We start from the raw sequence: 60,948 nt of genomic DNA on the forward strand, positions 1-60,948 counted from the left end.
CATCTGGACACAGCAGCAGCTAATCTAGAAGTGCCAATAAATGCTTGGACACAGCAGGAAGCATTTGGCTGCCAGGAAGGCCTGCTGTGCTCTTTCTTGCCACTCCCAAGACACAAGCAGCCAGTTGGATGGAATAGTTCTGGATGCTAGATCTGGCCTCTGTGGCCCACACTGTTTTAAGGACCCACTGGTAATGGCTGAATGACACTAGGAAGTAGATAGTACTTCTATAGAAAGAAGCAAATTAAAAGCAAAAAACTCCTACCCTCCAGGGGTCTTTTCCTATATTGCTAGGGGGCAGAGACTTTCCTGACTCCAAATCTAATTATTGGTTAAGCCCTGAGCATGTGTGCAAGACATAAAAGTAGGCATCTTTATGACTGTGTGCTTAGGTTTCCCCATCTATAAAATGGGAGTAGTAATACAGACTTTCCTTTCAGAACTTGGAGTTTTTTCTGAATGTTTGACACATTTCTCAAGGCCTAGTGATTTAAAAATTACCATAAAAGAGATACGTATTAATAACAATTTATATGTTTGAATGAAATTTCGATTCCATGGCCTGGGGTCACTGTCTATCAGTTAAAAATCTTTCACTTGAGCATAGCTCGATCCTTCTTACTACTCTGACGTAGTATGGAAGACCCCATCAGTGTAGAATTTTTGGGACCCTTGACACTGATGGGAATGTTCATGCCCCCACTGACAGCGTCCACCTCAATTTCACATTTCCTTTCTAATTCTGCTTTTAAGGTTTGATATTGGAAGATCTTCCTCCTTTCTATCCTAGATGTTTATTCCAAAGATGAACCATCCCCATGATAGTGAGACTTTTTTGTATGACTGCTTATTTTCAAAAGGCCTGTCTTTCGGACTTCTGGGAGTTGCCAAATAAAGTTCCAGAAGACCCTCACATTATGAGTTTTCTGTTGTGGGGTCATATTTGTGCTTTTATGGAAAGGGAGATGATATTTTGTTGTGATTTCAGACCTGTAGGAAGTTTCTGAGATTTTGGTGAACTTTTAGCGCGAAGTGTGCTTGGTTCAAGATAGTTCCTTCTCATTTTCTAACAGCACATGATGTCAACAGCAAGACTGTCAGCCCTGCAATATCTGTAACAAAACTGTGCTATCGCAATAGTCCTGATCATCTGACCCAACTGAATACTTCTACAAGCAAGATGCATACTTTCTGGCCGGACTAAAACTCGCCTGTTTTCATCATTACTTTTACAGACAAGATCAATCTTTCCGGGGAGAGGTATCTCAGTGCTAGCAATATGAAGTATGGATGGAGCATATAGCTTCCAAGTATTAGGGGGATTTTTTGCTGAGCACTAGAAAAATTTGATAGGGAATTCTTAACCATATAGCAAAACTTTTTATTACATGAGCTTTCATGTTTTTACAGGAATTGCTGAGTTCTCACCATCTCCTCCATCTGGGAACAGCTGCTCAGAGAGGAGGAGGAAGTAAAAGGTTTTTAACTTTAAGCAAGAAGGTAGAGTTGCAACCGAAGCCAGCTGTAGAATGCATGATATTGATACCCATGACTTCTGCGTATTCTCTGACTCATATGTATTCGATACTATTTCAAAACAAGAGACTATTGTAAAAAGGGTAGAAAAGCCTACAGAAAAGCAGAGTCCCCACAGCCACTTTTGCACTTATGTTAGCTAGCAGCATTTTAGAGAATCTAGCTAAAAGTTTTAACCGCTGTCACTTGATTGCCACCTCCCCTCTACTTTTTTCCACTAAAGATTTTGGTGGAAACTGCTCTATACAAAACAATGAAAGACTTCTGTGTCGGTTCATTCATGTTAGTAAGCTGGTCATGGTGGCAGAATTGCCACCATGAGATAGATTTTTTTCAGATGTGTTCTTTTGCTGTAAGCTTGGGCTGAGGTACTAGAAAAGGGCATTGAGGCTGATTTTGCCAGATGACGCTTCTGCTTGGTGTTAGTAGGTCCAAGTAAATAAGACTGATCGCTTTTCTGCTTTCTGGGTATTGCCAGTGTCATCAGTTGTGACTGAGAGTTCTGTGGTTATTCTGCTGCCCAGGAAGTGTAATTATTCATTCTGTATCTTCATGTATATTAAAATCCTTGTAGTCTAACGTGTCAAACCACAGATCGTGTTAATTTTCCTTTTTACTCGCACTTGAAACTTGCAGCTTCTCCAGCTGCCTAGAACTCAGTTAACAGAGTGCCAGACTTTCCTCGCTGTGGTTTGATTTCCCCATAGCCTGAAGGTAGATCTGTTTGCAGGTCAGTGGAGATGTGTTCAACAGGAATCATTGTTTATAATAGATGATTATGAGTGGCAGAGACACGACTGCCCTGTAAATAGATTATGCACGCGTCTTCCTTTTGTTAGGCATGTTTTTGTGTTGCTATATGTGCTTTGCAATGAATTGAGACATAAAAGGACTAAAGTTATTTATTGTTTTTGCACAGTCTACCTTGATTAAATTCAGCCTGTGTAGTTTTCAGGACTGGTTGGTCACTTCTGAGTAATGCAGGGAGAAAATCGAGCAAAAATACTTAGCTAGAAGTGTATGGTATACAGTGAAGAAAACGAAGCTTTAATTCTGGTGTGGGACATACCAGACCTTAGAAAACCTCTCATCTCAAAATCAGTGAAATTTCACCTATAGCATGAATACTTTTAATATTTCCTTTTCCAGAATTCCAATCTGCAGAGGAAGTGAAAATCAACTGTATCATTTACTCACAAAGCCCTAAAAGGGCTATGGCCTAATCTCCAATTTGTCCTAAAACATGCTCAGTGGCAAGAATCTCATTTCTATTCATGTCACAACGAAGGGCTCTGTCCATCCCAATGTCACAAACCTGTTTTAAAGCAAACTGTAAGAACTGTGATTCATCAGCTTAACCCAACAGTTTAAGCGAATGTTTGTTATTATTAGCCAATATTCACAAAGGATAAAAAAATCTTCTGATAGGTTCAAAACCATTATTAGCTTTAAAATTAAGAATAGGTTGTATTTCCTTTCAACTAGTCGGCTTGATGGTGTTTTTGCTGAAGTTTTAGCCATACTAATTAAATCTGAACTATAATGTCTTTTATAATCCTGTTGGGTTTGTCTATTATATTAGGAACATATTTTTGTCCAATATTAATCATTGTAACAGTGTGTACTAAAACGGAAATATAAATATTTTTCAAAAATAGTTGGAGTTAAGTGATATATTAAAAAAAAAAAGTGACATATGACAAGGCCCTGATCTAACATTGCAGTTAGCCCTAGTTTGAGCAGAGGGTTAGACCTCTGAGGTCCCTTCCAAGTTAAATTCTTTTATGATTCTATGATTGAATGGAACCTTAGGTTTCTGTGTTGCTTACATGTTTATGCAAAGAGTTCATTGTTTATAAAATTTATTGATATGTCAGAACAGCTTGTAATTGATAACTATTTGAAATGTGACTTTTTGTTTTTGAGAAGTGTTTTGGTCAAAACATGTAATACTGAAATCCAGATTAGAGATTCAAATTGAAAAAGGTGAAATGAATAATGAAACATATGATTCCATTGTATTTTCCACAGTTGAAATTATATGATAGTATATTTCTCCAGTTTGTCTTTCTCGGTATTTTATTCATTACTGTTTAACTGCTAAAGATCTGCAACTGTTTTTCCATCTGGCTCTGATCTTGCAAACTGTGGACTGCAACTGCTGTGATTTCATGAAGGCCAGCCCTGTTAGTTAAGTCGCGTACGGCCTTGCGTGTTTGCAGAAAGGAAGCCAAAGTCGGGAGGTTACTGTGAATTGTATCCACCTCCAGAGTGAAGTGCAGTAAAAGGGCGAGCAACGCAGTGTCAGGACAGCGTAAAGCAGAAGGGGAAAGATGATCAGGTACTAGCTCGCAGCCTGTATTTTTCAGAGAAGGAGCACAGGACCGTGTGGGGCTTTGTGAAGCAGAGAGGCCCCACGTGTGGTGCGTGGGAAAGGTGCGCCCCAGGAGAAAGCTGCGGGAGGGAGGCCGCAGCGCTGCTGCGGCTCGGGGCCGGCGAGGGGCGGAGGAGCCCCCGGCCCCGAGCCGGGGCGGAGCGGGGCGGGGGCCGAGCCCGGCGCCGGGCGAGCCGAGGAGGAGCCGCCGCCCCGCGCCGCGCATGCACGGCGCCGCGCAGCCCTCCGCCCCGCCGGGCCGCGCTGCCTCCGCTCTGCGGGCGCTGCTGGGCTCGCGGCGCGCCATGGCACCGCGGCTGCAGCTCGGCTCCTTCCTCCTGGCGCTGCTCGCCGGCTGGGGCGGCCAGCGGCTCGCGGGGGCGGCTGGAGCAGCCGGCGGCAGGAGGGGCGCGGCGGCGGCCGATGCCTGCGGAGGGAGGGTGAGTGGAGCTAAGCGTTGTTGCTCGGGTCCCCTCGCTGGCAGGCAGGCGTGTTCCCTGAGCGCGTTTCTTTGCAAACCTGCAGCGTTTGCGGGGGAGATGCTGAGAGCTTTGCAACTGCAGGTGTCGGGCGCTGTGCCGTGGGCAAGTGACCGTGTGAGCGGTACAGGTGGGACGGGTGCTTTCCTGGGGTGTGCGAGGAGGGGACATGGATGGGGATGCCATTGAGGGGGGAAAACGTCTTCTGCAACTAATAAAGCTGCTCCAGGGCTCTGCATCTGGTGGTTAATTTGCGGCCGCGAGAGAGGGTGGCATTTCCCGGGAAGGGATATTTATTGGTTTCTCGCCTGGGGGAGGGAGGCATCTTGTAACCAGCGAGTGTGAAGAAGTCACTCAACAGGTCTTTTACCGCTAGCGCTCTCCCCTTCCTTAAGTCGACCTGCACTGCGAGAAGGATAAAAAGCGATCACTTGGGCTTTGTTATTTTAATGATTCGAGGCCGGCTTGGGGTCTTAGCTTCAGGGCTGATCATTATACAGAGGATGTAGGAAATTTACGGGAGGGGGAAGGGGGCAGGAAGGTGATAAACATTTTGTTACTGGTCTCGGCCTTTTGTTCCTATTTCTGGTATGTTTTAGTGTCGGACTTACCTTGACTGTTTTTTCTGTTTTGTTATTTTTAAGTAACTTTTGCGGTTTTTTTTGTTTTAAATCTCTCCTGATGTCTAGTTAAAAATTTAGTTGAAGCGTGGTGATCCAGGAACACCGGAGGGAACACAACTGACTTTCATTGCTTTTCCTTTTTGTTAGACTGTCACTAAGGATTTCCTTGGTTTCAGATCGGATCCTTTGAGAAGGTTACAGCAACGCACAATTCAGGAGTTTGTAGAGGATAGTGTAGAAAGCCGAAAGCATTGGAAAATGGGTAAAAGAAAAGAGGAGTGCGGAAAAAAATACTTGAAATTGTGATAAAGTTTAGGACTTAAATCTTTGTATTGGACAGAAATTTACAGCACTTTTAAACTTTGAAACTAATCAAAAATAAAATGTTTTGGCTCAGTACTTCTATTTCATGTTTCATAACGTGTAGACAGGATACTCCACATGCTCATGATGTCCACTGTGTGTATTTCTGTCAAGTTTTGTGTCACCTCTGAAGTAAGCCGTTGCTACCTATTAGAAGTCCTAATACTTGATTAATATGCTTTGTTTAGGCATTTATAGAAATATGCAGCTTGCAGTGTATTTATTTTTGCTTACATAATTAATGCAATTGTGTATTGCTGTGGTATTAATTGTCATAATGTAAATCTGAACATACCACAGTCTGCTTAATTTAAGCCGTTTGATTGACTTATAGGTCAGTCAAAAATACACTTTCAAATTAGCATGAAAAACCTTTATCTTTCATCACATACAACAAACTTTACATTTTGATTTCTTAAACAGTTATATTAGTTTCTGTTTTAATGTATTTTCAGCTTCAAGTTCAGATTTTCCTAGGCAATTTGTTAGGTATCTAGTCTGATTCTGTAATACCAGTCTTGTTTAATGTTACCTACACAGTCTGGGCGGGGCGGCATTTATTAGAATAATGACTGCAGGATGGCACCCATTGTCTCAGCTTTGTGGTATTTGTCTTGGTGTGCATGTAAGTTTTGAGTAGACTTGACATACTATTAAATGACTGATGGCCCCTCTAACACATTGTCTGCTCTGGAGCAGGGTTGCCTTTGAAGTAGTACCCCGTAGGAAGTAAAGAGACTATTTGCTCTATTAAAATTCCTTGGTATTTCCTCTGTTTAACCACAGGCCACTTCCCCTCTGCCACTCTAAACACTGCGGGGACACTGACTGATTGAAAAGACACAAGCCCTGAAGTAATTGTATCCTATTCAAATAGATACTCTTATTGCAGCTTACAAGTGGTGTCTAATTAATGTATGTTAAGGGCATGAATAAATCTTAACGTTCTATATGGAGAAAGACAAACAGTAAAAACGTCTAGTATATCTTAAGTGGAGCAGTTGAATTGAAGTAATTCTCAACAGCATAAATAATATAGAAAAATCTCAATTAACATTTAATACTTAGTTAATCAAACCAGAAATAAAATGTGGGTACCTGACTGTGTGTATGTACATTTAGATATACACACACATGTGGTGGATATTTTCCTCTCCCAAAACTGGAAATACATGGTATACTTCTTATCTCAGTGGAATCTTTCTTTAATGTTTTCTTGAATGTTGTTTGTAGAAATCTATGTTTAATTCTGTGCCGTTACATTTATGTAAGAAATGCTCATTTTCCCTTTACTCTACAAAAAAAGCTTTAATTTGCCTCAATATTTTGTGCAGTAAAAGCTTGACTTGACATAAGCATATTACTGGATTATGATTATAAGTGTGTAAATGAGGAAGTATTTGATATTTTGATTCGTAGCTCCTCATATCATTCTTAAGAATAGCTAATGTTTTCAAAACTAAAGGCTTTAGATGTGATTTACACAACTTCAGTTGCAAAATGTGTGCCTCCATTAATTATGTTCTTTGATAATACTTTAGTAATGGTCTTGCAGGTTCAACATATATCTGCAGCAGTAAAGCAGTTAATATGAGGACTAGTAACTCATAAGAACATTACTATTACTAATAATTAATGGGTGATTTCAATGGGTTCAGATAGATTTTAGAATTTGGATTGACTTTGCTAAGTCTAAGTTTTCTTCTGTTGATGTTGAATGGCAGTTTTAATGTAGCCCTACACTTAACATTATTTCACATTAAGATATAACATTTGTTTAAAGTAGAATAGTATTGCAGATTAGCTTTCTGTTTAGATGGTCTTACTACACCATATGCGTACCTTTATCCAGAACAAATAAATTAGGAAAGGCCCTCCTTTAATCTAGCATGAGTATGTCCACATGGGGAACTCTTCTGGAAAAGTATTCTGTGCCTTTTTTTTTTTTTTTTTTTTCCTCTCCTGTAAACAAGCTATTATGTGTACAGGGAAGACAGACTGGGCTTTTGAAGTTGATTTGAATATGTTTCAAATTCATTTATGCAGAGTTCAACACATGAGTAACTTTACTCTCAAGTAGTTTTGTAGATTCTAATGGGACTACACACATGAGTAATCTCTTTTCATGTATTTAATTCCTCTGAAGATCCTGGCTCTGAGCCATGTTCAGTATAAAGCTTAAACTTAATTAGACTGATTAAAAAGAATAAATAATAGCATTTTTAGCAAACCTCTTTTTTTTCCTGCCCTCTAGTTAGCAGAGAGTTGTACCTTGCTCTGCTCTGCTAGGCAAAGCTTATCAGACATGCTAGGGGCTCCCCGTTCCCCTGCGTTCTCCCCTGAAACTCTCCTTGCGTCATGTGCTGCGTTCCTCAAGAAGCTTTCTGTAGCCTCCTCTGTTTTATAAAGAGATCCCCAATCCTCCTTGTTCCACTACCAGGACCTCTGCTTGCCTCCCTTGTCTTAAGGCTCATGCTGCTAGGTCCCTACATCTATCTCCCCAGGCAAAGGGATCGCTGTGTATCCCTCCCAACACATACTCATTCTTCTTTACAACTAGAATTTTTCTAAGCATAAAGCTGAGCCATGCTGGAATGATTTCCCCAACTAAAGTTGTGTTTTGGGAACTTTATTTGGGAGGAAGAATGTCTTGTAAAATGGTAAGAATATAATTTACTGGAGTTTAAATTCCTCCCTTTATTTCTTATTATTTTCCAACAGTTGAAAAATCAGGTTTTCTCTTGCAGGGTATTTAAAAATTTTAAAGGGTATTTGGCAGAAGACAAACTTGAGATGAAGCATTCTGGAAGGTGTTAATGGTTGCCATCAGTGGGTTCTTTAATCTATAGACAATTCCAGAGCTGGTTGAAAGCTCTGCAGACCAGATGCCAGCAGTTCTGTATCCTCCATTTTTCTGATATGCTTTTCTTTCTTTCCTTTTTATTTTATTATTATTTTTTTTTTTGGTCAGAAGCAATAGGTTTCTTTCCCCTAACATTTAGAACAGTGTAGTGACATTTTAGAATTCATTAGATGTGTCATTTAAAACTTTCTGCATATCTCTGATATAATGCAACATACTGAGTGTAAGTGTTTGTAAGCATGGTCAGTCACGCAGATAGGCATCAGTATTACTTTAATTTAGCTTAGAATTTGCTTCTAACTAACTCTAGCTTTTTGGGAAGTTACATTAATCAGGTAAGCTAACAGAGAATGTGACCTCATTTTTACTCTAGTGTCAAAGAGTTTTAATAACAGTCTGTCTACTTAAGTTAATCAAAAAACACACAAAGTAACCTAAGTGTATTAACGCTGAAATAAGCAGATCAATGTTTCTTCGGGAACTCTGAGGCTAAACAATTTAAATACTATGTTTTCAGAATGAACATTCAAACAAAATTATAAACAGGCTTAGAGTTCCATGCCATTGAAATTAGCCCTGAGTATTAACAACAAAAAAGATCTTTCCTTGTTTGCTGATATGAAATTAGGAAATTGAATATGAGACTAATTTGTAAACCATTGACTGATTTCTGCAGTCAAAGTCTCTCAGGACTGTCGCAGACTCTCTAGGACACATCCTTGGCTTAGATGTCAAACTCTACTCCCTGTCTCACTCCCCACAAAAATCTGCTTTTGAATAAGTAGAAGGGTAGTAATTACTATGTTGGTCTTATTAATTTAAAATCATGAGCCACTTATTTAACAGCAAGTACTTTTAAAACAGATTAATACTTTCTAGTCCACTGCTGAAAAGATGTTAAGCAGTTGTGATTACATGATGCTAACTTTTCTTTTGTTAATTATTGGGTATTGTTAATATAATATGGATGTTAGTTAATTAAAGCTGCAACATTTAGAGGGTGTTTAATAAGGACCAGCTGTCTCTTCCAAAAGATCAGCCCAAAGATGATGAAACAAAGCTTTGATGTGAACTTGCCTGCTTAATTCCGCTCAAAGGCAGAATTTTGCCCGCAAATTTAGCTTGTTATTTAGAGGCCCGTAAAATAACAGGAGTGTGAAGTATTACTGGAAAACTGTTAAGATTTTTTAAAGATTAAAAATTTTACTCATAATCTTTGTTTTAAAAATATAGTGCTTTTTTAAACATATATTGCCAGCAGTATAATGAAGTGTATTTGAAAAAAGTTTTTTTCCTGATACTTTAATAATTTCATGTTGATGTTTTTATGCCTATTTACATATGAAACTGAACACTGAGTAAAAGCACCACATATTGAAAAACATATAAAAGTTATATCAGATACGTGGAGTTTATTTGATGTATCCTCTTCTATATTAATTATGAAAAATGATTTTATGAAAGAAGTGCCAGTTATAATAACTCGAGAACTACTTTTTATTACCTTCACATACATGTTAGGTAATGTATTCTATGCTATGGTAACTTGAGACTCTATTTAAGGATCAGAATTTATGTGCAAACTTGAAAAAAGATTTTTATCCTCTTGTGCATATGATATTTTGCAATTGTTACATAATCCAGCTATTTGTCTTTCCTTGACCTCCTCGATTATACTCAGCCATGTTGGCACTCAAGAGTTTCTATGTGACTTTCCACTGGAGACTTTAATCAAATATATACTTACTTTTGGAGTGAATATTGGCATATGACGGTAATGGATAGTCTCCTTCAGTGGTTTCACTGTAATATTTTGTTTAACAGAAACACATTATCGCTTCAAATATCCCAAATTCTGTCAGCTAAGCCAAGGCACAAAAGTTCACTTTGCAGCTTCTTTGAACCTATATTATTTAATTAGTACATTGTGCATTCAAGATTATGTTTAAAACATCATTTTCTGAATTTATAAAAAGTATTGGGGGCCTCAATGGGTTAAGGAAGATACCTGAAACTCTTCAGAGGAGATGCCCAACATTTAGTACGCTGTCTCAAATGCATTTATGGATATAAAACAAATGGGTAATTATTGGAAGTGAGTCATCAGCTTATGTGTGTGTAGACAAAAAGACTAAGGAACACAGGAAATAAATATTTCTTAAGAAACTTCTCTGGCCATCCAGATTTCTCTGGGCCTACAATTTGTAAGATTGAATGGCTAGTATATGATCCTTGTTTGCCTCCAAAACTCAGAAATCTGTAAGTAAGTATATTTCTAATAAATACATAAATTTTGAATGCTATCTTTTGTGAAGTTCATAAATACGTACTAACTGCAGGTTCTTCCGTGTTTTTAGCCCATCAGCAGTGTTTTCACAACTGGCTTAAAAACACTTTGAAAGCAGACACTTGCTTTAAAACAGCCTTGGAGTAACCTACTTTACAGTGAAAATAGATCTGATGACTGTGCATCTCTTTTTAAATTTTTGCTAGGTCTCCTGGTCATACCAGTTTTCTCTGGACCTCTATTTACCAAGCTTTCTGTCTTACAAATTGTTTCTTGTCTGCCTCTGGAGCTCAGAAAGCTATTTGATATTTGGTGTTAACCCCTCAGCTCACAAGGCCTGTTCTGTTTGGTTGTGTCGGTCACATCCCCTAAGAGATACTGTCCAAACATTTGTTCTGGAATAAGTCCTAGAGCAAGTCCCATGGATGGATCAGCTAGAGGATGCTCTAAGAACAAATTGTAGCGGTTTGTTTAAGAAGAGGCTTTAAGAACCCACTGGGGAATCAAATTCCAGACCAAAATAAGGAGCTGTCACTGTTCTTTCAGGTGATAAGGGAAACTGTGGATTAGCAGGAGGGTTTCAAGTAAACGGCAACATTCTGAAAGACAGTATGAGCGCATGAGTGTGAGAGTATGAGTATGTACGCGATGGAACGAGATTACAGGTAGCAGCCCGTCCGCAGTCCTCCTGCCTCCTCCCACCACTGTATGGATGGATTCCAAGAGTGCGAGGGAAGTTAAATGTGCAGCTAGCGATTTGTTCTAAGTTTGAACTGATTATTAAAAAGAATCAAAGCTTGGATTAGAGGTTTAGCAAGCATCAGTGCCTGTTTCAGGATATATTGTACTCTTTGGAATTGCTTCTTGCTAATAGGCTGTTGCAGTGTTATACCGCCACTGGCACTGCAGCACTGCTCCAGACATCCTGGGTGATTATTCCCAGTGGCTGTACTGCCTGTGCAAGTCGCTCGAGTGTGGCAGGACACTGCCTCTTGGTACTCTTCATTCTTGGCATGTTGCTCAGGCGGTAAAGGAATCTGCTGTTGCAGAAGGAAATCAATTCTGTGGCTAGGAAGTGTCCACATCCTAATTTGGTGTGCTGTTCGATGTTCACCCACATTTTTCCTCTGCTCTTGACTGGTGATAAGGATGTTTCATGCATTCGAAGCTGAAGATGCTCTGCAAGACTCTGTGGCACAGACAATAACTGGCAGTTGCTGTACTTTATAAGCCCTCTCCACTCTTCTATAGGATCTGCAGTCAGTAGGTGATGAACGTCTTTACACAGGTGGATGAATTCCCTCCATTAGCTTAGAAATAGTAGTTGCTTACTGTTGCGAGGTCTCCAGCACATAAAACTCCTCTATTTTGCTTCAACCTGGGTTAAGCAATCTAGTAATGACCCCAGAATTGTTCTTTAACTTATAGCGTCCAGGTTAAAAGAAAGTAATTACAAAAGAAGTTAAACGTGAGATCCCTTTCATAGCATGTGGTAAATAATTAAGGCTGGAATTGTATGCACGAAAACCTTTTAAGCAGGCTTATGCAGAGATGAAATAACCAGGCTTACACCAACTACACCAAGTTTAATTTAAGCATCAACCAGCAAGAGTACATGATGTAGAATGTAAGAGCAAGGATTTTTTTCTTTTTCATGACAAAAGGAATCCTTCCCTTCTGGCAGGAAACTATCTCTGCGTAGCCACCAAGACATTTTGGGGAGAGGGCCCTGAGGGCAGATGGGATGAAAGAAGTGATACATTACCTGGTGCGTGAAAAACACATCGATTCTTGCTACAAGAATAACACAGAAAGAAGGAAGAACATGACAGAGAGAAGGAAAACACTACCAAGAAAAAGAGAACAGTCTGAAGTGTACTACATAGTAAAAGGAAGTGAGAGAGCAAAAGCTATAGAAAGAGCTATTTGTGAGGTTATTACAATGAGAGTCACCATCTCAGCTCCTTCTGTGCCTCTGTGCTTGCTTGCCACTAAAGAAACAACTGAACGCTTTATGGGGAGTGCTTAGAAGCCATCCATTAACTTGAATGGGCAGATTCTTTGTCTTCATTTTGTTAAGTCTATTTAGTGGGTCTCAAAAAAAATTTTTTTTGTAATGCAATTTGCAGAATGTAGGGCTTAGATATATACCAAGGTCATGTTGAGTATTTGGGAAAGACACAAGAATCAGCAAATTACAAGCAAATCTTTTACTGAAGTGTTAAAATATATCAGTAGCACAAAAATGGACATCTATACTTAGGGAATATGTATTTAACAGATGGCTATGATATATGTCATGATCTTTGTTCTTATTCGCTCTGAAGTTGTAGATGCATGAGCACACTTGTTCTTGTGGATCCACTCTTGGGCTGTTGTTCAGTAAGGCAGTAAATCTAATTTTAGGGTATCTTGGACTGGATCAAAAACACTATGGCCACATGGCTCATTCTGCTTCTTCTAACGTGTTCAAACAAATCTGAGAGGTAGCTTTGTCCTAAGAGATTTCATGCCAGATCAGGTATCATATCTCCTTCTGCAGGCCTGAAAGCATAAACTCTGAAATGTGTGTTTTGGTTAATTCAACAGAATTAGAGTTGTGTGCCCGTGACTGATCTGAATCATATTTGTACCACTTGGTGATCTGAGAGTGCACAGATGGCTGCGAAACAATGGCCTCTGTGTTGCCAGGTGCACCTTCTTCTTGGCAGTGTGAAGCTTGCAAGGCAGCAGTCTTTGAGTCCGTACCTGGCAAGAATTCTTGCCGCCTTATTGACAGATTTTGTACTGAGCACAACGTGTCAGAGTAATGCAGAGACCACTGTAATGTCTCTGAAGGAAGTGCTGTTGAAATGTATTCTTTTATTTTCCGTAACCTTGCTCTATATTGTGATGATCTAACATTGCAAGTAGGAGCCCTTTCTGTGCTGGAACCTGGGATTGGGAGAAACTAGAGGGGACAAATGAGCGTGCAGGGTTCAAACGGCTCCAGCTACATATGCTGGTGGACTCGGAACGCTTTAGCGCAGGGGTTCAGAAGGGAGCGACTCACTGATCTCACACAGTGTGCTGCAGAACATGCCCAAAGTTGCTATACACTTTGGGAGTTGCATTAACAACTAGGCAACATCTGGATGCAGGTATGTGGAGGAGTTGACCAGCATGAGGTTCTGCTTGGAACTGCATGTTCTGTGTTTAAAGGTTCCTAAATCATTTAACTAATTCCTGTCTATTTATAAGATTTTTTTTTTCCCTCACCATTCTTTATTATCCATTTTTACTCTCACTGTGTTATGGCAGTGTCAGATTTTGCTCGTGGTTGGTGGGCAGACTTGGATTTTAATTTCTGACCTTCCCCATGTTCCCTACTCTTACATCAGTGGGAGGAACTAGGTATTTCTGATCTTACCTCTGACTACATTCAAATCCAACCAAGCAATCAGTGACTTCACTGACTTTTTTTGTATGCGGCTGTGGGAAAATTCCTGGTTGGCTGGCTATGAATTAATGAAAATCCTTAGAATGCTTCAGTAATGATAGCTCCTGTGGCTTTAAAAATGCTATTCCCTTTTTTAATTTGAGGAAGGTCATGGAGGTTTACAGAAACTAAGAAAAGAAAACGTAACATCTGGTTGGGCTCTGTTGATGACTGCTTTTGTGAAAAGAAAAGTTATGGCGTTTCTTCAGCATCAAACACATTCAAGGTGACCCTTTCTAAGAACTCTTGGCAAGATTTCTTTTCACTCAAACTGCGTTTTCTAATTAATTTTGCATTGTGTTCTGAAATGGAAGATTTTAGTCTTAACCAACATGTGGGAATCTCAACTTCAGAAAATTTTAATTAAAAATACACCTTACCTTTATAAAATAAATGTCTTGTATATAGTATGTAAAATCACTTGTTTTATTTTTATATATTTGTAATATTTTACCTTAAGTTTTTAGAATCCCAAGATTAAAATAAGCTTTGGGATTGGGTTGTGGGTTATATGAAGCGAAGGTAAGAGAATATTTTTATTTGTAGATGACATCCATAGTGAAGTTTAGTTTCATTTATTTGCATATAAAATTTCAAAGAGCAGTGAATTGTAAAAATCCCCCGTTTTATAATTCTAATATTGCATGTTTAAAAAAGAATGACTTTTTCTTTTATAATGCAGGTTAAACTTAGGTGTGAATTTAGCCCAAAGGAAAGCATGATCTGAGTATGTTTAGGTCCAAACAATAAATCTTCTGAACTGTTAGAACTAGCTATCAGCTGCTCAGTTATACATATGTATTCCAGGTGTGACTGGCCTACAATCAGATAAAAAATAAACTTCAAAGAGTTTTAGTAGTCACATGTCCACTGTATCTTATATCTTACATTCTAGTTTATACAATGACTAAACTATATGCAGGCCTGTGTTTGTCATTTACTTGTGGAAACATAACACTGTAATCTCATTTCCTTTTAAGAATAAAAAACTAAGGATTTTGTGAATTTTGTTATTTGCTTGTGTTGGTTTAAAGCTGTTCATTTGTTTAGGTTTTGTTTGTTTGCTAAAATCCTACCTGTTAAAATCAGTGGCAAAACTCTGACTTTAATTTTGATGGGATCTTGTCTTCTGTACCTTAAATAAATGGCTTAAAATTTTGTGATTGCTTAGCACTAAACAGCTGGAACTGACGCCAGTGCAAAAGCTGGATGCTTAGCACGCTTGAAAAGCAAGCCTCTTATTTGGCTACTTCTTTGTGTATTATGGGAATATTACTACTCATTAAACTAGGATGTAAGTTCGGAGTACTACTTATTTTTGCAGCAACTCCCCATGTGGAGAGTTGTTGGGTGCGTCTTCTCAGCACAGGATAGTGCTGCAGACACCAGAAGTAGCTCAGAACGAACTAACGCAACACCAAAGCAGGATGACAATGTTACTGTGGCATTGTACTTGCCTTTCGTGGCTGACCTTAGGCAGGGCAGTATGCTAGTGCGACAGTTTCTGATACTTAGGCTTTCTTGTTTGCAGCTACCTCCAAAGTCTGTGCTGGTGTGTGTTCTGAAACATCTGCATGGTGTGTTGTCATAGCATAGTGCACTGTAAATATGCACTTTAGTTTATCTCACAAACTAATAACTTCCTTGTGTAACTAGGCCCTTAGGGATGGGGTTTTTAAATGCGCCGCAGTAACTTTGAGTACAGCTGCTCAGACATTTTAAGATCCGCCATGAGAATTTCACCCCTTTTCCCCAGTCCAAGCTTTGCAGGTGCCCTTCTGTATCTTGTCTCACAGCCCTTGTAAGACCTGTGTGTACTGCTTCATGTTCCTCAAGGCAATTTCAGTGGGGATCAGTGTTATCTCTGTCTGGGCTTGCCTCTACTTACAGGCAGCAGAAACAAATGAGAATGGAAGTCAAAACTGGTGATTTGTGCTGAGCATAAAGACTGCTCTGTGTGGATGAACTTTGAATATGCTGTGGGAAGGGGACCCGACTGAATCACAAAGCTTTTTAGTGAGGTCTTCTAATTTATGCTGGGCTTCCCCTTGGAGTCTTAGAAATTTGGGGTATAAGTGAGTGGTTTAGGCTTCATCCTCTAAGTGTGAGCAAATCCTTAGAGGCTTGGATTGGGATTTTCAAAAAAGAATGCAGTGCCTTAACTTCTATTAACCTTCAATGGGATTTGTTCTCATTTGTGGCTCAGGGTGTAATTATATTTTATGTTGACTCAGAAGTGAAGCTGGTTAAAGCAATTTTCACTTCCATCTGCATCTTCCCACTTTGGTGTTGCTGTTTACTCTTCCCTTTCCACCCATGCAACCATTTGTGAGTTGCAGTGTAAATCATATTATTCAAATTATTTGAATTAAAAATATCCCTACCGCTTTTTCTTTTATTTTCTTTTTCTTTTCACAACTTTGATCATTTCAATAACATGGATAAAGACAGACCCCCAGGCAATTTTGTTAAGTGTATGTTTGGAAGTGATGAACTACAGCATGAAGGAAGAGCCAAGGACCGAACCCAGGAGTCAGGAGCTCCCCGTGCTAATTTTGCCACTGAGGTCAATGCTTCATGCAACTATTCCAATACTTTCAAAATTCCCACCTGTGGGTATTTGAATTTAGGTATTTTTTAAAAATATCTGGTCAAAAGAGCTTAAGAGGTTAGTAAACAACATATATGAAAGGTTAAAAAAATCTAAATAAGATTTTGAGTTTTGAACATAGTTTTCATCTGAGCATTTTTTAAATAGTGCATGTTTCACAAGTGTTATACTTTAAAGCAAGAAGATAACCATGCTTCAGAAATAACTGCAGCCTCTGTTGAAACGCAGCCGACTCTGTGGTGGAACGCAGCAGTAACTGAGGAGGGCACAGTAATGCTACACAACCCTTCCTGACAGGAAACGCCGAGTGGCGTATTCATTTGTAACCCAAGGTGAGGACCTGCAGCAGAGAGTCAATAGTTTTGGAATGGAATTTGGACAGGTTACTACTAAAATTACAGAAAGAGCCATTTGGTCTTAGATATCAGTTTCTCACCTGGCGCTGAGAACAGCATCTCCGATTAGTACTACATCTATGAGCAAATTTGAGGGGATGCAGAGTACAGTTAAGGATTATTCTCCATTATAAAGCGCTTTGATTTTATTTACCGCATCAGAACTTTATCTGAGGCTGCCTGATACTACTTCACAAGCCGTATAGTAACAGCCCCAAGAGAAGAAAGGTCCAAATGTATAGCCTGATGCTTTTATTATAAAGCAGTATCTAATGTCCTGCTTTTTGCAGTTGTGTAATACAAAAATATTTTGATAAGATACTTTTCAAAGAGTATCAGACTAGCAAAATCCATTCCAAGATAGTTACAGTTTTGTTTTATTGTTTACATTTTTCAGTTAATATTTCTTCACATTATGTTTGTGGTGTTTAGCAATTATTTTGACTTACCTTCTTTTTGACAGAAGCAATAAGTTAACTACAAAGAAGTTAAAATAAGAATCGAAAAACACAACAGAAAACCACCTAACCCAGCTTGACCCTTAACAGGTGAAAAGTTATTATTCTGTGCTTCTTCAGAGCAGCAATGGAAACAAAACTTTTATCTTTTATTCATTAGTTAGGAATAATACAAGTTGGAATAGCTTAGGTTTCTCCATATAGTTGCATTTGTAAGAGTAATTCACTAATCATGCCATTCGCTTTTGGGGTTCTTTTTCAATAAGGACCACAAGCCGTGAAATGTCATGCAGAGGTTTGAAAATGGGACATTCAGCTCACTAAAGAATGAGCTGCCAGCACAGAACATTCTTCTATTACGCTCTGGCAGTAAATGTAGGAATCACGGCCACAAAATAAAAGAGAAAATAAAGTCGAATGTAATCTAACAGTGTTCATAGATATGAATAATCATTATTCAGTGTAGCCACGTTATAGTTAGTATTTATGTTTTAGTTACTGCTTGTTACAGTCCACTCAGCTGCAGAAGTTAACTCTAAGCAAACTCCGATAGTTTATTTGCATGCTCTTTATGTGGAAAGCTAGTTTGTAGTTACAAGTAGGATTTTTGTTTTTCCCCAGTATGGTTAGGTTTTGTTGCAATAGAGAAAATAGTTGTTTCGAAATTTATATTTTACAGTCACATCCAAATAGTTTTCCTGTTGTAAGTTAACATTTATATTGGAAATGAAGCTTATAGGTCTTCGGGTCTACTTCTCAATTTACTACCATAACATAATTTTATTTTAATATAAAGCTGAAGGTTTACACTGAAAGTGTTTAATATGCTATATTGTATTGTTCCTGTTCAGTGTTTTAGGATTAGCTGTTTATATATTCAGTTTAACTTTGCTAAAAGGTCAAGTAAAGTCTGTAAAAAGTACAGCTTCAATTTAACTTTTTAATCTGTATATTTAAATGCTTAAGCTCTTAAATCTTTAGTTGCTAGAAGGGAAGTTGTGCATGGCATTAACTTTCTGCTAGAGTCTTTTTTTGTTAGAAGTGGCTGTTTCCTACAGAAAAAGATCAGTAAGTGTGTGGAGCTCATTTAAAAAAAGGTTTAAAAAAATATTGTAAGTGCTTTTTCAAGTATTTTTAAATTCAAAAGACTTTTTTTCATGATTTGATCAAAGTAACATAACCTGTGGCTCTGTTTTTGTTACACATGCTGATGGTCTGTGGATAACATTACATTTTTTCAGCATGAAACTGAACACTTCAAATCCCTAAAGCAGTCTCAAATTTATGGTTAATAAAAGAATTTATTGTACTGGATGTCATCTGTTATATCACTCTCAGAACAGAAACTGGCAGTGAGTGGACAGGAAATATTTCCATTTAAAATCACTTCGTTCTTATGGTATAGGGCAAAAGTGTCTGATTTCAGCAAAATCATTATGCATATCGATGTAATAGAAGCACTTTCAGTTGTAAAAATGTTTTATCATCTTTTAAAAATATTTCTTCTTCCTTACAGTATTTTATGTAAACATTAAATTATTAAGGTCCTGTATTTTATCTGTTTCAGTATTGATCCCTTAATCTTTTCATGGCAGAAGGAGTAGTAATAATATATTTTTAGGTAAATAACCATACGTGCAAAGTGAATGGCAGTTTGACAAGTTAGTATTACCAAGGCCAAACTGCTTCAAAATCTCAGACCTTTGTGTTTGTAATTGATTTTTTTTTTTAAGAGCAAATTAACTCCTATGTGATGATTAGGTTCTTCCAGCTTAATGTATTTCTTCAAATTGTTTTCCTTTTTCAAATATATTACGAAGTGGGAGATACATGGATTGCAACTTTTATTAATGGAAACTTCATGCAGTCAGATTGAAGTTTCTGTACCTACTTTTTCATGTGTTAACTAGTATTTATAATAGTAATTAAAATTGTAATTCTCAGCGGGTACTAGCATCCTGAAATAACTATTTTTCTTTTTCATACTGTTGCATGTTAAGCTAAGCGGTTATGAAGGTTTATAGCCAGTTGATCAGGTTAATTGCATATTTCATTCTTTAAAATATATATAACAGAGACAGAAATGTTCACTTAATCTTTTACAGATACTATTTTAGACTGATTAGAACTTATTTATTAAAAGATTTTGAGAAGCAAAATAACAGCAACCCGTTTTTATTTAGGGGTGTCAGTTTAACTTTTCAGTGCAAACCAGCTTATCTGGCAATATTTTAAGGAAAATCTTTTGAGAAGAGCACATGAGAAGAAAACGTCGTCATGTAGTGTCCATGTGAACACTCAATGCAAGTGAAAATTTTCATCTGAGTCGTGTCTTTTTCCACTGCAAAGATAATCTAGTTATATTTTGGTTTATGCTTTGACTACATTGGGGGAGAAAAAAGGGATTCATGCTAGTATTCGAGAGGAAATAGAAGTCTAGTGTGATTGCTTTGCCGTAGGAGTCTACAACCTACTTTCTTGATGTGACACAGTGGGGGTACTCGTAAATACAGAAATCTGTTTGTTCTGAAGTTTTTTATTCGTCCTCTTACAGAAGTCTGATAACTAGTGAATTAGGCATCTTACATGCCATGGAGGATCTGGGCTGGTGTAATGAAGACTGCGAGATTAGACAACGATTAAATAGGGTTCAGATGATACTTGCTGTATTTGCTTGATTAGTTTCCATCCAATCACAGTAAAAATATTACAGAGAGGCAATGATTTACTTGAGCAAAAATCAAGAGGAAGAGCTACTGTCCTCTGTCACGAAAATCACAGCAGATGGTTTTCTTGCCTGACTTAACACCCTCTTTTGGCTAGGTTGCGCTATAGTGTCTTGAACATCATCTTGTGGAAAGTTTAGGATATTGCCACTCTAAAAGTGACCATTGTTCCTTATTTAATTTCTTAGATATTAGTTTTGTAGGTTTTTTTGTTTTTTGTTTGTTTTAAAGCCTTACTAGGTTATACTTTAGGTTCCAAATCACTCTTGTCAAACTTACATCAGTACTTACTACCAATTACCACGATTATTAATAAAATTTAGTCTTGCACCTTATTACTAATGAAAATAATTCAAGCAAATAATCTACAAATTCTAATGTGGAAAATTGTGCCTCTTTTGTTTATAGCCATGCCTTAGTTTCTGTATATCAACTTGCAGTTTATTTGCATCAAGTAAATGATTTAGACATTTTTTTTTTTCTTCTGGTTTGCATTTCCATGAAGCCGAAAGCAAACCTTAATAGGGTTAATACTTGTATTTAACTCACGTAATTTAGAAAGTTTTTATTATTTAATATGTAAACTAAAAAGAAAATTAAATCTAACACTTCCCTTTTAAAGAGAGGCAAATTTTAAACTGTAAATTTGTTGTAAAACGTATTAGTTGTTATGAACGTCACCAAAGAACATCAACTGAGATCTGCGTCCCATTACACTGAGTGTGAGGTGTGTATATATATGCACACAGTATAAACTGAAGTCCTTGCTCTGAGTTATTTACTATCTAAAATTGTTTCCTAGATCACTGGAGGAAAGGAAATTTTGTTATCCCGTTTTACAGATGAGGTTAAGGCACAAGGATAGTGAATGACTTCATCAAAATGATAGGCATAGCCTTTAGCTAAAGCAAGAAATGAATCTGTGTTTCCCGAGTCTCTGAGCAGGGTGGAATGACAAGACTGTTCATTTAAAATAAGTGCTTAGGGTTTTGGTCTCTCTCTCCCTCTCTCCCTTAAGCAGTCAGTACTTTGTGTCTAAGGCACTTCAGAGAATTAGGTGAGAAGGAAAGTGAGACTAAATATGCACCTTTTAAAATCTTGGAAGCCTTAGGGCTGCTGTTGCACCTCCTTATGTGTTTGTGCAACGCAGTGAGCACGTGCTGGTCTCTGACTGGACCTTATAATGTAAGTGGTGGTGATAATCGGTTACAGCAACTTGCATAGTGGCACGTGGCTTGGCCATGTAGGTGCTACCCTAATGGAGACAGAACATAAGAAAATATGGGAGACTGCTGTCTCCACTTAGGTTTTTTCCCTCCTTGAACAGCTTCTCTTGTTTAATACAGTGTTCTAAATTAATTTTTTATTCCTGATAATTTTAGTGAGATAGGTGAATTTACAGTTTAGGATATTCTCACTTTGTGTTCCTTTCACTCATAAGGCCTTTCAGTGTGGAATGAATCTGGATCTTATTGGTGCTGGTTGTATGGAATCAACAGGAATTTCTTTAGATCAGTACAGAAACGGTACTTTTCTTGAGGCTAAATACATTTTGTGCCATTCCTGCGTCTTGTCAGGGAAGGTGATGAGAGAGTAGACCCAGGTGCCAGATCTGCACCTGCACGTTGGGCATTCAAAGTTATTTTTCTCAATGTGCAATTTCATGTAATTTATTAATGTCTTCTGTAAATTGATTGCTTAAATGAAAGCTGTTTTAAGAGAAAAAATTACAAATTATCAAGGCGTATATTTTCTTCATCATATAATTTTTTTCAACTGGATAATCCAATTTTAACCAATTGGATGAGAATAAAAAGTTTTCCAAGGCTCTGGGATAGGTTCAGCATAATCCTTCATGAAGAAGATTTAGAATGAAAATATTGCAAGACCTTAAATGTAGTTGAGCAAATGGCACCAATGCAGTAATTTTAAGTCCAAGCAGGTTGCGATACAGGTTGTGCGAGATGGTGTTTTAATGCAGATATCACATTTCATGTCAAGTAATGTAATAGTATGAAAATGGCACTTATGAACTAGCCATTTACTTTATGGATAGAACATGTAACCTTTGCTTTGGCTTACTTTCAAAAGCACTTAACATTAAATACATAGGAAAAATGCATCTCTCAAACGGTTTCACTTGTTCAAGTGTATTATAAAGTGTGATATCCATAGGGTGTAACTTTTATTAGTGGAAACTGAATGCAGTCAGACTGGAGTTTCAATACTCTTTCAAACATTAAATCTCTATGTAAAAATTTGTATTTAGATTCCTTTTTTTAGTAGTTTAAAACCTTATGGGACTTGATAGCACATAACGCCTAAAGAGTTTGCCAGTACAGATATATTTAAAACACACACACATTATTTCCTTGATTTTTTCCAACAGTAAGATTTAGCAGTAGTTACACTTTTGAAATGCAAGTATTTAAGCTAGATGAGCACATAGGAACATTTGACTATGTTCTGTCTTCTCTTCATCTTTCTGTCACAGTGAAAAGCCATCTTGAAAAAACCATCTTGATGGCAGAAGCTGTTCTGGGTTAAGAGGTGGTGGAATAGCATGATGGGGGACAAAACATATGGATTTGCAGAGAGTGGAAAATCAAACTTATAGGAGAGGGAAGTTAGCTTTGATCATTTTTCTTTGTTTCTTCTTAGAAGTGAATTCTGAGGTACACTTTATTCAAGTGTGGCAGTTATCTTGAGAATTTGTGTCCTTAGAAGGTTGCATTTTGTATGGCTGTATTGTTTTGATCATAAGCATTTGGCACAGCTTTTCCTACTTAAATAGTTGCAAGCGGGAAAGCCCCAGATTGCTTGCAGAGAGGGGCAACTGCTGTTTAAGTAGTGTTTCTTGCAAGTATCCTTCAGGTGGACCAGGAAGTGTGTGTGCAGCTCTGTGTATACTTCTGACACGTGCCAAATAGAGTTTTGGCTGCAAATATGATGGCTGTACTCATAGACGGTAACCAGGAGCATAAAAATTCCCTCGCAGCCAAAGTTCTGCATCGGTGAATGTATCTGCCAGTGTGTCAGTCTCAACCATGTGGCTCTTCGGTGCATAGTAAGCACCAGACCTTCTTATCCTTGCTGCTGATTGTGTTAGTGCTTATGCAGTGGGAGTAATTTTCATCTTCTCTGTGAACCAGCACTAGAAAGAGGCTCCAAGAAGATAAAGACGTTTTCTAAAAGCGCAGAGTACAGTAGTAAGAATCCCAGTTTGCATGCTTGCCTCAGGGAGGTGGGAGTAACAGCGCTTAGCAGTGAAGAAACGAAAGCCAATACCTTTAACACAGCCTGAAGGGCAGCATAGCTGAAACATGTTTTTTTAATTCACCAGGAAGCCAGTTTATGCAGCTTGTCCATCAGCTTTGTAAAATAAGGAAAGGAAGGAATACTTGATTGCCTTCTTGGGAAACATTTATAGGGAAAGGTAATTTATTTTATTAGCCTAGTTGATATGCAGGAACTCTTCTAAGCAAACGGTATTTTCAGTCATCATACTGGCTGACATAATGGCCATTGTGTTTTTGTTGCGTGCATGTGTGTGGATTTTTTTTAATCCAGATTGAGAGAAAATCTCTGCTGTAGTCGTTGTGACAGTCTGGTCTAAAACTGCAGTAATCTGTTCCTCACTTCTGATGAGGGGATCGTGGATTGGGATTGTATATTCTGTATATTGGCCATATGGAAAATAAATGTGGCACTTTTTGGTATGTTATTCCTCCTTTTATGTCCCTGATAATGTTGAACTTAATGCCAAAGGTACCTTTGCATTGCTACTGAGCAGATGCCTACCACATTTAAAGTGCTGATTTCTCATTGCTTGAGCCTTTAAGTTATGTAGCTCGAAAAATGGTGGTATGTGAAGGGTAATTCGGTAGTACCTTTGGGAAGCGATGCTTGTATTACTTGAAATGAAATTCTTTTTTACTCCCATCTTATTCTGCAAAAACAAGTTTCAAGTGAGACGTTAAAATACTACTGAAGGAATGGTGAAAGTTTCTTCAAAGCTGGAATTTGGAGGATTTGGGTAGGCAAATAATTCATTGTTCCTGAAATTGAACCATACTATTTACTAACCTGCATTTTAAAAATCAAATGGATGAATACAGTTGTGCATTTCTAAATTCCCAATAAAAGTTGTTTTGTCAGAGGTGATTGTATTGCTTCAAAGGAGGGGTTAAGATGGAGCAATCCCAAATTGTATCTACTTTTAAAAGTTATGAATTCTGTGGCACTCTAAGCAACGAAGTGATGTTATCCCTAAATTACCTTGCCTCCATATCCCGAAAAATGAAAACTTTGCTCTATTTCTGTATTGGTCCTACAGAAAACGAAGGACACTAGCTTTCTCTACAGTCATGAGCTCTTGTGAGTGTGTAATACTCTCCTTAGTTGCACCTGCATGTTTCATTCCTGTAAGCAGGAATGATAGTGGAATACCTACTTCATATTTTCCAACAGCAAAGCTCTGAAAAATTTTCACGGACTTTCTCTGAAAGAATATAAGAAAGGAATTAGGACTCGGGGAGGGTGTTGCCTGAACACACACACACAAAACAAAATAGACATGCTGTGTCAACTTTTTTACATTCTAGGCTTTATCTAATGTTCTGCTTTCAACACTTCCTTGTAAACAGCTGTTCTTCCCATTTTCAAAAGTCACAAATTGAAAAGATAAACTTGCTGTGCGTGATAGATGAAGTATCTCCAGTATCTCCAGTCTGCTTGCTGTAAGTTTGTTCACAATAAAAATCTCCAGACCAACAAAGCAGTAAGTTTCAGATTTGAGTTGTTTCAGTAGAACAGTTAGGAACAAAGCAGTTGATCTATATTTGCTGAGAGTTTTGCTCAGAATTGTTGTTAGTTTTTTCCTCTTCTCCCTTTTCCTCTTCTTCCATTCTGGTATTAGATTGAGAAGTAAAGAGCAATAAGAAAAATGAAATAACCGTAATTTTGAATACAATGTTATTAAAGAAACGTGGGAAATTGTGTGCAGATTGCTGTTCGTTTGACCATTTGTTTTGAGGTGGTGGGGTTTTCCCTTGCATTTTTTAAGCTATCTAAATCACCATTAGAAATTCAGAAATTCCAGCACAGCTTTTGCATCTAGTTAATGATTAAGGGTTCTCCCTAGTATCATTTATTCCATCTTGATATTCTTTTGTGAAATACGCTAGGAATAGAATTGTTTCAGTACAGTGCGTCTTATATTCTTATAAAAATCAAATTTCAAGGATACCAGTATTTGAAGTTGATCCGTATGTATATATTTTGAGATCATAAAATGATTTTTCTGACAAAGCTGGCAAACTAGTATAATTTGAATAAATACCTACTGATTAGGAGGAGCAGCAAACCTTGATGTGCATAAATTCTTGCAAGATACAATTCTTCTATTTGCTCTGTAGCCCTTCTTCTCTTCACTTTCTTTCTTTCCCTGGTGTTCCCTCCTCTGGAAGCTACCTCCTTTATTGATATATTGTAAGCAAGATGAATTCAACTGTGTGGTTTTTTTTCTTTTTTTTTTGTTTATTTCCAGTGTTCTCTCATGCTTCTCAGTCACCTCTTAGAACACAATCAATAAAAGGTTTCAACTTTCTCTTAAAATCTTTGGGAGACAAAGACTGTGCCTGTTGCGCTGTGTGTGCTCTGTGTGCTTGCACATAAATAGATGGTCAGTGAAGCTGGTGGAGATGCTTTGTTTCCTAGGTACCTTAATTTAGAAGTACTTAAGCAAAAGCTAAAATTCTGTGCTTATGCAATAGTTCCTGTCAGTGTGAGAGAGACTGTAGGCTTATTTAGGTTCTGAATAACTTCCCGTGATAAGAAGAAATGCATTCTTCTTTAACTTGAATGTAATTATTAACTGGCTTGTTCATTTTGTAATGTACTCTGTTGTATGTTAAGCAGTAAGCATGCGTAGCAAGCTTGATTAATTTATCCTCTTTCATTATTCCGGGAGTGAGTTATTCTATTTATTCATTGTTTATGGTGCAAGGCAGTGTTTCTCAAATTAATTTGTCCTGGGCCCCTCTAAAACCAGCTCTACCATTTGCACCCCATTCCTTCCTAGTCATAATCACCATTCATGCACCTGTCTTGGCACTGCCTATTCTCCCCTTCCCAAACACCTCATCTTTTCTCCTAACTCTCCCGCCAGGGGTCATATCCCACAGTTAGAGCAACACTGGTTAACTACAGAGTCTTGGCTTCTGTCCAAGTATCCATGGAGTAATGCATTTAAATAGCATTAGTAGGGAGTGTGCATTGTTTGAAAATATTTATTCTGTTGTTTTTTCCTTTTTCAGTAAGGCTTTTAATTTACCAATACTCATTCTTCACACAAGATACTTAGAAAAAATTAAGTGTGACAAGGCAGACTATGGAAAACTCATAAAGCAAACTTGCAAATTACATGAAAGAAGAGCTAGTACCCTTTTTCTGCCATGCTTGGCTGCATTGAATTCCTAGGCTTGACTGAGAGATTTAAGATTTTCGCAGTAGGAGGCAAACTATATAGATTAAACTTGCTTCTATTGTTGTTAAATTGTGGCTTTAAGAGCTGTGTATTCCTTAAAGTAAGCTAGTTAACATATGCATTCAGTGGACAGCTTTATAGAGCCATACTGTGTACTGAAGAGTCTTGATGAAAATACTGTGTTTGTAGCATGCAATAATTTTTTACTGGATTGACTAATAAAGCGTAAACTAACCTTTCACATTGCATTTCTTTTAAATAGAGGCTAAAATAGCTGGGAATGAGATGTAATAAAAGGCATTTTTTAGTGTATTTTGTGGGGTTTTTTTTCTTTCTCTTTTTGTAGGTCTGAATATACATTGTAATTAGTAATCTTCACTCAGCATGTTTCACCCTAATATCCTAAAGGACCCCCATGAAGTTAGCTGGCGTACAAGTATATAATGCATACTTTTAGGGACCACCTCATCTTCTGATAGGTTTTAAGTCAGCAGCTATTTTACTCAATATCCTTTCATGATAGGAGAAACATGAGAAAACCATATCTAGTTGAAATGGCAGAAGAATTTGTTCAGGCTAAATGTGATTACCTATGCGGTAAGTCAACCAAAAAATCGTGGATAATGTAATGATTATGTGAAAAAAAATGTATTTAATAATTTCAAACAGTCAGAACAATTGTATTTATATCTTATTCAAAAGGGGTAGGAGACCTGGTGGCTGAAGTCTGGGCTAGGGAAATAAATATTATTACATCTTCTGAAGAGAATGTCTAATTTCCCAGATTCTTATGTGCAGGAACCTGTATTATCTGGATTATAGCTCAGGGTAATTGTGCTATCTATCCAGCTTTGGCTTTGTATTTTTTACTATTTAGAAGGTTTTGACTGTTAAATTAGCTAGTATATTTTTTAAAAGGCTAGTGTGGATGCTTCATAATGTTTATTCCAAGTGACAAGGCTGAAGCGGAGGGAAAAAGCTGTATTCTGGGAGGTGGAGAAGGAATATGCAAAAGTTTGTGTGTGACAATCTTAAAGGGAGGTGCGCTGTGACCACCCCAGGTCACCAGGCACCTACTCGCTGGAAGGCTGAACTGCCCCTGAAACTGGAAGCATTAAGTATGTTCGCATGAAACAAAGGTTCTTCCAGCCCAGAGAAAGGGCCTAATTGATCTACCAGAGAACCTACTACTCTGGCTGAAAGGCACAATTGTGTAAAAGTAATTTGCTAACACCTGGAAACTGACCATTGAATTTTCACAAGTACCCTAGAAGAAAAAGAGAGATCTTTGGACACAACAGACTGTTCTTGAAGGGAAGATGTTAGGGAAGAACCAGCTCGCTGTCCTCTATATCAAGCTGGTAAATGGGGGTATGATCTCCCGCTGAGCAGAGCAAGAGACTTCAAGTATTAGGAGTATGGTGCAGTTGATTGAGGTGGTTGTGATCCAAATATTATTGATAATTTTTAAAGTTTTATATTGAGTTTTGATATCAGACTCTTAATTCTTGTTTAAATTCATTCCCATGTATGTTTATCTTGGGCCTCTTGCCATTGGTTATTACGAAATATTTCTATGTAGTAAATGGTTGATCTTTTGAGGAAAATTAAATGTTTGGCAGTAGTTCTCTGTTTTTCTTAGAAAATGGATTGAAAGCAAAGGGATGTAAAAGGGCTAGGGATAGTAATGGATTAGGGAGCATTAAATTAAAGGTTTACTGATTCTGCTTGTGCCCGGTCAGAATAGTCCTTGCAGATTCCCCAGCGTGGAAGCCAAGCCTTCTTGGGGATGCTGGGTTTGCAGAGTGGATCTAGGAAATGGTGTCCTGTGATCCTTCAGGACGAGTTTTGACAATTTGAGGCACTGCAGGAAAAGAATTTTAAAAAGTATTGGAAAGACTGTTTGCTAAATCTAGACCCAATTGGAGGTGGTAGTTAACCCACTGTCTGCAGTGGAGTTGTACATGCTCAAACCAAGGTGAAAATCCTGAAACATGGAAGCTCTCAAGGAAGCTGCTTTGTAAATCTCAGTTAACAGCAGAGGCCAATCGGTCTTGGCAATGACTTCCTGCACAAAAGCGTGTTTTCATAGAGTTAGAAAAAATTACTTTAAAGGGATGGAAGGGAGGGGAAGGTTTCCGTAGCAACACAACCACCCTGTTTTATGCATTTATGTGTGACAAGAGTGGTATTCCGGGTGGGATATAGCATTTGGAGGTCCTGTTTCCGAGCCATACTGCTTATATTTAAAATCGGCATCATCAAGGTGCATCCTTCTGTGTGGTCTTAAGTGTCTCATTAATTTTATTTTGATCTTGACAGTTCCTTTTGACTTAAGAATAACTGACACGTATTATTTAGTCTTTTTTCATGTCCAGCTTCTGCTTGAACCTAAGTTCATCTGTGTCTCTACACCTTTGTAGTACTTGCAGATACTTACTTTTCTAATCTGCTGCTCGAACACTTGTTGCTCCCTATCTGTGCATGCTTCTAGTGTTGTCCTTTTTAGGGATTTCTCTTCCATTTTCCTACTGCTCCGTTAATCTATCACACTGTTTATTTTTGCTCTTGGTACTAATGAATTTCATTACATCAATCTCTAGAAGATTTTCACTGTTTGTTTTTCTATGATGCCACTGCTGAAATAACTAACGGACGTGTTCAGTGACTAAATATTTTCTGAAGCTTGAACATTATTGATTAGCTAATTTATGTAACTTTGTAGCCTATAATTGTTACTTTGCCTTTCCTACTTCTTTAATGTGTTCTTTGTATCACCATTCTTGAAGCTGGAGCTGTGGGAAGGAGGTGTGGAGCTTATAGTGCCAGAATTTAGAGTCTCTGAACTGCGTTTACTGCGAGGAAGGCTGTGTTTGATTTCTAAAGTTTCTTTATGCTTAAGAACAAGCTTCTCTCCCTCACAATGGAGTTCCCAATGAAGTAAAAAAATGCTTTACCTTTCATATCCCAGGCCAAATTCAACTTTCAGAGGCTACAGGGATACATTTAGTTGACTCCTCTGCAGCTGAACTTATATACAGAGGCTCTAAAGATGAGGCAGTGAAACAATAAATAACTAACAACAAAGAACCAAACCAAATCTTCTATTTTTTATGCAAACAACATAGTAATTTACAAGAAGGAACACAAAAGATATCAACTTATTAAAAGAAGTTAAAATGAAAATTTTGTATTTCGAATATGAAATAGGCACTGAGAAGCCTATTGCTCCTTGAATTGACTTTTAACAACACAACTTACTTCTCCACAGTCCGAGATGTTTTTTTAAATTTTATCCCCATAATATGTGCATGCAGTGCAGGAACAGAAATATATTGGCAAACATCAACAAAACTTATAGTTGGCATTGTCAGCTACACCAAGGGTATAACAATAATAGTACAAACCCATCCATCCAGGGTTTAGATCTGCAGTCAATGCACTAGACACAGGTTGTATACCCTACATTATGTATTCTGTTGGAAGCAGTCCAAAAGGTAGGCATGTAAGTAGTATAAATGATTCATTTTTCCATTGATGACTTCAGAAATAGAAAATATTTTAACTTGGTTGAAGGCATCAAGGAAGCTTTCAATTAAAAGAGCAGATGTCACATAGAAAGCCTTTAGTTTACTGAACAATGAGTATGATAAACATTGATTATTCGTCTTGATGTTTGAGGTCAAAAAAAATTTGTCCCTTCAGTTTGCCTCATGGGAGCATGAAATTAGGACCATATGTGTGTTGATTAATAACACATGAAAGATGAATCATGATTGCTGTTTTGGTCTGGTGCACAAGGCTATGCTTGAGGGTTAGTGATTTCCTACCTCCATTACCAGATCTCTGTAATTAGTGCTAGCATATATCTCTGTTTCCTAGTACTGATGTGAAAGTGGCTGCCTGACAGGGGCTATTCACATTCATAAATGGCCTTTATTAAATCATAGAGTCTTTACTCAACAAAAGATGGACACTGAGGTGTATTTAATACTATTTGCAAAAACAGTAATTCAGGGGGCAATTCTGAAATCACCAGTGTCATCTCTGATCCTGGCAGGGAGTGTCAAATATAAGAAATGGATGTTGCTTTCAGCTTGAGTGGGAATATGAAGCACTGTACACTTCGGATTAAAAGGAACAGGCAGAAGTTCAACAATAGAAATTGACCAGAATTTATGGTTCTTTCTGTTGTATTAACTCACTTATAGCCTGTTCTGATGGCAAGCTTGGAAGCAACATTAGGTCCTGAGGTTAAAATTCCTTTTAAGCTTTATTTCTGAAAATGGAATCCTGCCTTCCTTCCTTCCCGGCCTGATACCAGCTAGGAACAATTGTCATAAATGCGCTTCATTAATAAGTTGTTACCATTTGTATAGGGTAGGTACTGGAAAAAACATAAACAAAAATACAGGTTGATTTTTACATAATAGAGTCTCTGCCTCTCACTGATAATCCTACCTTTTCAATCTGAAAGGTGGGTGCTTACTGGGTATTTACATAAAGTGAAATGCCTGCATGTGCCTTGATCATGTCAATGAGCTGCAGTCACTTATTCTGCAGGAGATGATGTGTATTAGTCTTGTTCGTAATTATGCTGATTTAAGATCTCTTAGGAGCGTAACCTTTACTATCGGGCTGTTGATGTGGATGGAGGAACGTACCCAACAATTGACCTCTGTGGTTAGAGATATGTGATCTGTGATGGAAAAGCCTTTTTGGCTTGCTTTTGCCCAATGTAAGGTGCTTGGTTTGGATCTTCAGCATCTGCAGAGTTCTGGGAGACCTTAGTCTTGTTATGGAGAAGAAAAAAAGAAACCAACTGCTTTTTAACGAATGACATTGTTTATAATTTAACCTGTGTGCATCTTTCAACTTTAATTATCTGTTTAAAGATCTGTGGGCTGTAGTTGTTCTTAAAAAAAAAGAGTTTGGGCTATTTTCTTGTCTATATGTTACTTCTCAGTAACTGTGTGTGGAAGTATGTGGGCGAAAGGGTTTTAACAGGCAAAGCTCCAGGCAATGGAGACTTGCTTTCTAGCAAAGTTCAGAATAATTTTAAAGCTGCGTGTAAACTCAACAAATGTTAGCAGTTAATTAACTGAGAATGTAGAACCCTGGGGCCATAGCATTAAGCATTAGTATTTGTAGTTTTAAAGTAGGATGCTCTAAACAAATTGTCTTAGCTATAAGCTAATTAAATAGCACAAGTACTTTATGGCTTAAATACAAGGGAATGTTTCCTGGAAAAGTATCTTATTAAGTTCACAGGAGTAAGTACTTGCAGGATTAGTACCTAAGTTTAATGTGATCAGATAGTCTGATTAATTTACATGCTTTAACTTTTAACTCATATGATTAATATTTTGTTCAATGTTTTAAGGTGACACTACTTCTCTCTCAGATTACTGTAGCCTTTTTGTACCTTTTAAATGCTTGGGAGCAAATTTTTTCAACCAGTTAGTCTGATGTGCTGTGTAGTTTCAGCAGAGTTTAACTTGTGTTTATATTTGCTTTTTGCATCGATATTATTAATGAATGATTGCAGTATATTGATTTATACTTCTACTAGTATATTTTGTGACATCAGCAAAACGCCAGTAGAAATGTAGTAAAAGAAATTAAAAAGGAGCAATGGAAAGTGTTGCTGTACGTGTGTGCGTGTGTTTATATATATACACATGCACAAACACATTTATATATATATATATATGTATGTATGTATACATACACGCACACACACACAGAAACAATATACATATAAATTATACATACATATACATACACATATAATTTTTTTAAATCTAGGATGTAAAAGATCCAAAAGTCTTAATTCCACTTGAATGAATGAAAATACTTGTGTTAATTTTTCAGTGGGGTTGGGTGAAATTTGATGTCTCACTTTCCCAAAACTTAATTTCTAGGTTGTAAAAGGAAGACAAGTAACGATTGACGTAACGGCTTATCTGCCTTTGCTCTTCACTTATGAATATAAAAAGACAGTAGGCTTATTTTGTGAACATTTTTAATGTATTTTATCAAACACATAATATGACTTTGTTTTACTGTAGTAGTAAGTTAACTGAGGTTTTAGATAGCTTAAGAGAAACAGAAAATGAGTCAGCATAGAACAGATATTAACAGATAAGTTAAGACTGAAAAAACATTGCAGCCTTCCTGTTTCAGGAAGCCTTTTGGTAAAACCTAGCTTGTTTAAAGCCAAACTAAATCAAATCTAACTGAATGAAAAGCTACCGAAGAAGGAAATGAGATTACAGATTTCGCCCTTAAGAACACTATCAAGATTTGCCTTGCTTTCATCCCTTATGTAATAATTTACCGCTCTTTTAGAGATAACTTCACTCACACCTTGTTTTTCTTTAAGCGGCACCTGTGTCTGACTGTTACAATTTGGTGAGACGCGCTGCGTGTTTATACATGTTCTTGACAGCGTCTAATCACTGTTATGGTCCTTTGGTGTACTGCTAACTTCTGTTCTTTGCAGTGTAGTGATTAAAAAAAAGATACCATTTCATGTAGATGGCTAGTATTTTTAAAAGATAATGGTAAATGTGATGTTATTTACTGTTTAGGGAATGTTTTTACTGCCATGAGAATCAGTGTTTTCAACTTTGTCTAGTAAAATATTAGTGTGTATATATACTGTATTGTAGTTTAAAAGTGAGTTTAATGCTTTCTGAAAAATAACTGAAGTCCAAAGTTCTTTAGTGCAGGTACTGAAGTGACACCAGCCTCAGCAGCCCACAAATGTATTTCAGTTCCTCCCTGAGAGAGCACACTGATGAGCCAGACCATAGGTTTTGTTTCCTGGCTTATCGTACTTCTGCTTAGGTTAAACTTTGACCTCTATGTAGCATTTGTGAGCACTGGATGAAATTAGACGTAGGAAAAAAGGATGATGTGTTTGTAAATGAGTTCTAAGTGCGCTGAAAATTCGGTGGGTTGGTTTGCCGATGGAGGAAGAGTCGACTGGAGTCCTTCAGGCACCTGTTCTGAGCTAATTAACACGTGAGGAATCCCGAAGAGCTGAGGAGCGCTCTCTATTCAGTTCTTTTACTATTTTCTTTCCACCTTTAATCTTTGTCCCCCAAATGACCAAGAAAACAGAGGAAAGGTGCTTTGGCCACAGTGCTTAGTAGTGTCATTTCTTCTTTTTGTTTGAATTTCTGATACTCTCTGTCAAGACGACTGAGCAGTCAGGATCAGCTTCGAAACAGACTGGCATTCTCTCTTCTCTGTGCTTATTTGGCAGCTTTCAGTTCAGTGGTTTTGAGCCTAGTTACAAGTGACGTTGACTTGCAGTGTATTTGCCTTGTAGGAGCAAATTTGACTTGTCTTTCAACCTTGACCAAAGGAATATTTTTGTACAGGCACCGTTAGCCTAGATGGTAGAAGCTGAGAACGTCATGTAACTTTCTTTCAAAAATAGGTTCTGTGCTCGGCATCACCTGAGCAAGTCATACTGCTTAGGTGACAGTTTCACTTCATGCAAATATTATATGCAGACTTTTGTTTCTCTTTATTTTTGCTTGTGTGTGTATTGCATTCGGAAAGTCAACAGCAGGTGAGTGCATGCAGGTGTGCGCTTTCTGCTCTGTCGTGGGCCGTGTTCAGACTGACTGATGGTGTGCCCAGATAGAGGAAGAAAAATCAGAAGTCCCATCAACCTCCAGAAACCCATTTACAAAATAAAAGTCAACATAGATTCAAGATAGCCTGTTTTATTCAAGTTATTCTCCTGGTATTTCTCTGCAGGGCCTGTCACCAGTCACCAAGAACAATGGACTACTCAATATCACCTTTAAATATGACAGTAAGTTGAACGTGTTCACTAAAATAAGGCATTTGTCACAATTGTTGATATACAGCAACATATCTTTAAAATGGTTCTAGAATAGCATAAGAAGTTTAGTTTTGAAATGCATTTAAAATCTATTTTTGTTTCCACTGACTCCGGTAAAGCTTTTCCTTCCTATATTTCACTTATTAGAATAATAGGGTCTCATCATTTGTAGTAGTTTCATTTTCAGATTAATTTACATCAACTGCCCAGTATTTGGTTGGAGAATTATAGGGAAAGATTTTATTTTATAGAAGAATGTAGTCATTGAAAGATTCACTACACACAAGTTTATAGGAAAGCATTGTTTCGAGCTTTATACATCCTTTCCCTGAATTCTAGTTCTGGGGCAAAATGGAGTAAAGAGTGTTCCTGAAAGTAGGAAGTTCATGTAGTTTGCGTACAGGGAATAAATTAAAAATCTGCATCTCTATAATGATTAATATTGAATGTCTGAAGATGTGTAGTGTCTCTGCAGCTAGTGGAAGTATTCAGAGGTATTCGAGTATTTAGAGGTATTTCTGCTGGAAACTTCCCTGTAGGAAGTTATTACCCTTTTTGCTTTCTCATGGGCTTCAGTGCAAAATGACCAGGTCAGCAGACAACTGCAGTCTATTTTCTGTGAAGACAAGGGATTTTTGTAGCAGATGTGGCTTATGTGGTCTGTTGCAACTTAGCTGAGAGGAAGGTAATTTCCAGTATGATAACAGTAGTAAGTAGGTTGCAGCAATAATTTCTTAAACCTCTTCAAACATTTGCTAAATGGTTGTATCCTGTTTATTATTATTATTTTGATTTCAGTCAAGTCAAGTATGACTATGACTACATCGGGAGTTTACCTTTATTGGGTCAGTTAGTGGGCAGCATCAATATCAGCTCAATGCGCAGTCAAGAGACAGTCCTAATTTATAGAAGTAATGTTTGTATTAGTGTCAGTGCAAGTCACAATTGTTTCTTTGCCTACCCAAAGAAGTTAGCTCAGATGCTGAGTGTGGGTAAAAATTCGTCATGGAGGGCATGCATCAGGAAACCTGACAATCGTGCTTTTGTTTCATTCTGATCATCCTTGTGTTTCTCTGTTTTTATGTTAACTTCTGAATTTGGAATCATTCATTGTGAATTCTAATTTTTTTATCTAACCTGATATTAAAGCTTAAAGAAAATGAACAAAATTTGAGTAATATCGGATTATACAAGGGATAAGTGGCACTGCAGCAGAGTTATGATTTGTTAGCTGCATTAAAAAAGACAGGAAATAATATCAGTGAGGTTTAGTTAGCACAACAGAGACTGTTGACATCCGAGTATCGGTCTTATTTTTCCATTAATTCTAGCACCAGGAACTGGGATTAACCAGTGACAAGTGTTAATTCAAAACTCTGCTGGCACTGCACGCTTCCTGGACAAGAGTTATTTGAGTTCTGCAGTGCTAGGGAAAGAGGTCCCTGATATTAAGGCTAAAGAGTTTATATATCATGGAAATATATACTGATAGTGAAGAAGCCAGCACAAAAGATAATGCAGCTTACTGGCTGTGAATTAAAGGCTTTTATTTTGTCACAGAGCAACTCTTGCAAACAGTTTTATGTTAAATTATATGGTTAGGTTATTTATTCCGGTGAGAAGCAAATGTTGGTGCATTTTAGCGTTTCATTTGTAGTCAACTAAAAGAAGTGGTTTCCTGAAAAGTGTGTAAATTTTCCCTGCTGTTTTCTTCCAAAATCTGTTCTTCTTTAAAAATGTAAATCAATGACTCACAGTCAAACCTCAGACATTTGTACTATATTGCATTTTGGCAAATTGTCATTTGACCATAAAATTTCAGTAACCAGGATCCAAAATCTTGGGCTTGTTATTAATTAGATCCAGACCTAGCAAAAAGCTGTTATTCAAACTTTCCACTGAAAGAGATACTCTATCCTCCTAAGAGGAAGTTCATGCTGTCATTCAGTTCACTTGCAGCAACAGGATTCTACAAACAGTAGAGCCACTACCAACTGCCCAGCTCTCGTGAAAGGCAATGTACAGTACAAACTGTTCTATTCTTAACCGTGTGACAGATGCATAGAAGACCCCTTACCATTTTATTCATAGTAAAAAGCCATTTTCTAACATTTCTTCTCAGTTATTAATTTTTCTTTCCTTGCTTTTAAGATCACACCTCTGAATTAAATTCTAGTTTCCTGTGTTGCTTTATACTAATACTTGATTTTCGTGATTCACTTTACAAACTCTGTATAGGCAAATCTATCAGTATAAGATTTTTTGAATTAATCATCAGTCAGATGTTATAATGTATAGTCTATTGGTCAACTGTTTCTAGATTTTGTTGACTGCTAGTTCAGAAGCTGAATGTTTGTTCATGTGTACACATCTACATGTATGCTATGCTCCAGGATTATTGAATTCCCTTGCCACTACTCCTCTTCCTGCCACAAAACATCAACCTAACAATAACAAGGCTTTAAAAGTAATAAAATTTGTGGTTATTTGTTTTCAAGTTTTGAATGCGTAATGACATGGTCAAGTTGAACAAAGAGGTCAAGGATGTTTTTCTTGAATTTTATTGTTTTAATTAGTTATGAGATTTTCCACAGAGCTGTGACTTTAGGAAATACACTGAATTTTATGAGGCCTAATGTAGGATAAGAAGACAAAAGCAGTTCTGACTGGATTCACCGGAAGGAGAATGATCTATGGGGATTTGGTCACCGAATGACTAATAGAGATGAGTCAGATTTAGGGAGTAAGTTCTTTGTGGCCCAGCTCAAACAGTATTTTTATATCTCTAGTTAAAAAAGCTGGGCATCAGTTCTAAAGGCTTCACAGTGCTCCTCGGGCACATATGTGCCTGATCACTGACCAGCATTCTCCTGCTCTAAGCACTGTATGTGCACAAAATAAACGGCAGTCCTTATATTCTCTGGAGTAATTGGTGAGAAAAATTGTTGCTGGGAGTCCCAACACGTCTGTCATTTTTATTTATGTTGGGGTACAAGCTACAGTGGTATTATAATTTGGCAATCTGCTTTGGAGTCTGTGAAACTGGGTTATTGCAATTGGTCAAACTGATTGTGGTCAATGTTTTGTGGAAGTTTTGAACTGTTTTTCGTTGTCCTAGGACAAAAACTTCAATTAGGCTTACTGCGCAGTACTTGTTTTTATAGAATAAATAGTGTATGTACTTTTTATGTTGCTCAGTCTCGAAGAGGTGTTGGGAAATTAACCTAATTCTTACTTTATCCATATGGAAAGATGTGGGACATATTGGAAGCTAGTTGCTTGAGCAGATCTTCTGGATTAGGCCCTACTGGCAAATTGTGAATTATTTGCTCTTGCAGGGTACAGGAACGTCAGCTAATGTTTTGCTTCAAGTGTTTCTTTCTCCATATTTTTAGATTGTACTCCGTATCTGAATTCGGTGGGAAAGCACGTGATTGGAGATGTGCAGAATATAACAATCAGTCAGTATTCATGTTATGAACAGGTTGCAGTGACGATACTTTGGACAGCAAATACCATTGGTAAGTAGTAGAAGGAAAGGACTAATTCATCGTCACCAACTTTATGCTAACCAGGATTAATTAAAATAATTGAATTATTCTAGGAAAGCATTGAAGCAAAACTGCTTAAAAGGAAAGCAATTCTGAACAGCTTTGCAAAGCTGCTTCTTTTAATATGTCATTTGATATAGTCTGGAAACTGAGGTACTCTCTGGAGCACATACTACTTGTCACTATTTCAGTTTGTTGATCTTCCCCTCTTCAGTACAGTACAGTGTTTTGTTTTCTGCCACAAGGCATTGGTGCGTTTTAGTGGCATTGATCGAGGTTAGTTGCTGAAACACCCATAAAGGTTCTTTAGGATGCAGATTATCCAAGTGTTTTTTTTAGTGGAAAACACTATGCAGTCATGGCTATACAGAATCTTAGAGCAGGGTCTGTGCGAGGTCTGTTCACTAAGAATATGTTTCGATCACTTAAAAGAAGGGACACTTGGGAGTACCTTGTTGCCCGCTGGAGGGCGCTGTCTCTGTACCAACTCCCAGCTGGTCCGTCCTTTCTTGCATACAAGTGAAGGTCCTGAACGAAGTAATTTTATATAAGCTTATTTTCTCTAGTAACTGGTTTAGCAAATGAAAGGCCAGAGTTTTCCTTCTCGAGTGTTTTAATGCTTCATTAAAAGATTTGAAATGCAAAGGTGCTTTTCAATATCAATTAAATCGTTATAATTTGAATTGAGCTCAAAGTAAAGCTGAGTTGAGTACAATTTTGAAAATTAAAACAGAAAATTGTTTGCTTCAAGTTCTTTTCTCACACAGCAGAGTCTTAACTTGGAATTTTATGGCTCATACTCCCTCAAAAAGTTTTAAAATGAGTTCTTCCAGTTTAATAAAAGAGCTAAAAGTTCTCATCGTAGTGGTAGGAATGGATCATAAATGATGAGATTTGACTAATAATGAAAATATTTGTTTATTGAACTTGATTTACGTTTTAGCATATAGCTGCATTTATTAAATCAAACATTTTAGACAAGAAAAATTGTCAGTTTCTTTGTGACCTCCCTGTATTAAATCAAGTTTTCATAATTTTGTTCAATAATAGAAAATAATGATAAATTACTGGATTTTAAGAGCATGTGTGGAACTTGCCCTTAATGCTTTCAACTGCACAGAGTTGCTGAATTTGGTGATCTACAGCTGCAGACTACATAAATCACATCTCTGGGGGAAACAAAGCTCGGTATTTCTTCTTGTAATGATCAGAGGTTAATCCTTCGGAAAGAGTCGGGACAGAACTGCTGTTGAAGTATCTGGGGTAACAGAGGAACTGGACATGTTCTCGTTCATGGTCTTCACATTAGTGCAAACAGAGCTTCTGCTCCATGGAATATTAACACATCGGGCAACTCGTGGTCTCTCTCTAATATAAGATTATAAAACATTAAAAAACAATAACAAAAAATCCCTAGTGAAACAAAAGAGGTTCATGGAAGATTTAAGACTTTCTTAATTTGACAAGCATACTATAGAGTTAGTTAATTCATTTTGATTTATGTAGTATTTAGCTTACAAAGACTGTGGTTGTGTCCTTGCTAAATATGTATTCTGGCATATGTAATGCTATTGAAAAGTTATGGTTAAACGGTTGAGGAGCTGGGCAGCAACTTTGGTACCTGAGGCACGAAACTACAACAGCCTAACACCCTAACGTTGTCCTGTGACATTTGCATCAGTATGACACAGTGTAATGAGGTAATGAAGTTATGCTATGATGTTCTCATTGCTAAGAAATGTAAAGAAACCATGCTGAGAGTCTGTTGTGTTAGAGTAACTTGAACAAAATGGGTGTAGTTCTGGCCTCACATATAAATAACTGGAAGTGTTCACTCACCGGAATAAATTCCATTCCATTTAAGTCAGTTTTTCTGTTTCCCTGTACTAGATCCTGTTCTATACTAGACCTAAAGAAGGCATAACAACTGCTATCACTTTAATCCAGTAGCCTTGTAAATGATATAAATGTGTTATAAAAGAGTATTTCTATAATACGCTAGCAAAATGTCATATTATATTGCTAATAATGGGAATATGAGGTTACTGGTAACATGTTACTGAGGTTGCTGATGGAAGTAATGATTATTTCTATTGCAGTGATAATTCGGAAGGCCCAGCTGAGGTGTGGGCCCCTCTGCTCTAAGTATTGCACAAATATGTAGTAATTACAGCCTTTGCCAAAGACTGAATTCTAAGTAGATAAGGTAGCAAATGTGGGAAGAACTGACATACAACCTGCAACTCTTAAAAAAACATTCCATATGAATGGTAGGGATTATTTTTAAAGACAAATGAAGTATATTCAAGTTATATAAAATATCATAGTATGCATTTTGAAATATTAGTCCTCTATTTAATGTCCTGCTGTTTGCAGGGATTGAATACCTAAAAGGATTTCGAGTAATACTTGAGGAATTAAAATCAGAGGGAAGACAATGTCAGCAGATGGTTTTAAAGGATCCAAAGCAACTCAGCTCCAGTTTTAAAAAAACAGTAAGTGCTTTGTTTCAAGAAATGCTTCACTGTTGCTTGATTGTGCAAGCAGTCTTGAAATTGTTTATATGCTTTGTTTAAAAATATGTGTGAATATATAGTAAATATATACGTAGTATATTTTATAATATGTATATAGTATTACATATGTTATCTTTACATACGTTGTCTTTACACTATATATTCTTTTATATATAGTCCTCTCTCTCTCTCTCTCTCTCTCTCTCTCTCTCTCTCTCTATTTGTTTTTCTTAGATATATATTTAATGTACTGTTTACTGGAGAGCAGATTGCTTCCTAATAGTATCATTCTTTAAAATAATGGCAGTTGTTAATATGGGGATAAATCTGTCCCCCTCTACAGAAGCTTTCTGGAGTCTGGAACCTGTCGTGAAATCATTTTGGGCAACAGTGCAGCTCAGGTGTACCTCTGCAGTAGACCATATCCCACCTCTGTGTGATGCTTCCTCATGTCAACATAGAGTGGAGGGATAGGCCAAGGGTTCTTAATGTATTAGTTTCTGCTCATGTCTGCAAGAATGGTGGGTTTGTTTTGAAAGAACGTACTCTAAATCACAGTAATTGGTTAAAAAATATATTGCAATCTTATCTTTTTGTAGGGAATGGAATCTCAGCCTTTCATAAATCTGAAGTTTGAAACGGATTATTTTGTAAAGATTGTTCCTTTTCCTTCCATTAAAAACGAAAGTAATTATCACCCATTTTTCTTCCGAACTCGACGTAAGTACTGCATACAATATGGTACGACTTTAAATGGAATGAGAGTCTTGGTTAAGATAGTCATGGCCATCATCTTTAAAGTAAGATTCATATCCAGTCTGAGTGTTAAGTGGAATGAATTTGGATGCCACAGGTTAATCTGTGGTGTATGATCCATATCATCCAACAACCAGAAGAAAGGTCTCAGGTCAGGCCTGAGACTAGCTCAGGTCTTCCTACAGCAGGCCTACTCCCATGTTTCTCAGGAAGGTTCAACCCATAAAAATGGTTCACCTTGTGAATAAGCTCAGATTGCTTTTGTTTTTGAGATCATGGTTTCAAAAATGGATATCTAGAGATAGATGAGTACATACAGAAATAGATAGCAACATATCAAGTTGAATTTCTCAATTACTGAGCAATTAGCAACTCTAATGAGAGAGAGAGAGAGAGGAAGAATGGAAGGGAAAAGAAAAAGAAAAGGAGCTTGAATAGGGTCCTGTGTGTAGGCGCTTAAACAGTATGATGAAAATCTAACCATAGGCGTACCTTTAGGTAAAAAGTTGGCATTTGTTCTGCTTGGATTTTGTTGCTCTATAAACTTTTCTGAAAATGTTTTCAAGCTTATTTGTTGATGCTGACAAAAAATAACATTTGTCCCAGTAATACGTACTTACTTTGAGTAGATGTATTTGTTAACAAAGACCAGTTTTGACTTCTTTCTCCCCTGCTGAGCTGTGCCTGGTGCAGTCTTTTTTGTGTCACTAAGGCATGCTGTTTTCATATAAATGACCTTGTATTTCTCATATAAAGATGAGAAGGGACTTGAACTATAACAAGGAAACTGAATTTGCTAAATATATTTACTCCATGCATATTAGAGGCTGGAAAAGAAATGAGAATTATCTTAAAAATGATGAAGTAGCTTCCTTTTTTTGTCCCCTTTCCTTTCCTCTTTATGTAGCATAGCATTTGAGTACTGTTTGTCCCCTTTCCTTTCCTCTTTATGTAGCATAGCATTTGAGTACTGTTTGTCCCCTTTCCTTTCCTCTTTATGTAGCATAGCATTTGAGTACTGTATCATTAATAATTTTTGTGTGTGCTTGTAGCATGTGAATTGTTGCTACAGCCAGAAAACCTCGTCTGCAAACCTTGTAAGTAAAATGTCATACTTCCCATGTATTTATCTTACAAAAAAGTTATTGTTCTTGAAAGAGTCATTTGTCAATTTGTGAGTATCTCCTCTGACAGACTGGAAGCCAAGGAATCTGAATGTGACCCAGCAAGGCTTTAACATGCAAGTGTCTTTTGATCATGCACCGCACAACTTTGGGTTTAGATATTACTTTCTTCACTACAAACTTAAGCATGAAGGACCGTTTAAGCAGAAGACCTGCAAACAGGTACATCACTAAGTTTTGCAACTCTTAAAAGCACAAAAATCATTAACATAAAGTTGCTGTAAAACCTTAGAACATTTAAAAAGTTAATATAATTTAGAATTCTATCAATTTTAAAACTTTAAACTATTTTGTTATTATTTAGGTAAGTAATATTTGTGTTGTGATAGGACTCACCAGCCAAAACCAGGTTTGAGGTTTCCATCGTTGCTGGATACTACAAGCAAATGGGAGAACACTGTTCTCCCTCTTGAAGACCCTACAGCTAATTAGTACTTTAGTTTTTTTTAATGTTTGCAATAAATATTCTTTCTTATTTTGTGCTTGCATCTTTGCCCTAATTTCACCACTTTACAACTTACCAACTAAGATGATATCACAAGACAGCTCATTTAAAAAGTGAGTTAGGCTGTCTGTGTTGAGTGTCGAAGTTACTAAGTGGTTTCTCTGGACTTAAGTCTGTTTTTTATCATAGACAATGGGCGCTGTGGAAGAATTCTAAACTGTCAGACTTTGGGATCCATTCATCATTGTCTTATACCCTTATAAAAATACATGAGTTGTAGAAATGTGTGCAGAACTAAAATGCTGGAATTTGCATTGAGCTCCCACTGATGTCACTCAGAAAACCAATATGAAATGAGAGGAATTGGCCTTCTCCATGTTTAAAGTTTGTTAACTAAGGATGCATTCAAATTTGAGACCATTAATTAAAATCTTTTTGTGCTACTGTGTCTTCAGTCTGAAGAATAAAAATAAATCAGTACATGAATTCAGAAAAATGTTACAGTGATTCTGCATGGCTGTGTGCTCATGTCTTCTTATGGGAGCTGTGATTTGCTCTATTGTTTCCCACAGCTTTGTTGTTATTTCCTGTGACTTGATGGCTAGTTTGTTATCAGTGGTCAACCTTTGATCCTGAGTCTCTGAAAGCTAGGAAGCTTCAGGGCATAGTGTAGAGTTTATGTATTAGACCAAAGTTTTAAGAGTCTTTTGAATAATCAGTCATAAATATTTGAGTTCTGCAGACAGAGGACTGTAGTCCTTGGATATTTGAATAGAGAGACTTAGTTTTGCTGGTGTAAGGTGTCTTGGTACAGCAGGGCAGTGTACATTTCTAACTCAGTAACAAAGTGACTGTATCTTCTATTAGGTTTTAAAAGTATGTGAATTGCTTGCACAATATTCTCTTTCTTTTATATAGGAGCAGAACACAGACACTACAAGTTGCGTTCTTCAGAATGTATCTCCAGGGGATTATATAATTGAGGTAATATTTACAAATAATAATTTATACAGTAGCTAGATAAGTATGTTAATGAGGAATTCATTGAAATTAACATTCTTCAAGCCAAAATCTGTGATAAAATTGGACTTCAGGCATCACTACTGAAGTAAATTGGGCAAATAAACATTTTAGATCGTTCTTTACCTTTCCATAGCTTTGCTTCCCTAAGCATACAGCACCTTCACCTGGGCCTTCAAGTAAAATTGTGGGCCTGGATTACTCTTAGACTTTGATTCTTAATTGGAATTAAAAGCTGTTTATTTCTTTTGATGTTGATGATATGTGAATGCCGAAAGTTAAGAATCACAATATAATAAGGCAATTAAAAATAAATTATGTAGCAACAAGAAAAAAATGCCTTCATTACTTACTAGTTTTGGGTGCTCTTTAATTGTAACTTTTTGAATGATAAGTTTCTTCACATTTGGTACTGAATGCTGTTATAATTTTTTACTTATGCAGAAATTTTTTTTTTCACAAATTAAATAAAATTCCCACAAAATAAAATTCAACTTTTACTTTTCAAAGCTGGTGGATGACACTAACACAACAAGGAAAACAATGCATTATGCACTAAAACCAGGTATGATTTTTTTTTTTTTTAACGCTGTGCAGTATTTATTTAGATTCAATTTTAATTATATTGGAAATAAATGTTGATTTGACGCATGGCCGTTTGCTACAATCCAAGACTATTGAGGCTTAGCTCTACTTTTAAATGCAGTTCTACTGTGATCTTTTGACTTAATGAAAAAAGAGTACTGATGCACACTCATGCATGCACATATGTATACGTTTTTATTTAGTGCAGTTTAGATCAATATACAATTGGAAATCTTTGTGGAAAAGTCATTTCTACTGTATACATGGTCATAGTCTGTATCTTAATTGCTTGCAAATGATGCATGTGGTTGTATGGAAATAATGTAATAAAACTGTGAGAGCAGCCTAAGCCTAACCTGACTGCAAACTTCAGCATGGAAATGAAAGTAAGCAGTCAGGAAAACCTGTTGAGGGAATGCTCAGCATCTCTCTGTATCAGACTAGTTATGGAGAACCTAAATAAGGATTTCAAAAGGTAACTGTAGAAACATAGCCACAGATGAAGGCAGTAGACAAGATGGATTGATTCTAATACATATTGATAAACCTAGTCTGTGCAGAAGACAGTGCTTTCTAAGTGGCTAGTCCAATACCCTAGAACAAAAAGCCATCAGGACCAAATGACTATTGCATATCTCATCAAAATGACTCTTCACATGAAGTTCTTGTCTTGGAGGGAAATATAAGTTGGAATATAGCCCTTCGTACTTATGCTAGTCGCTCTAATGCTGTGGTGATGAGGGCAAACAACATAAAATTTATTTAAAGTGAAGCAGAACATGACGTTTGCCTCTACTGTATATTTGAAAGTTAATGGAGAATAGTTTGCTGCAGCAGTTTTCCATTCCCAGTGTGAAGATATGATTAAATAATGATAATACAGCTTATTTACATAAGGCTAATTCTGCTTTATTTTTCAAAGTACACTCTCCGTGGGCTGGACCAATAAGAGCTATTGCCATTACAGTCCCCTTAGTCGTCATTTCAGCATTTGCAACGCTTTTCACAGTGATGTGCCGCAAGAAACAGCAAGGTAGAGTCAATATAGAGCTCCACTTAAAGGAGCACTTTTGCACCCGATAATGTCTCAGTAGGTTTGCTCCAGAAATACCTTTATCTGAAGAGCTTTCTTTTTCACCTTTCTTCCCTTCCCACAGCTTTTTCATGTGTCAAAACTTTGCAAACTCTTGTAGCAAACTTTGTAAACTTGTAGCAAACTCTTAATCCTGTGCTGATGGTAATTTCTTGCCATAGACAGTATTATATCACAAATCAAGACTTCACCGCCCAGTCAGAGGACAGAACAGAAGAGTTGTTGGGAAATATTTTTGGTATGGGGTTTCTTTTTAAAAATATCAATTTGTGACAGTACTGCATGACCACATAGAATACAAACAGATCTGTAAGTTGATATATTTTCAACATTCCCTTATTTCATGCAGAAATGTTTAGTTCATATTTATTTCAAACCAGAAACTAAAACCATATATGTGATACCAATATAGTCCACAGCACTGTCTGGAATGTTACCTCTATCTATTTTTCCAGACTTGCTCGTTTTCCTGGAAGTTGCCTTTAAACTTTATGCTAAGCCTTCTCCCTAAATTTATTCTTCCTAAGACTTGCTTGCAGATGTTTCTCTAAATTAGATTCCATCTCTCTCTGCTGACTTCTCTCTCCTCTGTGTCCAGGAGCTGGCAAGCCACACTTGTTACATTGAGATGTTAAAAATCAATTGGCATTTTTTTTTTTTGGTAGTATCTTGGGAATTGTGCGGTTTCATGAATGTGGAAAAAGAGATTACATTCCCCAAACCTCAGATGTCTGTATTCTCCATCTGAATTTTGGAAATGAGGCATACTGCAAGTGCTGTATGCCATCTGGGTTAAATCCTTTTACCTTCTGGTCTTCTGTGGCTATCCCCTAGCTCACAGCTAGCACAGTTCCAACAAAAAACAGACAACCACTGAGGATTTGTCTACAGAGAGAATTGTTCCAGAACAGTTATTCATGATGAATCGTTCTAAAATAAATCTCTAGATGGATGCTTTTGTTTTGATACTCACGCTTTATTCCAAATTAGTTTAATCAACTGTAGAACTAGATTAAGAATTATTTTGGCATAAGGCGCTTACTTTCTGGCATAAAAGCATCCATACAAAGGAAGAAATGCAAATAGCTGTTTTGATTTAAATTGATACTATCTCATTTCAAATTAATGTCAAATTTATGTTGAAAAATGTACATGTACACCAGAGAATTACTACATGATGTTCTGAAGGTGTGTGTGTTTCTGCAAGTTAGTATTCTTACTTTGCTTGTGTCACTGTTTTAAAAAAGAGATTCTCTCTTTGTTATGCAGGAAACTTGATAACAATATATCTTTGAGGCTGATAGTTTTTGAACAGAAAGAGGATGATTGTTGAAGCTGGACAGAGGTGGAACAACCTCATTCTATTTACAAAACAAACCGTTCTTGAGAGTTTTCTGAGTTGTACAGTAATATCTGCACATCTCACTTTCCAAGTGTGTTCCACATGTGTCGCAGCTCAGAAGCTAGGAAATAGAGGATGTGCAAATTATTCCTTTTCCGTCCCACACTCAGAAGTATATCTTTTGGATAAAATCTTTACTGTATGAGTAATGAGCCGAAAAAGGTTTAAAAATCTGATCTTTTATGGTGTGAACTCTCTTTCTTCCAATTTAGAAAATATATATTCTCATCTAGATGAGGAGAGCTCAGAATCTTCAGCATATGCTGCAGTGCTCCACGTGGAAAGACTTCGTCCCCGGCCAAAAGTGTTCATCTGCTATTCCAGTAAAGATTGCCAGAAACACATTAACGTTATCCAATGCTTTGCTTATTTTCTTCAGGACTTTTGTGGCTGTGAGGTAAACTCAACGTTTCTTCTCTAAACAAGTAGAGTTGCCTTAATTAAAACAGTATCCCCAAAAACTCGTGATAATGTGTGTTTGAAAATAGAATATGTCAATCGCACCTTTCCACAGCATATAGTTTTCACTATCCTCCTACGTATTGCCTACATAAATTTTTTGCGCTTAGGGAAAGTAACAAACCATAGCTTGCATAACGGACAGATGTGTACTGCATTGATTCTAGGACTCTCATTTGGTCATGTTTAGCTTATTTAATACTAACTGCTTCTTCTGTTTAGTAGGTCTAGTGTCTTTATAGTCTGCAGTCAAAAAGAGATGTTATAGTCTACCTAATCTATTTCAGCATTCCTAAAATATCTTTTTTACTGTAACTTTGATGTGGTGATACCAGACATGAACACTTGAATCTATCAAAAATTCTGTTTGCACTGCAAAATCTACCTAATGAGGATTAATTGTTGACATTTTGTATTGTTATGGTTGAATGTTTTACTTCCTCTCTGTTCCTTTGATGCTGTAAAATCAGCATATTTTTTATTTTTTGATTCAAAGCTATGAGAAAGACATCAAAATTCCTATCTGAAAGACTAGGCTCAGAATCTGACTGCTTTCTCAAATGTAGTAAAAATGGGGGAGGCAATTCACTTTTCACTTGTAAAAAGGCAAGACAATTATTAGCTTATTTTTGTTGCATTTTCACAGTTCCTGCCACTGTGATTCTCTATGTATGAATCAAAACTGTTTTCTCAATTATACAACAAGTCTGACCCCTACTGGCTAAACATATTAGGCAAAATAATTAACACATCACATATTTGGGGTTGCTGACAATTTATTCATATGCTTAAAATGGTTCAGGTAAGGTGTTTTATAAGTAATTTCCTTGAATCCCCTTTCTTGATAAGTACTTTAGCACTACAGTACCAGACCTCTTTGCAGTAGTGTTAAGGTGAGCTGTTACCACTATGCATATGTACCATGGGACGCATAGCATGAGGCATTGTTTAAGTTTAATCGATTGTATAAATAAATTATTAATAGAATCTACACAGGGAAATAATGCATGTTGTTATTAAAGCTAGTGGGGTTTAATATAAAAAGCGAAGCTCAATGTATAACAGAAAGTTATATTTGGCATATGGAATTGGACTATTGTCTTATAGAGACAAAAGCAATGGTATTTAATAAGACACTTAAAATAATAACTTGACATACTAAAAATCCTTTCTCATAGAGAGACGTTCAGATAGTATTTTGAAGAACAGAAACAAATATCTTGGACACAGAAACAAGATTGCCCGCATTATACCGTATCGGCGCAACTCATGAGCAGCTGTAAAATGACCTTCTCCTCCCCATGCATATTTATTTTCTTCCTGTACCTGACTTTGCCGTAACAGTTTTCATGAATTCATGTGTTTTAGGCATTAAGCTGGTCTGTGTCTTCTGACATGACAAAGTTTTCTGCTCTTAGATAGGTAACAGAGAAAAAAAATAATATTTTGTTCTCTAGGAAAACGCTAGGTTTTGGAAGTGGTTTTGGTTTTGCTTTGCGTCCGTTCTAAAACTTTGCTTCTGTTTTGCTTGTTTATTCTACTAGTCATTCTTTCTTTCTTTCAGGAGATAAAGCACTATGGCTTTCATTTTGGTGTGCACAGGCATTTCAGACCATGTAGAATATTCAGAAAATTTGCCAAGTATAAAATAAAACAGCTCTTATGATAAAATTTTAGAGCCTTCTTATCAGAGATGAGCTGCTACTTTTTTGCATCCTACCTAAAAGGACTTGTTGTTATAAATACTAATCATCTTTGCATCTAGACGTGAAAATTCTTGGCACCAGAGTTCATTAATGGGCAAAAGATTATAAAAACATGTATTTTCATTACATTCAGCATGTTAAGGAGCATACTATACAATAGTAAAACTATATGAGGCAGGCACTGTATATTATTTGTTGCAGTTTGATGATATCTAATTTGATCAGATAGCTAAATATATGATGGGTAAATAGTATTTTACTTAGTCTACCCACATTTTCTATGCTCTTTTTATTCCCTAAGAAATAATGCCATATACCAAATCCATAGCATTTTTTAAATACCTGCACAGTGTACATTCAATTATTTGGCCTTGCAGTATTATTTGTGGATTCAATAAGTTTATAAATGACACAGGTATAATTAGGTAGGTTTCTCTTTGAATAATAAATAAGCAGCAAAACAGGTTCATATAGTAACTAGCTTTCCTTTTTATCTTAGCAGTCGCACACTTCCCAAACCCAGTGCAATATTCAGCCCTCAGGCAAAGTTTAGATTAAATGTGAGGCCTTCTGTATTTTGATGATAGTTAATACGACTGATTCTAGTTTTTCCACTTCAGTGCTACCTTAACTATTACTTATTTCTGTTTTAAAATAGCTTACGTTTGCATCAGGGACAAGTTATAGTTGGACTCATTATTAATAGTTCTGAATTGTCCTATAAGCACAAGCTGGCTCACTGAGTATTAATAGCTCATTTAGATTTCATTAGTAACTAAATCTAATCATATAATCTAATAATAAATATCAACCACTATGTTCTTTTCTTTTCCAGGTGGCTCTAGATTTATGGGAAGATCTAAAAATTTGTAAGGAAGGGCAGAAAGAGTGGCTTATTAAAAAAATGAATGAGTCCCAATTTATCATCACTGTATGTTCCAAGGGAATGAAATACTTTGTTGAAAAAAAGAACTGGAAACCCAGAGGGGTAACCAGAGATGCAGGGAGAGGAGAACTCTTTCTGTTTGCTGTGTCAACTGTTGCAGAGAAGCTTCGTCAGGCAAAGCAGAATTCAAATGACCTCGGCAAGTTCATTGCAGTCTACTTTGATTACTCCTGTGAAGGAGACATCCCTGGTATTCTGGATCTAAGTACAAAATACAAACTCATGGATAATCTTCCTCAGCTTTATTCCCATTTACACTCCAGAGATCTCAGCCTACAGGATTCAGAGCTGTTTCCTGTGAACGTTAGTAAAAGGAATTATTTCAGAAGCAAATCTGGACGATCCCTTTATGTTGCCATTTGCAATATGCATCAGTTCATTGATCAGGAACCAGACTGGTTTGAGAAACAATTTATTTCTTTTCCTCCATCTCCTTTACATTACTCGGAGCCTGTCATGGAAAAATTTGACTCAGGCTTGGTTTTAAATGACTTAGTGAGTAAACAGATGACGGATGCTGATTTTTACCTGAAAACAGATGGAAATGTTATTTCGGTTGCAAATGCAGACTCCCATTGTATAATTCAGCACTTAAACCTTGGAGAAGATATAGAAACTCAGGACATTCAAGGCGGCCGTTCTGTTCTTCAGCCGTTGTTACATGTTGTTAAAGCTTCCAATCTTACAGATATGCCTCGAGATTCTGGAATCTATGATTCGTCTGTTCCTTCATCTGAATTATCTTTACCTTTAATGGAAGGACTGTTGACAGATCAAATTGAAACATCTTCCATTACAGGAAGCGTTTCTTCATCATCAGGTTTAGGTGAGGTACAGCAGTCGCTTTTAAAATTATATTCAGTTGTTGTGGGCACATTTCTACCATCTCAAAATATTTAAGATACTATGCAAGGAGTCATATAAAAAAATGCAGAGGATGGTAGGCATTATATGAAGATGGTCAAAAAAGATAAGTTTTCAGTAACTTTGGAAAAAGTCATCTTTCCCTTAACTGATTAGGGGGAGGGGATTCTTGGCTAAATAAACTTTCATTAAAAGTATATTAATAAGTCACATTTCATTAATTGACCTAATTACTAGAGAGATGGCATCTTTCTTCCAGCGACTTCTTGGCAGCTGAGATACTCAGATGAGAGCTGTGTGATTTAATTGGGAGAGTAATATGGTGAAGCATTCTTACGGAAAGGCCTTAAGTCTAAAACTGATAGCCTATTTTGGAACGGTCAAACTTTCTAGATTCAGTCCCACATATTAAGCAGTTGATTTCATTTTGAAGAATGCCTCCAAAAATAGGGTATAGTCTGTACCATGGTTAACTCAAGGTTCAGAATCACATTAGGCTTCTCATTGGATTGGGAATGGGAGGAGTGAATGGAAGGGGTTCAGTGGAGGAATTTAAATGCTCTGAAGACACTCTCCAAAATAGATACCCAGATTAGATGCCTACGGTTAGATCGTGTAAGTATTCCCTTAGATAAACAGCTGATCTGACCTTACTCATTGCAATACAGTGAGCTGGTGTCACAACTAGAGCAAAAAGGAATGTTCCAGCAATTGTATTTATAGTTATCAAAATGCCATTTGCTGAGATCTTCCCTAAGCAGCTACAACAGGTGAATATGGCACTTTGGTGATTTATTATCATGCTTTCTTGAATGAATATTAACAGAGTGAACTGTCTTTCTAGTCTTTTCTCTTACTTAAATGGATCTTTTTGTGATTATTCAAGTGATTAATAAGTAGTGTTTGATGCCAGAATTACCTCAGGGAGGGAATAGATAGATATTGATAGACACAGCATCTAGTCTCTATGAGAAAATTACTAAAAACTGTGGTTTTTTTTTTCTTCCGCCTGTGAAAAAAGTATAGTTTTAGTGATTTAGTTCTATAAGCAATAAATACGCAGTTATTGTTTCAAAATTCATATTATATTAATTTCCTCCCCATCTTCTAACTTACCCTGTTCTTGTAGTTGTGGGAAAACATACAGACTATATTTGTAAGGTTCGGGTATGTGTTGGACAAAAGTAGGATGTTGGTTTTAGATGTGTGGCCTCTCTGTAAGAATTGCAGTATTTCCCTCTGATTCAGTCACAGAACTGGCAGCTGAGTATCTCAGCTGCCAAAGAGTCCCTGGAAGAAAGAGGTGGTTTCTCAAGTCACGTATCTACTTGTTAATGTATTCCAGCTATAGAAATTAAAAAATGTAACACTAGCTGGTAGAGGTGAACCTTAACATTGATGTTCCAACAGTCAGAGAAATCAAAAGCAACTTCTGGCGTTTCCCCAGTTACCATCCCAGTCCAAAAGCACCACCTTGATCTTGTTGGACTGAGTCTCATTCAAACCTACTCTCACCCAAACCACAGTCCTAATTAGATACTGGGTACAAATGAGACAGTATTTAGAACTGCTCATCATCTGCCTGTTAAATTGCAACCCATTAAATCTTTTTACTGTCCCAGTTATGCAAAATAGTGACACCTCTAACGTTTATAGCCCTAATAATGAGATGAGTAAATAAAATTTTGTAGCTTGTAGTCTTGTTCGAAGAATTGGATATGTCCAAATTACTACTTTGAATTCACAGTGTAAGATACCATTTATGTTCTGGCTACCCATTTTCGGTCTATTACTTGGTCAGAACAGAAATGAATAGCTCTGCTGTTTAGCAGTGAGTACACACATCTCAGGGTAGGTCTTTCCTTTTCTCTTTATAGGACAATAAATATGCTTTCATAGTTTGATTGAAACTAATAAATCATATAATTTGTAACACTTTTTATCTTTCAGTGCAGTTCATATACAGACTGCTCTTTCACAAAGAAAAGATTTTCAAAGAGATGGTCAAATTAGGCACAATCCACTCAAGTTCAAACCAGTATAATATTCGGGAGGGCCCAACACTCAAACCTTTAATAGGTCCATTTACTAATAGCATTTTCTACAAGTAGTCCTGTCTGGGGAGAAAAATCCTATTAATCCTTTAGATAAGGAGTTACTGAGTATGGTAGTTCAGCCTTAGGAATAAGGCACTGTGGCACAGAGGGTTTTCACAAGTTTTCCTTTGCATTGTTTCTAGAATGTTGAACAAATAAATTTATTGTCAAAATAATCAACCTCATTTCTTTTTTCCTTTTATAGGGGAAGAAGAACCTCCTGTAATCACTGCCACAAAGTTCCTAGTGCCTGGAATATATAAAGCAGAACTTCATTGCCATATCCATACTGACGAACTGCAGGCAATTGCACCTTTGTAATACGTTACAACATTGTTATGCATTGCCACTTTATCAACAGCCTCTGTTTGTGCTTTAACTACCACACTATCCCAGCACTAAACCTGCTTGAAGGAACAAAGATTCCCTGAAGACCTGCTATTCCTAAGGGATTTTTATAGCCAGTAAACTTGAACCTGTCAGTCGTTATTATATCAAGTCTTACATGATTTGAAAAATGCAGCGTGGAAAAATAGATGAAAATACACTTCAAAATCATTCCTATTTCTAACTTACATTTCATGATCATATTACACTGTTTACAGATGCCATAATCAAAAATCACTTTTTTTCCCTAGAAATAATCTTGCATTTGGACAGAAAATTGCTTGGACCTTTAAGTCTTAGTAAATTTTATTGTCCGGGCTCTTGTTTTAAGTGCTGACGTACTTGATGACAGGATTATTTTAGTGAATGAGCAGCAGGGTTTTTTTCAGAATCAACATAAAATGCCAAAGGTGAGATCACGTGATTCTCCAAAGGAGAATTCCAGTTCTTTTAGAAATATTTGAGCTCCTTTCCTCACACTCTTCTCTCCCTTTCCTAAATGGTAATGTGTCTCAGACTTCAATTTCAAATAAGAGCATGTCTCCCACTTCAGTATGATTCTCCTTTCTTTCTCCATAATCTGGCTATGATGGCTCACAAATAATAACATACTGAGCCTGAAAGTATCATTTTTACAATCGAAAAAAATTCCTATATATGCTGACTGAGTGATACCATGGAAACTTAGCTTCCTGTTTTCTTCCTGGAAGGGTTGATATGAAGAATATGTCAAAGAGATGGGGGAAGGGAAACCAAATTTTGTATTTGTTCAGGGCATCGTTCTGTCTTTGTTCAGCCATGAGAGGAGCGTGCTGTGTGGGGAATTTCTGTTATCCTTCAAGAACATGCTGCTACAAATTCATCTGGGGTAAAACAAGTTAAGACAAGCAGTTAACTTACATAAGTACTTTAGTTCATGTTGATCAACCACTAAACAGAAGCCTATGAGTTATTTTGAAGTTCCCAGTACTTACCATTACTTAGTGATTAAGATGGTATAATATTACTAGTGTTATGTTAACAAAACACTAAGAATACAACTAGTCTTGTTTATCTGAAGACAGGGAGCATGCAAGTGCTTTCTTCTGCAGTGATGATGTAGCTGTATCCTCATCCAAAGTATCACTGCTGCTTCCAAAGAGTAACTTGATCAGTAAAACTCACCTGTATAACTGCAATTCTAGGCACTATTTTAACATATATGGTAACAGCAAATAATAAAAGACACCTAATCAGTGTGCCTCATGCTAAATTTGTTCATGGAGTCAGAGTCTGTCCCTTGTTTCAACTGTCCTCAGGCTCCCTCAACAGGAGATTACTTGAGAAGTGTAGCCAGGGAGAACTCAAACACCTCAAATGTTCTCTCCGTTTTGGTAGAGTAGAATTAAGACATCGCTAATTGTTACATTGTATTGTCCGTTTTAATAGCACAAGATAGAACTCTTAAACCAGTAATGATTTTCTTCCTGTGGTAACTTGAGCTCTCCAGTGCTGTCAAATCTTTTTTTTTTTTTTTTTGGGGGGGGGGGTGGGAGGGGCAGGGAGGGCCAAAAAATCAGGCCACCCCTCAATTCTGTGTGAATTTATGTGAATTGTTATTTTTGGGTTCTGACTTGTTCGTCATTGAGTCATTTCATTTTAAAACCCCTGTTGTATTTTTTTTGGTCAGTTTATATTTAATCATATAAATGTCCAAACAAAAGCCTCTTTCTTGAAATTGCTCTTGCCACAGATGCATTAAGAAAGGTCTGTACAACTTTCATGCATAAGATGTAACAATTATTTGAGTGTAGCCATTGATGGCAGAACTCCAGCCTGCTTTGCAATTGTAAGACAGAATTATACTATGATGAGGTTGTCAGATTTGGATGGCCATGTTCACTAGTGTAATGTTTTGTACTGTCCCCATTTTCTGAATTTGAAAGAAAAGTAACTGGAAAACTATAAACTTACAATAGCTAAGTAAGTTTAGGTAATTCTTACTACACAGTGAATTATCTGCACCTTCAGTAATGCTTTCTGTATACTGTGCCTTGAGCTGTACTGAAAACAAAATTCTTCATGTTTTCCTGCTCTTTAAAGTAGAAAAATACCTGGGTTTAACAAGGGAGAATAATTTAGAGGTAAATGCTCCTCTACTAAATCCAGCTATGTAGGACCTTGATTCAGTGCAATTTGTGCAGTTTTACTAGAGAAAGAGTTTGGATTGATGAGACATGCAGAAAATGTACACAAGTTGAGTGCTAAGGAGCTGCTGTCCACAGAAACGCCAAAGGACATTGCCAAATGCCAAAGGACAAGGAGGTAGGCTGAGGCAGTTTCTTAGCAATTAGATGGTGAAGGTGTAATGCTGCTTTCCTCAATGGAAGGTTTCAGCTCATCTACTGTTATTTTATGCTCAGCTAAAGATTAGGAAGATTTCCTGGTTCTGTTAAATTCAGTAGCAGAATTGGTATTATTTAATGTGATTAGTGTTTCCTTTTGAGCTCTAAGGAAGCTCTGTTTCAAAGACAGGCGGAGAATCACTTGCTACTAATGATTTTAGTTTTACTTTTATTTTTAATTTGCTGTACAATCCTGCAAATTGTTATGTAATTATGATAGCTCTATGCAGATGCCAATCAAATACATTATAGAGGAAAAACTAAAATGAAGAATTCCTTCTTAGCATAAGGTGGAAACAGCATATTATGTGTCTTTGGAAGAAAAAGAATATAATTAATTGAAAATTTAGGGTAGGACAAACCATGCTTTAAAAATATGCAGAACTGAGAAAAATAATACTGATCTGATTTAGGAATAATTTTTTTATAAAGCCGCAATGCTTTATAAAATTAGAAAAATATTATTTGTATTGAGAGTAGGGAAGGGCATAGTACTGAATTTGCAAGAATTCTGTTTTTTTCTCACCAAAAAGAATACCAGCAGAAGTCCTTGTAAAAATATTTTTTAAAAGAAATATTTTAATACACATTTTAGAGGTTAGCTTACTACTCTTTTCAAGCATTAGTAAACTCTAAACAGAATGTAAACGGTAAAAGGATCCCTCTAATTACTACTAGATTCAAGTGTGTGACCATGCGATTGTTTCGATGTTTCAAAACATGTTTTCTAGGAGGGTGGAAAAAACATCGGAAAGCTAAAGATACAAGACATAGCTGTATATTCAACATTTTGTATGATAAATATAGCTGTTACCATAATTTGTACCTGTACTGTTGAAAATAGAATGCAGCTGATATTTGCAGAAATAAATTTTTTATACTGTAATTTAGAAGTTAAATTTCAGAATAAAACATTTTTGTTCAGTTTCTTTCACTGAGCTTTTCATAGGAGTATTAGAAGACTAAGCTTGAGAGTTCATTTGCATTCTTCTTTTATCCAAAACAGTGCAGTTATGCATACCCCATAAATAATCAGACTCTCACTGCTATTCATACTTAACATCGAGAAGTGAAATTGATATACGGATGGATTAATATAATCAAGCAACTGAAACAAACTGTAACTGTCTAAAAATTCTCTACTAGATAGACCGAGTCTGATTGTTTTTCTGAAAATAAGACTACCCTAATATGACTTTATATGATTATTTTCCCTATATCCTCCTTGAACATCCCCTAGCAGCACATGCTTCTGCATGTCAAGTGAAACCTACCCATACCAGCTACAAAACTATAATAGCCTGGATTGGATGACTTTGTCAAAGAAGCAGTGATGATAGTTGCATAAGGTTTCTATGCCCTTTTTTTTTAATCCAAATTGATTTTAAAGCACTGTTCCAGTCAATGAATCCTGCAAACTGTATTTCCAGGGATAAGCCTTGAAACAACTCATGCTCCCAATAAGGTAAATAACATTTTTTGTAATGGACTCATAATCCGGCACCATCAAACTTGGAAGACAACAGAAAAATCTGTTAATAAAAAAAAAGTCTGTAACAATCACTGTTACTATGTAAGAACTGAACTGCTTACTTAACAATGAGATACACATTAGCTGTGCTGAATCAATTTATGTTTTGAATCTACAGGAATGGTGTTTTAAATCTTTGTATGTGTCATTTCTCTGAGCCTCTATCCCACGATTCCTACTTCTGCTCCTATCACCAGGTAAATCAGAGATGTTCTGAAGGGTCACTAACGGCATTATTAGACAGGCTAAGTGGACCATTTCAACAACTTCAGTTCATCTCTATCCACAGCAGCATAAAAAAGTTAATATTGAGCTGGTTAAAGCTGAAATGGTTATTAAACTTCTTAAAAAGTGAGACTATTCGGTTGTTTTACAGCAAGGAAATCATGTTTAGATTGATATGCATATGGACATTTTAGAACTGGTTCTACTTTTCACATACAGGCTGTGTCAGTAGGTCATCTGCTTATAACAGGAGAAATGGGGAACTGTTGCAGTATACGGATATTTAAAACGAGAAGTGAAAGAATGCTACTGCAGTTAGAAGTTATTCTAATTATAAACTATTAGAAACTTTCAATTAGAACTACATTTATCTCTTTACATGTTTTATAAATGCACATACACATTTTACAAATACCCATATTTTAAAAGAATTACTTTAATACTTATATCACAGGTTTTTCAACTTACCTGTGTATGCTAGCCTAATATTTCAGCTGGGTTGTACAACTTGTGATATGTTATTACTTGGAGGAATGAACGAAGAAGCCAAGAAATGCTTTAAAACTGATAGCATATTTGGATTTTTAAAAAGACATTCAGGATCCCTTTTCATGGAATAAGACAGTGCTTCTTAAGGGCCTTCTGTGAGGTGGTCCGCATAGTGCTCTTGCGCATAAATAGTAATTCAAAAGAGAATTTATTTATCTGTGTTTGAACTGGACTTCTTCAAGGTATATTATCTAAATGTCTGTTCTGCAGTCCTAATCTCTGTATTTTATGCCTTGGAGCCCTGGACATTGGGGGCTTTGTAGTTGGGGGAAAAAAAAAAAAAAAAGAAAGAAGGTGTTGCTCTTATTTTGAAGGTATACCTTCAGAATAAAACATGAGAACTCTCATGATGCCTCCCTAATGTATGGGGACTGTTGGCCAAAATTCTTCCACCTTGAGGATGTGGAAAGATATGCATCATTGTGGGGATGTGAATATGGATAATACATTTTGAAAAACTTCAGACAGGCAGTAACCTCTCATTTTTCTTTTTGGCTTGCATTTAAATATTGTGGTGACTTGATACTGAAATTTCACACACACAAACAATCTTTATTTGAATTATAGTCATAAAGCATGCACTGTACACAATATGTGCATTCAAACTATAAATGGTCAGACCTGAATTATTTCTAAAAGGTCAGAAGTTAAAGTTTGTGCTATAGATCAGCTGAAGGGATTTTCCCCTCAATATGCTATGAATTATTTTATTTTGCTTGATATCGCTCTATATTGCTATTTCCCAGACTCATAAAAAATAGGACAATGGTCAGTTTATATATTGTATAATGAGATACAATTATTTATTCTGTTAGAACTGATTTAATAAAGTGTGATTTGCCTATAATGTGCCTTTTTATGGGCAGTTGCACTGTTGACAGTGCTTTCATATTTGTTACAGTCCATGGAAAAAGCAGAAATTAGAACATATTGTCCTGTTCAAAAGAAGCGGGTTGGAAAGGTAACGTTTTTTCTTAGTTTCAGGTGTTACCTAGATGATCAGAAACTGAAGTGCTTGTCCTTACCTACATCTGTGAAAAAAGCTCAATTCTTGATTTGGGTGTTTTGCTCCAATGCAGATAGTTTGGGAAGATTGGGAATTTGAAAATGTTACTGTGAAAATAGGAAAGCTAAGGAAAAATTTAAATAACTTCTAGTTTACATGTCATTATAAACATTAGTTCAAGAAGAAATTAATATATGGAGAATTGTTCATTTTCTTGATCAATGAATAAAAAGACTTCATTTTTAATGCATATGGACCTATAACATTCAAGACTGATTTACAGTAGAAATCAAACCACCTTTTTTCCAGACTCTGCTGCTGGGTGCGCAGGCCGTGACGATCGCTGGAAGGCTGAAGCGACTTGCGCGCATGGAATGCAGTCCTGTTGGGCTGCTGATGTGGCTGGAATTCTAACTATTTAGCGATGGCTGGTGTGCAAAAGGATTCGGAGAGAGACAATCTTGTTGATTATGTGAGTTAGGTACGTTTATTGCATAATAGTCTACAAAATTGGTATTTTTTCTCCATAAGGAAGTATACACCTGTGGTATGGCATAATTCTAAATGCCATAACACATGTACGTTCCCTCTGCAATTTTTGTATTAACCCTTTGACTGTAAATCAACATTGAATTAGTCACGTAACTTGCTCTTAATTTCTGTAATAGCCAACCAAGTTTATGATGGAACTGTACTCAATCAAAAACGTTTGACTATTGATACCGTAATATAACTTTCTAGGGAACATAAAAGTTCCCAGACTCACGAAAAGCAGAACAATAGAAGTGGAACACAGCATTATGTAAAGGGCATCAGAGACTGATACAGTGTTTTCTCCATCAGAGTAAAGCAACTTTGTAGGCTACACTCCACCTTTTATCAGAGTATCGACTGTTACCAACAACTGCAAACCGAGAGCTCTTTATTGTCTCAGAGAGCACTCTAAAAATATAAATCAAAACTAAAAATAGAAGTCAACCCTTCCACTGCTGAGAAAATTCATTTCTAATCCACAGTTACAGAGCATTAAGTTTGTCAAAAGACTGGATGCCTAACATAGCAAATGGAAAATTAAACGCATAGTGAACGTTTGTTATATAGATAGCAAACTAAACTATTCCAAAGAAAAAAGGTCCCAGCAAGATCTTACATCAAAGGAAGTATTACCTCTAGTAAACCACAGAGTGCCAAGAATATTTTCAATGCAGCTAGCTACTGCCTGGTGAAAGTAATCTACAGTGCAAGTTGCTGAACAATAATCATAACATAAAAATCTTTTCCAGTAACATTTTCTAAGTTTTTCAGGAGTGCCTGCGGCCAGACTCCTTTTAAGGAATGCTTTATTTCTCAAACAATTTCAGTGGGTCTGATGATGAAATCAGACACTAACAACGCGAGCGGTCACACTTCAGCAGAGCTGTTTGGTATGTCACGGGTCAGATTTTTTTTCCTCACAAGTGCATAGCTGGGCATGTAAATGCTGTAGGCAAGTATTGTTATCCCAATTTACCCAAGGAGCTATAGTTAGGAGAAGTGCTCAAAAACAGACATGAGGCTGGTGTCAGCTGTAGAGGGAACACAAGGTTTCATGTCTTAGTCTCGAGCTACAACTGTGCCTCCTGCAGCAGTCTGTAGCCAGTCAGTGCATTCCGCCAGACACATCGTTAGTGCAGCTTTTGCCATTTTGCAATAACCTGCA

General features: G+C 36.8%; 1 protein-coding gene across 4 annotated transcripts; it reads left to right on the top strand.

Annotated features, from left to right (window-relative positions):
• Positions 1–3,804: 3,804 nt before the first annotated feature.
• On the top strand, positions 3,805–59,515 carry IL17RD (interleukin 17 receptor D). Of its 4 annotated transcripts, none has more exons than XM_068907736.1 (13): positions 3,805–3,877; positions 34,457–34,514; positions 37,940–38,065; positions 40,472–40,590; positions 41,211–41,331; positions 42,420–42,464; positions 42,562–42,713; positions 43,915–43,980; positions 44,527–44,581; positions 45,524–45,634; positions 47,309–47,493; positions 50,097–51,033; positions 53,373–59,515. In XM_068907736.1, exons 4-13 carry the CDS (start codon positions 40,543–40,545, stop codon positions 53,486–53,488), a joined length of 1,836 nt encoding a protein of 611 aa, XP_068763837.1. In that variant the 5' UTR covers positions 3,805–3,877; positions 34,457–34,514; positions 37,940–38,065; positions 40,472–40,542; the 3' UTR covers positions 53,489–59,515. The 4 variants fall into 4 exon arrangements, with proteins under 4 accessions (XP_068763837.1, XP_068763836.1, XP_068763838.1 ...); XM_068907735.1 differs by lacking the exon at positions 3,805–3,877 and adding an exon at positions 4,196–4,350; XM_068907737.1 differs by lacking the exon at positions 3,805–3,877 and adding an exon at positions 24,873–24,932.
• Positions 59,516–60,948: the final 1,433 nt, after the last annotated feature.

Source organism: Struthio camelus, chromosome 14 (genome assembly GCF_040807025.1).
Source record: "Struthio camelus isolate bStrCam1 chromosome 14, bStrCam1.hap1, whole genome shotgun sequence".
Lineage (NCBI taxonomy): Eukaryota > Metazoa > Chordata > Aves > Struthioniformes > Struthionidae > Struthio > Struthio camelus.

What these genes read in the sequence shown, in the direction of transcription:
- IL17RD (XM_068907735.1), top strand. Translation starts at nt 4,216, where the DNA reads ATGGCACCGCGGCTGCAGCTCGGCTCCTTCCTCCTGGCGCTGCTCGCC. An exon ending in AAACCTCGTCTGCAAACCTT is followed by an intron (nt 42,465 to 42,561) that starts GTAAGTAAAATG and finishes CTCCTCTGACAG; the next exon opens with ACTGGAAGCCAAGGAATCTG. An exon ending in AGGACTTTTGTGGCTGTGAG is followed by an intron (nt 47,494 to 50,096) that starts GTAAACTCAACG and finishes TTTCTTTTCCAG; the next exon opens with GTGGCTCTAGATTTATGGGA.